Genomic DNA, 72,089 nt, shown 5'->3' with positions numbered 1-72,089 from the left:
GTCACGACCCTCAACTTCATATCCACACGTGTAATAAGAGATAAGGACACATTTTAGAGCAATCCCAACCCAAAAAAGTACAGAAATGGCCCCAAATAACCCGGAACGACCCACCCGGTCTAGTTTAAACTGAAAAATGAACATTTGCCGAAATTGCTATCGATAAAAAGGTCACGACCCTCAACTTCATATCCACACGAGTAATAAGAGATCAGGACACATTTTTTAACATCCAAAACTTATAAAAGTACAGAAATGCCCCCAAACAATCCCAAATGACCAACCCGATTTGGTTTAAATCGAAAATGAACGTATATCAAAATAGGTATCGATCCGAAAGTCACGACCCTCAACATCGCATCCATACGTCTAATAAGAGATAAGGACACATTTAAGAACATCCCAAACCCAAAAAAGTGCAGAAATGCTGCCAAATACCCCTAACAACCCACCCGGTCTCGTTCGAATAGAAAATGAACATATGCCAAAATAGGTATCGATTCGAAGGTCAAGACCCTCAATATCGTATCCACTCATCTGATAAGAGATAAGGACAAATTTTAGAACAACCCAAACCCAAAAAAGTTAAGAAATGCTCCCAAATAACCCCAAACGACCCACCCAATTTTGTTTGAACCGAAAATGAATATATGTCGAAATAGGTATTGATTCGAAGGTCACGACCCTCAACATCGGATCCACACGTCTAATATGAAATAATGACACTTTTTAGAACACACCAAACCCAAAAAAGTATAGAAATGCCCCCAAATAACCCCAAATCACCCACCCGGTCTGGTTTAAACCGAAAATGAACATTAGTCGAAATTGGTATCGATACGAAGGTTACGAACCTCAACTTCATATCCACACGTGTGATAAGAGATAATGACAAATTTGAGAACTTCCTAAACCCAAAAAAATACAGAAATGCCCCCAAATAACCCCAAATGACCCACTCGGTCTTGTTTAAATCGAAAATGAACATGGGCGATTCCAAGGTCACGACCCTCAACATCGCATCCACACGTCTAACAAGAGATAAGGACACATTTAAGAACACCCCAAACATAGAAAAGCATAGAAATGCCACCAAATAACCCCAAACGACCCACCCGATCTCGTTCGAACAGAAAATTAACATATGCCAAAATAGGTATCGATTCGAAGGTCGTGACCCTCAATATTGCATCCACTCTTTTAATAAGAGATAAGGACACATTTGAGAACAACCCAAACCCCAAAAAGTGGAGAAATACTTCCAAATAACCCCAAACAACCCAACCGATTTTGTTTAAACCGAAAATGAACATATGTCGTAATAGGTATTGATTCAAAGGTCACGACCCTCAACATCGCATCCACACATCTAATAAGAGATCAGGACAATTTTTAGAACATCCCAAACCCAAAAAAGTACAGAAATGCCCCCAAATAACCCCAAACTTCCCACCTAGTGTTGTTTAAATAAAAAATGAACATATGTCAAAATAGGTATCGGTTCAAAGGTCACGACCCTCAACATCGCATCCACACGTCTAATAAGAGATAAGGACACATTTAAGAACATCCCAAACCCAAAAAGGTACAGAAATGCTGCAAAATAGCCCCAAACGACCCACTCAATCTCGTTCAAACAAAAAATGAACATATGCCAAAATGGGTATCGATTCAAAGATCACGACCCTCAATATCGCATCCACTCATCTAATAAGAGATAAGGATGCATTTTAGAACAACCCAAACCCAAAAAAGTAGAGAAATGCTCCCAAATAACCACAAACGACCCAATCGGATTTGTTTAAACCGAAAATAAATATATGTCAAAATAGGTATTGATTCGAAGGTCACGACCCTCAACATCGCATTCACGCATCTAATAAGAAATAAGGACACTTTTTAGAACACTCCAAACCCAAAAAAGTACAGAAATGTCCCCAAATAACCCCAAACCACCCACCCGATCTGGTTTAAACCAAAAATGAACATTTGTCGAAATTGGTATCGATAGGAAGGTTACGACCCTCAACTTTATATCCACACATGTAATAAGAGATAAGGACACATTTTAAAACATTCCAACCCCAAAAAAGCACAGAAATACCCCCAAATAACCCCAAACGACCCACCCTGTCTGGTTAAAACCAAAAACAAACATATGTCCAAATAGGTATCAATTCGAAGGTCACGACCCTCAACATCGCATCTACACGTCTTATAAGTGGTAGGGACACTTTTTAGAGCATCCCAAACCCAAAAAAGTACAGGAATGCCCCCAAATAACCCCAAACCACCCACCCGGTCTCGTTCAAACCTAAAATGAATATATGCCGAAATAGGCATTGATTCAAAGGTCACGGCCCTCAACATTGCATCCCCACATCTAATAAGAGATGAGGACACATTTTAGAACATCCCAATCCCAAAAAAGTATAGAAATGCCGCCAAATAACCCCAAACGATCCACCCAGTCTGGTTTAAACCGTAAGTGAACATATGTTGAAATAGGTATCAATTCGAAGGTCACGACCCTCAACATCGCCTCCACACGTCTAATAAGAGATAATGACACTTTTTAGAACATCCCGAACCCAAAACAGTATAGAAAAGCCCCCAAATAACCCCAAATGACCCACTTGGTCTGGTTTAAATCGAAAATGAACATATGTCAAAATAGGCATCAATTCGAAGGTCGCGACCCTCAACATCGCATCCACACGTCTAATAAGAGATAAGGACACTTTTTAGAACATCCCAAACCCAAAAAAGTACAGAAATACCCCAAAATAACCGCAAACTACCCACCCGCTCTTGTTTAAACAAAAAATGAACATATGTCAAAATAGGTATCGATTCAGAAGTCACGACCCTTAGCATCGCATCCACATGTCTAATAAGAGATAAGGACACATTTAAGAACATCCCAAACCCAAAAAAGTACCGAAATGCCGCCAAATAACCCCAAACGACCCATCTGATCTCGTTCAAACAGAAAATGAACATATGCCAAAATAGGTATCGATTCAAAGGTCACGACCCTCAATATCGCATCCACTCGTCTAACAAGAGATAAGGACACATTTTAGAACAACCCAAACCCAAAAAAGTAGAGAAATGCTCCCAAATAACCCCAAAAGACCAAACCGGTTTTGTTTAAATCGAAAATGTACATATGTCAAAATAGGTATTGATTAGAAGGTCACGACCCTCAACATGGGATCCACATGTCCAATAAAAAATAAGGACACTTTTTAGAACACCCCAAACCCAAAAAAGTACAGAAATGCCCCCAAATAACCCTAAACCACCCACCCGGTTTGCTTTAAACTGAAAATGAACATTTGTCAAAATTGGTATCGATACGAAGGTTACTACCCTCAACTTCATATCCACCTGTGTAATAAGAGATAAGGACACATTTTAGAACATCCCAAACCCAAAAAAGTACAGAAATTCTCCCAAATAACCCCAAACGACCCACCCTGTCTGGTTTAAACCGAAAATGTACATATGTCCAAATAGGTATCAATTCGAAGGTCACGACCCTCAACATTGGATCCACATGTCTTATAAGAGATAGGGACACTTTTTAGGACATCCCAAACCTAAAAAAGTACAGGAATGCCCCCAAATAACCCCAAACCACCCACCTGGTCTCGTTCGAACCGAAAATGAACATATGCCAAAATAGGTATCGATTTGAAGGTCATGGCCCTCAACATCGCATCCCCATGTCTAATAGGAGATGAGGACACATTTTAGAACATCACAATCCCAAAAAAGTATAGAAATTCCCCCCAAATAACCCCAAACGACCCACCCGGTCTGGTTTAAACCGTAAATGAACATATGTCGAAATAGGTATCGATTTGAAGATCACGACCCTCAACATCGCCTCCCCACGTCTAATAAGAGATAAGGAAACTTTTTAGAACATCCCAAACCCAAAAAAGTGCAGAAAAGCCCCTAAATAACCCCAAATTACCCACCCAGTCTGGTTTAAACTGAAAATGAACATATGTCAAAATAGGTATCGATTCGACGGTCACGACCCTCAACATTGCATCCACACATCTAATAAGAGATAAGGACACATTTAAGAACATTCCAAACCCAAAAAAGTATAGAAATGTCGCCAAATAACCCCAAACGTCCCACCCGATCTCGTTCGAACAGAAAATGAACATATGCCAAAATAGGTATCGATTCAAAGGTCACGACCCTCAATATCGCATCCACTTATCTAATAAGAGATAAGGACACATTTTAGAACGACCCAAACCCAAAAAAGTAGAGAAATGCTCCTAAATAACCCCAAACGACCCACCCGGTTTTGTTTAAATCGAAAATGAATATATGTTCGAATTGATACCTATTTTGACATATGCTCATTTTTGGTTTAAACCAGACGGGGTGGGTCATTTGGAGTTATTTGGACATATGTTTGAATTGATACCTAATCGATTTGAAGAAGAAGGGATTTTCTGTTGAAGAGAGAGAAGCTCTAGAAATTTTGGGAGGGAGTGCTTTGGTTTGCTCTTGGTGATGGCCGGCATGCTAGTAGGTTCGGCTACTGGTCCTCCTCTCCCTCCCAATCCGGGAGGGAATGGAGGTGGGGGAATTTCATCTTGGAGAAGGGTGGTGCTGCTTTTGATGGCTCAGGGAAGGAGTTGTGGCCTGTTCTTGGTGGTGTGATGGAAGAGGCTATTCCGGGGGAGCATGGTGATAATGGTGAAGTTGGTTTGGTGCATGGTCCGAACCAAGCTGCTGCAAAAGAAGGGGCTGGAAATGATGAGAGTACTTAGCGGAGTGATGGGGCTAGCGATCCGAGGAAGGGGAAGGCTACTGTTCCTTGGTCTGCTCTTTTTTCTACATCTGCTTTGACTTATGGTGATGGTTTTAAGCTATCTTATGTGAAGCCAGAGTTGATTGATGGGGTGCTGGCTGTGAAGTGTCCGGATGCAATGGTTAGCAAGGGTCTTGAACGTTGGAAGAACACCCTTATGGGGCAATTTATCGGTGGAAGGCCAAGCTTTACTTTTGCAAGAGATGTTTTATTGAAACAGTGGAGGATAGCAGGTCATGTTGATGTTAATTTATTAGAGAGTGGAATCTTTGTTTTCCGATTTAATCTTGAAGATGACAAAGTTAAGGTTCTTGAAGGAGGGACGTGGTATGTTTAAAGAAGACCAATGATCTTGCGTCCTTGGAGTCCAGATGTTTGCTTAGAAAAGGTAAACTTATGTTCTGTTCCTGTTTGGGTATCCTTACCCAATCTCCCCTTTCATTTCTGGTCTCCCGAAGCTCTTAGTTCTATTGGGAGTGTCATTAGCAAGCCAATTGTGACGGATAAGATGACAAGTTCTATGGAGAGATTGTCTTATGCCCGCCTTTGTGTGGATGTATCTGCTAATAAGGATCTTCCTAGGACTGTTCCGGTCTATGGAGAAGATGGACTATCTTTTAATCAAAAGGTGGTTTACGATTGGAAACCACCTCTTTATATGCAGTGTAGGATTTTTGGGCATGCTTCTGATGCTTGTAAGTTTGGCACTAGCATTCCCAATCAGAAAATACCAAAGTCCAAGCAGGAGTGGCGTGTGAAGGGGTCTGCCGGGAAGTTTGATGGTTCTTTGGCCGGATCTCAGGCTGGCATGCCGGCGGGTTAGGCTGCTGTTGGGGGGGAAGGCTCTAATTTGGAAGCTTCAGATTCTCGTGTGATTTCAGGAGATGAGGCTGCAGACTCCTTGAGGCAAAATACTAAATTCGGTAAGAGGATATTCAGGAAATCTGATTCAAATTTTGGAGGACAGGCTAGCGGGAAGGAAGCTACTTATTCTAATGCTTTTGCAGCATAGGAAAATCTGACGGAGGAGATTCATTATGATCCAGATGATTTGATGTTAGATCCAGAATCGTGTGCTATTCTTTTAGGTAATGAGCTGTTGGAGGATGGAGATAAGGAGATTAAGGAATCTACTCCTCAACCATTAGCTATCATTCCAAATTTGGCTGAAAGAGGAGATGATGTTATTTCCATTCCTAGTCGTGGGAATATTGAAATGAGCAGATTTGAAGGAAACATTACTGAGGAAGGGGAAATTTTGAAATCTGATGGGCTGGATGTGAGTTCAAATTTAACTATTCCCATTAAGGATTCTAGTGTGCCACGGTTGGAAGGTGGAATCTGTGAAGGGATGGCTGGTTCCTCTTTTATGGGGGATTTGATTTTAGCAAACCCATTGGATACCAATTCTGGTTCAGTTACGGTTATGGGGGATTCTAATTTGGAAGGAGGAAGTGGAGGGGAGAGGTTATTGTTGGAAGGAAAAGATCCTAATTAGGCTAACAAGGTGTCAGCTAATTTTGAGAGGCTGAAGAAGCAGGCTGCAGAAATCTGGGCCAACCAAGGGCCCATGGACAAAGGTATGGGCTTTTCTAGCGCTTTGAATTCTACTCTTTTGGGCCGGCCCAGTGGAAGAAGCGCTAGGTTCCTTCCTCAACGTATTCCTGTGAAGGAAGGGGGAGGGGTTAGATTGGAGGGACCTAGTAAGGATGGGACTGACATGACATCCCAGTTTAAATGAATTGCATTTCTTGGAACATTAGGGGTATGAATGCCCCTATGAAGAGGCGTGGGATTAGAAAAGTTATTATGGGGAATAATGCAAAATTGGCTGTTCTGATTGAGACAAAGGTGAAAATGGAGAATTGTGCTGCTGTTTTTGACCCTTTTATTTCAAATTGGAGATATTTTCACAATGGGGAAGGTGGTTCTACAGCTCGAATTTGGGTGGGTTGGGATGCTACTATTTTTGAGGTGGAGGAGACACAAAATTCTAACCAATGCATCCATATGAAGGTTCGTACTTTGGGGTCTTCCCTTTCTTTTATGTGCACAGCTGTCTATGCTTCTAATTCGGTGGAAGAGAGGAGGGACCTTTGGAGGGATGTTATTGCTTTTGGTTCTAATATTGCTAGTCCTTGGATTGTTATGGGGGACTTTAATATTGTTCGTCAGCAAAGTGAAAAGCTTGGGGGGGATCTTGTTTGTCAGGAGGCTATTGATGAGTTTAACTCCTTTATTTTTGACACAGGTCTTATTGATTTAAAATGGAAGGGAGAGCAGTATACCTGGAATAACAGGCAGGGGGCAGCTCCAGGGTTTGCTGCAAGTTGGATTGGGTTATGGTTAATTTGAACTGGTTGGATATTCTCAGATCTTCGGAAGCTACTTTTCTTCCACCTGGGCTTTCGGATCACTCTCCAGCTGCGGTCTCCATTTTTTATGGGGTCAACTTTGGCCCTAAACCATTTCAATTTTTTGAAGCTTGGATAGGTAGAGAGGGGTTCGATGATGTAGTTGTTAAAGGATGGGACTGCCTGGTAAACTTGAAACTCAATCCCATTCTTAGGTTTGTTGCCCGTCTTAAAAATGTAAAGGCAGAACTTAAGAAATGGAATAAAAGCAGTGTGGGAGATGTCTTTCTCGCTGTGAAGAATGCTTCTTCGGAGTTAGCTCATATCCAGCTCAGCCTTGCTGCCCAGCCGAATGACCCTAGTTTGGTCCCTCTTGAAATTGCAGCTAAGAAGAACTTATGGAAGGCTCTTGTCATTGAAGAAAAGTTTCTTAAGGAAAAGTCTAGAGTTAAAAGTATTCAGCTGGGGGATGGTAATAATGGATTTTTTCATAATTCCATGGTTTGTAGGCAGAACAGGAATCACATCTTGGAGGTGCATAATGCTGAGAATGAGGTCATCAAGGAGCCAAATCTGATAAAAAAAGGAGGCGGTGTCCTTCTATAAGAACTTGTTTGGTGTGGAGGTGGAGGATGTTGGATATTTTCCTGGTTCGATCCCTTTGAGATATGGCCTAGATCTTGTGCAGCAGAATAGTCTTATTGGGCAGGTTTCTAATAAGGAGATTAGAGATGTGGTGTTTGCTATGAAGAATTCTAAGGCTCTTAGACCGGATGGATTTGGAGCAGCTTTTTTCAAGCATGCTTGGGAGGTTGTTGGTGAGGATCTTACTCTAGCTGTTAAATGGTTCTTTTCCACTTCTTTTATGCCGAGTTCTATCAATGCTACGTTCATTAGTCTTATCCCTAAAACTGATGCAACTTCTTCGTTTGCGGGGTATAGACCTATTGCTCTTTGTAATCTATTTTACAAAATCATTACAAAAATTTTGTCTAATAGGCTACAAGGAGTTGTGGGGAAGGTAGTTAGTGACAACCAATCTGCTTTTATTAAGGGCCGGTCTATTGTGGATAATATCCTAGTTTGCCATGATATTGTTAGGGGTATTGAGCAGAAAGGAACTTCGCCTATGGCAGTTTTGAAGATTGATTTACATAAGGCCTATGACTCTCTTAGTAGGAAGTTTCTTTTTGAGATCATGGAGCGGATGGGTTTTCCAAGCATGTTTATTCAGTGGGTGAAGGCGTGTGTTGACACACCATGCTTCTCAATCCTTCTTAATGGGAGTCCTACAGGTTACGTTAGGGGGAGGAGGGGAATTCGGCAGGGGGACCCCCTCTCCCCTTATTTGTTCACTATAGCCATGGAAGGTTTCTCGGCTTTGATGCAGAAGTTAGAGATGGAGGGGCAGATTAGTCTACTGCCTAGATGTAAAAGCTCCCATCTTTCTCACCTCATTTTCGCAGACGATTTGATGATCTTTGTAAAGGCTGTCTCAGACTCTATTTTGGCTTGTTTGGGAGCTTTGTCTGGTTTTCATACCTACTCTGGGTTGAAACTCAACAGAGCTAAGTCCTCTATTATTTTAGTGGGCCTCACTCAAACGGCCAGACTGCAACTTTTGGATTTAACGGAATTTGTTGACACTAAGTTGCCTATTCGGTACCTTGGTGTCCCCCTTATTTCTCAAAAACTTTTAATGGCAGACTGCTCCGCCATTGTGGACCTGGTTCGAAAAAGACTTGAAGGCTAGAAAGCTCGATTCTTTTCTTTTGCAGGCAGGTTACAACTCTTTAGATCTGTCCTACAGGGCTGCTATATTTATTGGTCAGGTATTTTTGCCTTGCCAGGTGGTGTCAAGCAAAAGTTGGAATCCATGTTTGCAAACTTTCTTTGGACGGGCCCTTCCTTGGAAAGAAAGGTACATTATATTTCTTAGGATAGAGTGTGTAAGCCTAAGGATGAGGGTGGCTTGGGTATTCGCAGGATTTCAGATATGAATATTGCGGGTATCCTAAAGCAGATTTGGTGGATTGTCTCCATGAAAGACAGTCTCTGGGTTAGATGGGTGTATGCCCGTTATCTGAAGAATGATTCCATTTGGACGGTGAAAATCCCCCAAAATTGCTCCTGGGTTTGGCGTAAAGTTCTTAAATATAGAGATTTGGTTGAGCCCCATATTCACCACTTTATTGGGTCTGGCCGGTTTACAAGGCTCTGGCTAGATAAGTGGCACCCCTAAGGGGTTTTATTTAAGAGGTTTGGAGATCGCATCAGATATGATGCGGGTTCTAATTGTATGGCCTTGGTTTCAGATATTATACGGCATGGTGAGTGGCTTCCCACTCCCCCTGGTTCCTTTGACCTTATTAGTGCTTGGGGTGAGTTACACCATGTTCCTATTTTGAGAGAGATGGATGACCTTATTGTTTGGAAGGAAAATCCAAATGGCTTATTTACCACTAAATCAGCCTGGGAGACTGTTAGAGGGACTGCTCCTAAGGTAGGTTGGCATAAATTTATTTGGTTTGCACAGAACTTCCCTAAGCATTCTTGCACCACTTGGAGATGTCTTATGGAAGGCCTCCCTACCAAGGACCAACTTATTAAGAGGAACATCCAGGTTGGACAGAATTGCAGTTTTTGCTGGGCTGGGATTGAAAGCCATGAACATCTCTTCTTTATTTGCCCTTTTTCAAGTAGCATTTGGGGTAAAGTTAGCTCTTTGTGTTCTCAAGGAGGAGGGGGACCTACCACTATTCAGAGTGCAATTGCTTAGCTTGCTAGTATTGCTTGTGCTAATGATATGTTAGATATGGTTCCAAAATTGGCTTTTTGTGCCACTGTCCAGTACATTTGGTGGGAAAGAAATCGAAGACTTTTTGAGAATAAGGTTAGGACTCATGACCAGATTGTTGAGGCCATTCGGTTGGATGTGTCTATTAAATGTGCTGCTTTTTCCATTTCGGTGATCCAAAACCCGAGGAACCAGTTCCTAGCTGATAAGTGGGGGCTTAGGGTGGATTGGAAGACTATTACTCAGAAAACTTGTGCCTGGTTTAGGCCTCCAGCTAATATGACCATTCTTCATTATGATGGATCCTTAACGGCTGATAGGGCCTCCTATGGTGGGATAATTCGTGATGCTTTTGTGGGTAATGGAGACGACAATTATGTTCTTGGCATGGAGCTTTATGCAATTTTAAGGGGGTTTTCACTTTGTGTTCAAAACAACTAGCTTCAGGTTTCCATAAGATCAGATTCCAAGCTTGCAGTGGATATTCTGAATGGGGTAGTGAGCTGCCCTTGGAATATGCAAACTTTGAGAGATCATATTTCTTCTATCTTCCAGCACCTACAACGTAAGGAGATCAAACATGTTTGGAGGGAGATCAATCAGCCAGCAAACTTAATTGCTTCTAAGGATACTGGAGATGGGGAAGTTATTATTTATCCACCTGATTTCCCACAGGAACTGGTGGAGTTGATAAAAAATGACTATGACCGAAAAGTCTATTTTCGAAACTTGTAACTTTGAGTCTTGGGCCATTTGCTAGGCTGGATAACCGAGGGCCTGACCTCGGGTTGTTTTGGGAGCTCTCCTCTTCCTCTTAGGCCTGTCTAAGGGGGGAGGGCAGGGGCTGCCCTCTTTTGAATCTTTTTCTGTTTCTTTACACAATCATACTTACCTATGTCCTATTTAGCCTAAGCTGCCCCAATCGGCCAGCCTTGTTAGGTGAACCCATTACTTGGCTCCTAGTGGGATTGCTCCTACCTAGGACTACAGCAAATTGGTATCAGAGCCATGGCTGAACGTGGCACCCGTGCTGTGGACCCCAACAACCACCCCCACTCGATTCCCTTGTTGCAATTATGACTATGCTGCAGAAGATTTCAACAGACCAGTAAGCCCTTGGTGATCGAATGACAGCAATGGAACAAAGGCAAGCTGTGCCTCTTGTAAGCAACCCTCTATATGTAGAGGAGGACAAATTCCAAGTTCATTCTGAAGTACATGGAATTCTGGGAAGGGATGAATATCGTAGAGATCATCCTAGACGTCACAAGGACCACAGAGATCATTCCAGACACGACAGAGATTACAGAGACCGACATAGACCTGACAGAGATGACTACAGAGAAGATAGGGATAGAACTACAGAAGCACCTCGAAGACCTAACTTTGAGGAATACATGAGATCCTACTTCACTAGAGATGAAGCTACTAATAGGAGATATGATACACAAAAGGTCAAACTAGAGCTAAAGGAGTATAATGGGCATGGTGATCCAAAGGTATTCCATGATTGGCTTGCTGCCCTGGATGATTATTTTGACTGGTATGACTTGCCTGAAGATCGAAAGAAGAGATTGGCACGTACCAAACTGATTGTCCCTGCCCGAGAATGGTGACGAAAGACAGATTGAGATATGGAACATGAAGGTAATGCACCTACTAATTGGGAAGATGTGAAGTATGATTTGGAAGAGAAATACTTGCCCAGACATTACAGAGCCCAGATGTAAGATCAACTTAACTCCCTACGACAAGGGACTATGACTGTAGCTGAGTACATGCAGCAGTTCGATGGTCTTTCTTCTCGTATTGACACTAGGGAAAGCAATACTCAGATGCTATCTCGATTTCGGTTGGGATTGAGATCAGACATTATTAAAGCTATTGGAGTTGTTGGCGTTCTGGACATCAAGGATTGTTTCGAGAAGGCATTGAAGGCTGAAGAATTATTGGCTGGAAATAGAAGATTTGATTCCTCCATCGAAGGTACCAACATGACTTTGTCAGCATTCAAGTCTACTACCAATGGTCACAATCGAGCTGGAAACTCTGCTGCTGGTCCTACTCGATTAGGCTACTCTGTTGGTAGTTCTTCCCGCCCTACACCCCCTTCCCGTGCTGATCATAAAGGTAAAGCTCCCATGGACAGCAATGAACCCCACAAGAGTTTCCACTGCAATGAGCTTGTGCACTATGCCAAAGATTGCCCACAAAAGCATAGACCTGTTAATGTGGTTGCCAAGGCAGAGGAAGGGAACGATGAGCAAGGTATATATGCACTACCCCCTGATAGTGATGACGACTTAGAACGTTACCTTGAAGATATAGATGGTGGTGCTCGAGGTGTCCATACGATTTGCTCCAGTTCTCATGGATGATGTGGTTGATTGTGAAGAGGTAATTGGGAGCATTTCACAGGGAGATAATGACAAGCAAGTTGCTGTTCTTGAAGAAGTGGGGCTGAATGAGATGGTTATCAGTATTGAAGACCCTATGGAGGTTGAACACATTGATTTTGTGATGCCCCCTTGGTTCTTCGGAGAGAAGGCTCCACGACTTGAAGACCATATTCCCACTGTGCTAACCTCAACAGAATTCTGCCAGGGAAGTGTTGAAGCTGCTGTCCACATGTTGCTTCCTCCTCCTCATCACAAAGTTCGTGGACGAGTTTCTTCACACAAGCATAGTACTTGGACTCCCATTCATGATGTCAACAAGCTCAGCCCTAAGTTGCAAGAGTGTTGCATGGATTTCACCCATTCATCGGAGATGAATGTTTCTAAGTCGGGGAGAGTTGATGCAGATCCTAGCCTCCTCAAATTGAAGAAGCCACCCTAAACCTAGGGGTTTAGTAGGAGCCTTAGTTTAGTTTATTTTAGTTCTATACTTAGTTTTTATTTTGTGTTTTTAATTGAACCGGTTTAAATTGGTTGCATCCAATTGGTTCAATTGGTCTAATTTAAGTGAAGTGATTTTATTGGCTAAGAGGTTCTTATATCCTATTGGCTAGTAGGGAATCTTCTTTTATTTAAGTTGTTTTAAGTCATTAGGGGTAGATAAGTCTTTTTCTTTTAAGTTTTTAAGTTATTTTTAAATTGGTCCACCTCTCCACGATTTAAGTGAGAGATTTGATTTGTAATAGATTTAGGAATAAGGCTTTTGGCCTCTTATTTAATAAGAAATCATGGGAGAGGTTCCCTCACCTATTATGCTTTAAAAAAAAATCGTCTCTTTATGCTTTTGTCATGAATGCTGCTGCTTGCTCTTTGAGAGTGTTCCTTGTGGGTAATATCAAGGAGCCCTTGTGAGTCATATCAAGGGTGAGGGCTGGTGGACTCCGGCGACTCCTTGCATCTTGTAGGTCGGGAGGTCCTTCTTCTAGTTCTTTGAAGCTGCTGCCATTGAAGAACCTGCATATTCCAGTAAGGATTTTATAGTTTTCTTCTCCTAATCCTCTACAGCCTACCCTAACATCCCCCCTTCTATTTTATTTGAATTTCCTGAACCCTAGTTCACTTACAGCCTTAACCATCCATTAAAATCCATCCAATTTTTAATCACAGCATCCTTGCATCCATCCCTACACTCGATCCAGGTTGCTACCCTATTCCTAACACCTAAACCCTAAAATTTCATCCAGCCATATCCAACCATCAAAACCCCACCCAACCTTGGCCGAATCTTCTCCTTAACCCCTGGGACACTTGATCGAAAGCCTTGGTCCTGAATCCACATCTAAACCCTAAATCTCATCTCCCCCTTCATTCCCAAAACCCGAAATCCTAAACCTAAAATTTCTGAAATTTGAAAACTTATTCAAATCTAACCAAACCTAGTTCATTAAGACCTTTAAAACCTGCATATTAAAACCCTATAAACCCCATTACTATTAGTTAACCCTAATTTCTGTCCTATTTAGCCTAAGCTGCCCTAATCGGCCAGCCTTGTTAGGTGAACCCATTACCTGGTTCCTAGTGGGATTACTCCTACCTAGGACTACATCAATTGGTCCTAGCATCATCTCCATCATTCACTTTTGTGTTTTAAGGGCTTCCAGGTATGTGCAATTCAAATAGGGCAAAAGTTCTTTACATTGGCAAAGGCTTTACGGGGACTCGTGATTTCAAAGTTGTTGTGGAAGGTTGTCATAGGCCAAGCTAGTTATTGGGTGGATGTGTTTGGTCGGTGTTGTGAATTGAGAATAATGGCTTGTGACTAATTGATCATAGCCGCTCTTTCTTTATAATAGATGAGAGAACATTCTAGAATGGGTACAAGGACAGAAATACCCTTGAACCCATTTTACAACACTTCCCCTCAAGTCGGTGAATAAATGTCAAACATTCCCAACTTGCTAACAATATATACAAAATTTGTACTATTAATACTCTTAGTAAGAATATCGACTAACTTGTCTCCAGACTGAATAAATGGAATGCATATTATTCCTTGCTTCAGCTTCTCATTGATGAAATGACGATCGATCTCAATATGCTTGGTATGATCGTGTTGTATTGGGTTATGAGCAATACTTATTGCTGATTTGCTATCACAGTATAGGCGCATAGACAGCTCAACAGCAACACATAAATCATGAAGAAGTCCTTTTAGTCAAAGGAGCTCACAAATACCATGGGCCAAAGCCCGAAATTCTGCTTCAGCGTTGGATGCTTCTTGCTCCGCCAAGTCACTAAATTCTCACCAATAAAGGTACAATATCCTGAGGTAGACCTCCTTTCATCCGGACTTCTTGCCCAATCTACATCAGTGTAAGCCTCAACTCGTAAGTGACCCTGAGGAGAAAAAAAGACACCTTTCTTGGGAGCAGACTTCAAATATCTCAGGATCCTATATGCTGCCTCTAGATGAGCGGAGTGAGGATCATGCATTTACTGGCTCACCATACTAATTGCAAATGCTATATTAGGCCTTGTGTGGGATGAGTATATCAAACTACCAACTAGTCTCTGATAGGTGCCTTGATCCACGGGATCTCCATCTTTACCTTTAGGCGAGTATTTGGCTGCAAAGGGGTATCTGCAGGCTTACACCCCCACATTCCTGTTTTATAAAAAACCCATAAAAATCTAATTGTTGCCACATGCTACACAAAGTTGAATAATATTGGGAAAGAGATAACTCCCCTTGTTTTGTAGCATGGATTTTCTGGCGAAGTTCATATTTCATAACACTGCGATAACTCCCCTTGTTTTGTAGCATGACCGACCTTGGAATATGTGTCTTTGGTTGTCTTCCAAATTTTGACAGCAGTGTCAAGAAATAGATAGCCCTCGGCTATGGTAGGTTCAATGGAGTTGATGAGATAGGACATGACCAGAAAATTAGATGTCATCCATTTGTCTTGTGTAGGACCAGCAGCGGTGGGCATAATAAAAACAATTCCGGTAAGGTAGCCGGAAAGACCACGAGCACCAACGGCAAGGTAGCAAGAACGCGCCCACATAAAATAATTGCTTCCATTTAATTTAATGGAGCTAGCAGGGAATGGAAGAAGATCTCGTTGATTGACTCCTTCCTATCTAGTAAAAGCAGAGGAGATCTCTGAATCACCCATGGTTGCTGGTCAGAGAGAAAATCACAAAGACATCAACATGACGTGGATCTGGAAGAAAATCAGACCATGGAATGGTCAGAAAACATCAACCTCTTAAGGGAGAAAGAAAATCTGACCATGGAATGATGGAATGGTCAGAAAATCCCTTGGTGGGAGAAAGACTCACCACCAAGGGTGAACAGAGAGAGAGACGAGGGCGGAAGAGCCTTTAGGTGAAGGCGGAAGTGGTGGGTGGTGTAGGAGGTGGTGGCAGTTACTGGTAAAGGAGGTGGTGGTGGTGGCTGAAACCGAGAGGAAGGGAGAAGGAGACGGCAGAGGTGGTGGTTGCAGTGCAAAAAACGAGAAAGAGGAAGAAAAAAAGAGACAGTAGTAAGTGATTCGGGCTTCACAAAGAGAACCATTAGGGTTCTGATCCCGATGTGGATCCCTGCTCTGATACCATGTTGTAAATTTAGAATAAGGGCTTGTGACTAATTGATCACAACCCCTCTTTATTTTTAATAGAAGAGAGAACATTCTAGAATAGGTACAAGGACAGAAATACCCTTGAACCCATATTACAACAGTCGGTGACTGTCCTTGGAGGTTTTCTCATTAGATGAAAAGGGCTATGCTGCCAGCTTTCTGTTGAATTATTACTTTTCATGGAATGGCCACATTCATTCAATGACTGGGCCAACTCTTTTCCAAAAATTGGCTTTTGAGGAAATCCATGTATGAGGAAGTTGCATTGCATAGGTAGTGGGTCTAGTTGATGGAGGCTCACATCTACACTGGTATTTTCATTGTTTGATAGTTTTAGTATCATGGTCAATAAGGTTTATTGTGTGATTTTTTTTTTAATTAGCCTTGTGTGGCTCTGCATAAAGCTGTTGAGCATTAATGATGAAAGAAAGGCATCATCCTTGCCAATTATTTATCTCCCTCCAACCCCCCCTCCCCCCCCCCAAAAAAAAAAAAAAGAAAGAGGAAAGCATCCTTACCAGTGGTATCAATAAAAGCGGATGGCTAATTTCTGTAGGAGTAAATTTCATGCACTATCTGTTGCCAGGAAAGAGAAATATCTGGATGATTGGCACCTCTGACAACATGCTGCAAAGTAAAGTTAACAGGTGCAACAAAATGTCTTTCCACAATTGAACAATATTTTCTATGGTCAAATAGGACTTGATTACCTCCAATACGTTGGCGACTTGGCTAAGACATATGCCATCATGGGATGCAACTTAATTGCTCTCCAATATGTTGACTAAGTCATGCTTTCATTCTTCTCCATGATCGGGGTTCTTCCTCCTTCAACAACCATGTCTTATATCCTTATAGGTCTAAGATAAATTCATCCTACAGATTCGTGTTTGTACACCTTTTGCCAAGCAACCAAGTGATACCTACAAGCTTCATCCCTATACTCCTGTAGGCTCTGTCTGGTTGAAAGGGGAATGAAGGAAAGGGAAATGGAATAAAACCAAAACAAAAATGGTATCTGTACAATCATTTCCAACAATGATTCTCTAACAAATCTCAGCATTCCAAACCTAGTTATTTGATTTTACTGTACTGCTACATTCAAATTCCTGATCGGCCCTTCTTACCAACTACCAAGAGAGGGAGCCCACCTTTTAGCTTACTGCCTAACTAGAGCTAGCAATCAATCTTTGTCTTCATCCAAGGAGGCAAGCAGCTATCACCGTTGACTGGGCGATTCCTATTCAATGGAAAGAAAAGCTAGAAGAAAACTCCATCAGATGAATTTCACAGGGATTCCTCCATAATTAGATATTTTGTGCGATCGGAAGGGCATTGGTTTCTTTAGGGCATTGTAAAATCTCTTCTTCTCCTTCTGGATTTGTAAAAGAAATAAAAATTCCATTTGAAAAGTTTAATTACCATATTTGGTGAGAGCTTAAGTTAGTTTCAATGATTGTAAGAGTTTCCAATTTCTTGCTTAATCTAATTTCACTTCCTTACCCTTCCCTTTACTTGCAACCAAATGGATCCAGTGAAAATTCTGCTGTATTTTCTCCATTTTTTCCACTATAAACATTAGTCACAAATACACATGGAAGTATTTGTTGGAAGACTGACTTGGGTTGGTTTGATGTTATCCACTCAAATGATATTTTATTATTATTTATCCAGGGGTGGAGAAATAAAAAACTTAATTATTTTGACCACGGTTGCTTACCAAAGGACTCTTAATACTTTTTCAGTTACTATACCCAAGGATTTAAGTCTCGGTATCGGGTATCGTATCGGTCAGGCGATTTTAAGAGACGTATCGTATCATATCGTATCTTATCGGAGATACGTATCGATCGGTGCAGAAACGCATGAAAATGATCAAAATACACATGAAAATACACTTTTGGACACAAAAAACAATATAAACAAGCAATTTGTGTCATATATCATGCATATATACTAAGAATTGTGAATAATCAATAACCAGACAAGTGCAGCACTTTGAAATTGTTATAAAAGATTAAATGATGAAATTCTTTACATATAGAGTCACTCTATTGCCATGAAGAATGTCGGGGTGGATCAAAGTCATGTCTGTAAGGGTCTTTAACAATAGGAGCGACTAGGATGATGTTGTGTACTGTCCGAACATAAGCACAATACTGAGCCCAGTCAAAATACTGATGGTAGTGACTCTCCCACTCATAGTAGAATCGTGTGTACTGCTCTGGAGTGGCTAATGTCACGACAGCACTAGGTTGTGCTTGTGCTTGATTCTCTCCGTATCCATAACTTCCATACCCTACAGAAGCCCCATGTCCATAGCCTGAAGAAGAACCTGATACATAATGCCCATGGCCTGATGAAGCACCAGCATAATCAGAACTAATGCTAAGTGACTCCATGCCACTCATAAGCACATCACTATCATATGGATTGTGGGAGCGCTTGGCAGACTTGCCCTTATGCGGCTTCCACGAGTAAGTCTTATGGCCGCAGCTGACCATGATCCATATCTTGGGTAGTATGTGTGTATCCCCTCACATGTGAACTGAACCCCAACACGATGTTGTGAAGCCTCATGGCCACCACCACTACCTCCAGCACCACCACTACCTCCAGCACCATGGCCACCACCACCACCACCACCACTACCATCATCATCATCGTCATCATCATCATCATCATCAACAGCAGCAGCAACAGAACCACCACCACCATCACCATCACCATCACCATCGTCGTCTTCATCCTCATCATCAACATGTTGTTGAGTTCCTCCATACGGATGACCTGACCTCGTCCTCCTGACTAAACCTTCTTCAGAGCTACTTTCATTTTCTTCAACATTAGGACAAGGATCTTGTGATGGTGGCTGTGTTGCATCCTCATCCATCTGTTGAATGATGCTCTCTATCACTGGATCAGGTTTGGTTGTCTGGCGATCCTCACTTAATTGATCCATCACCAATACCTTATCGGTATCTTCTATCCATGCTCTAACTGGATCTTCATCGTCAAGTAGGTGGTTGATGTCGATTGGGTTGACATCTACATCATCTCCTTCTCTTTCCAGCTCTAAATATTTAAGCTTCAGCTTCATGTTGTAATGGACATACACTAGCTTCTCCAACTTTGAATAACTGAGACGATTCCGGGGTTTGGTGTGTATCAACCCGAATGTACTCCAGTTACGTTCGCAGCCACTAGAGGATGCCGTCAGGGATAATACTCGAATTGCAATTCGGGTTAAGTGTGGAGCACTAGTACCCCCATAATTGAGCCACCAATCAGCTGCATAATAATAAATGAAATATTAAAAGACAAAATCTTAAAACAAATTTTAAATGATATAATAAATTAGGTAAACCTAACTTACCTGGGCGTTGTGTGCTCCTAGCATGGATAGCCATTCTATCAGCAAAACCACGAGTGGCCTCCCAAAAATACTTAGCCTAGAGAGGTATTAAAAAAATATATATATTAGTTCCACTTCCACCAATCACTCTATTCTTGGTTTCAATCATTTATACAACTAATTTAGTTCTAACCTCATCCATGGCAAGTGTGGCCTTCGCTACATCTGGCTCCATTCTGTTCACAACATTCCTTAGGGCACGCAATAGATCCGGTCTATACCCTATATCATTGGAGTATTGGATATCCGGATTCAAATAATATGCTGCACATGGTTTGTAATGGATGGTTAGAAACCTAGAAATTCTAATAATAAATAAATAAATAGTAACTTACTAACTACTAAGTGTTTAAAATGAAACCAAAGTCATATACTTATAAGATTACCTGCCCAATGAACATCTTGAACCAACATATTTTCCCATCGGTCGGATATAATCTTTAAATACTTCTTGTTTGATGTTGGATTATTCTCATGTATTTTTCTCTTCACACATCCCATGGCATCTACCATCTTACCCATGGTCTGCTCTTTATCCCCATCAACCTCTCGAAGCAGACAAAAGAGTGGCATCATAACATTATAAAGTCGGCCCATTGCAGCCCAAAAATTTGAGGAGGTAACAAGATCTTGAACAAATCTCCCAATTTCAGACCTTGCATAATTGCTAGTCAACCACTCAGTAGAGGTGAACATCTGTAGCAGCCCATGCTTTCGGGAAATGAGGCTATCAATTGCAATGTAATTTGTTGCAAATCTTGTTGTTGCAGGGCTCACTAAATCCTCTTGTGTATAACTCCTCATCAATGCCAAAACCCAACTATGGTTGTAAATAAAGTTGGTGATTTTCCTTGCATTACCAACCAACTTTTGGACCTTGGGCAATTCTCCTATGTCCTTAAACATCAAATCTATGCAATGAGCTGCACATGGTGTCCAAAATAAATGTTGCCTCTTTAATATAAGCAACTGACCAGCTTTCTTGAAATTTGCTGCATTGTCGGTTACTACTTGGACAACATTTTCTTCTCCTATGTCCTCCACAACTTCATCCATTAACTTGTACAAGTAGTTGGCATCTTTGATTTCACTAGATGCATTGACCGACTTGTGGAAGATCGTCCTTCCATCACAGTAGATAAGAAAATTGATGATGGATAATCTTGTTGGTCCACTCCATCCATCACACATGATGGTCATTCCATATAGTGGCCACTTCTCCTTGAACCTCTCTACATACTCATGCACCTCTTGGACAATATCATCCAAGTAAGGCCCAGCAATCTCATGAGGTGTGGGTGGCTTAATATTTTTCCCACACCGCTGAATCTCCTTTACCATGGCCTTGAAGTGGGGATCTTTGGCCTTATGTGGTGGAATCATAGAAGCTGTGGAACCATCCGGAGATTGCTCGCCTATCCTTTTACTAAGTGTTTTGGGTTGAAAGCTTTCTTCAATCCTCTGTTGGCTAGCATCCCTTGCTCTATAGACATTAGGATCCATGTCTCTGATATCTGGGCTCTTCTTTCTCTTACCCTTACGACTCTTTGTAAACCGGTCAAACATCCCCTTCACACTGGTTGCTCTACTAAGGCCAACAGGCTGCTTACCCTTACTTAGAGATGGACGACAAGAGGAGCCAACACCAATATCTACAGGGCCCTGGCTGGGTCGAGTTGATTGACTTCTAATCAATTGCTCAGCTCTCCATTGTTGCTCTTTTGCTTCATGTCTTGATTGTTTCATCGCCAATGCCAACTTTGGGTCCTCCTCTGCTTCCATATCCGATCCTTCATAATCTTCAAAATCTTCCATCAAATTTTTCACCAATGCATCAACATCATCATGTGCTTGCTTGGATTTTTTTTTGGAATCTCTAAGGTGTTTTAGCATTGCCCTGCTTAACTCTACAGGGCACTGTGTACACTTGAAAACATTTCCATATCCTCCTGCCATGTGCTCTTTTTGCCGAGTTACCCCACCTCCAAGATGTTGGGTGTCACAGAAGTTGCACTGTGTATACAATCTATTATTGTTTATTTTGGTACAATAAGACCACCCAATGTCTTGTTGTCGCGGCATCGTCCTAAATACCAAACAAAAGTAGATAACTATATAAGATATATATTAAACAATATTCAAATTCACACATCAATAATTTATTATTTATACAACTATACAAGTATAGACACACATTATGATGCATGTCATGCATTGCATCATCTTCTTTTATTTACTACCTAGCAAAGTTGCCATAAACAATATTTAAACATTTTTATATTTTCTACAACTAGTTACACATTATTTAATTTTTTAAATAATTAAAAAAAATGACATAATGTACTACATATATGAATCTAAGTCTTTGATTCTATTTCAGCCAATTATACATTTTATCAAACTATAATGAAAGAGTATAGATGGAAAAATCAGATTTTTTACATTTTTTTAAGTATTTTATAAATTCAGAAAATACCCAAAAAAAAAAAAAAAAATACAGATTTTAGGGTAAATGTATAATCTTCTTGGGATGTCATACATCTATACATAATGTACTCCATATCTTATAAACATTACCATTTGTTTTAAAGTTAAGAAGAAAAAAAAAAAAAAAGTTTCATTTTAAAGAAGGAATTTTCGGTTTTGGGTAAAAATGGTCAAAGAAACATGGATTTGAAACCAATTCTTTGTAAATGCATACAAAGAATGTAATTTCTATGTTTGTTTAACATATTCTCTTTGATTCATACCAAAAAACATACCAATAATCAAAGATTAAAGCAAAAGATTCAAGTTTTTTTCAAAAAACTTACCTAACCCTTCAAGAACAGCTTTTGAATTCGAATGTAGGCTGTTAGATCCACCAAATGATGTGATTTCAGCTCCTCTAAGTTCGTTTTTGGCAAAGAATTGAAAGCCCTCAAGAAATCTTACCCAAAAAGCAAGATTAAATGTGTTTTTGGAAGGGTTTCTCAAAGCCCCAAGACCTTTTTTCCGCCTGGACTGCTAGAAATCGAGTTTTGGGTGAAAATGATGAAATGGCCATGTGTTTTTTAAGTTAACGATACATACCGAGACGTATCGAGTCGTCTCGATATGTATCGGTATGTAGTCGTCTCGATATGTATCGGTATGTATCGGTCGATACATATCGATACATATCGAGACGACTCGATACGTCTCGATACATATCGTTTTTTAAATATAATAAAATAATTTTTTTAAAAAACTCTCGGCTGTATCGATACGTATCGTATCGTCTCGGTCGATACTTCTCGATACAGTCGAGACATTTACATTTTTAAAAAAAAAAGATACGTCTCGGCCTATATCGTATCGACCACGACCGATACCGAGACGTATCGGCCGAGACGATACGATACGGACCGAGACTTAAATCCTTGACTATACCCAGTGGCTGGATAAGGTAGTATTAAAATATTGGAAGGAGTGAATTAGCAACTTCAAATTTAGTGGGAGTGTCTACAGAATAAAATGCTTGACATATAATTGGATGTTGCTTATCCCCTTGTTGGGATCCTTTTTGTTTTCTTCTCTTTTTGAGCTGAGATTTATGGTGTTTTGTGCGGGCCCCATTCCACACACCACCCACCCCCCCCCCAAAAAAAAAAAAAAAAAAAAAAAAAAAAAGAAAAAAAGAAAAAAGAAAAAGGACATGTTTCTCATTGTCCATTTGATAGTTTTTGACATAATGTACTCCTGGAGTTGGATGGGTTTGCCTCAGTTGCCAGGAACATTCTACTATTGAGTAAAGACTATATCTACTGAGTCATGGGTTTCACTGATTCTGAAAGACTAGAAGTTACTTGATTATGATAAAGAAAATTGTTTATCGGGTTCTGAGTAAATGAACAGTTAAGACTCTATTCCAGGCAATTGCATTTCACTATGTTATTTAGTGGTAAACTTTGAACTAGTAAATATGTTTTGTGTCCTAATTGCATTGCATGCTAAAATATGTATCTTGATTGTTGTTTATTGTATGCTAGGCAAGATACTTTGTTGATGAGGTGAAGGACAAGAGTGGAAAGGACATTGATGTAAGCTCTTGGAAGCATGAATGTGTTGATGGCCTTCCTGAACAGCAGAATGGGTAAGTATTCCTCCATCTGATAAATGGATGCTGTTTATGTTCTGGAAATAAATTTTAATTGATCACCGATAACTAATGTCATACCTTTAGAACAGGTGAGAAATTGATTGTTTTCTGATGAGGAAAATGAGGAATTGATTCTGTGGAAGTTGGGAAATTTAGAGAACTCACAGGTGCTCCTACATTTCTTATTGTTGTCAATTGATTCTAGAAAACAGAGATTATTTTTTGTAAAGAAAGCTGCAGGTTGCTATCTGCTAAGCTCCAGGTCTCAAAGTTTGATAGAAAAGGAGTGTAGGGGAAATTTTCAGAACGGCTTTTAGAGAATATTCTCAATGGAAAGAGATAAAGAATTTTATTAGGATATTTACTTACAGAATAGCCCAAAGGGGGCAAAAAGAAAACCGAAATTGCATGGAATGCAAAATTATTTTACAAAAAGCATATTAAATCATAATTACCGTGAACACGGGATTCTCCATGGTTGAAACTAAAATTTTCTAATATATAACCCATTTCCTCCCAACAATGGTTTCACTGCAGGAAATGAAATTTAGCAGTTAGCAAAAGTATGTACTTTGATGTAGTCCCCCTCTCCTCCCCCCCCCCCTCCCCCAACACACACACACACAACAACAACAACAACTTTTCGGATTGACTTCATCTGGACATATTTGTTTTGGTCATCCTACATTACATGGCCACATGGAACTACTAGAGATTAGGTCATCCAAGAAGGAAATGTTTATTTATCTTGGCCTCTGAAGAATAAAGCCGTCTCTGATTTTTCTTTAGATCTTAGCTTTTACAGAAAGAACCGTCTCCTTAAGTATTTTTCCATGTATGCAATTATTTTACTTGATGCTTCTTTCTTGAATCAAGTGGGCTGTTACCAGATTGCTACAGCCAGGACTTGACAAGTGTAATGACTTTGTCCTTTGTCCTGTACTTGCATAATATTTTATTCATATGTAGTTTCCTTATGTGCCGCTAGCTTTGTTGTTACATTCGTAGTTGATTGTTTTTATTGACTGCATAAAGAATATGATCCCCAGGATTAGAGATGAAGAGGGAGTAAGTTGTCACCTTTTTGGTTCTGAGCAATGGCCAAATTCATAGAATCAGTGACCTGACAACAAATCCCAACCTAGAAATGGTATCAGGTATAGGAAGCCTCTTAAGAAGAGGAATTGAAAACGTTGCCCTCAAATACAGTGCACTCTACGTTCTTGAATTGTTGCTCTAATCAAATGAACATAAAGATCTGTTCTATAGATATTTTGGGAGTGGCACCCCTGAGAACTGTTGAAAATTTAACTGTGAACTGATACATTTTGGGGAGAAGGGATAGAAAATTCATCGTTATTGAGTATCTTCTTCAGTTTTTAAGTTCTTTCTATTGAGTGTATTTCTATCTATTACCATGATATCGGAAAATTTTATCTCCTTAACAGGTCGGACTGTGGCATGTTCATGATCAAATATGCAGACTTCTATAGTAGAGGTTTAGGGCTCTGTTTCAATCAGGTAATTTGCTTTTTATTTTTATTGTGTCAGTTTTTTCCATAACAAGGTTAAATATTCACATCAATACTCTTGCATGATATCTAGACTCTTTTTCAAACTGCTCATAAGCACTTTCATAAAACAGTAGGAAGTACTGAAATATACATAGATGTGTTGTAAGAATTAAAATTGGTATATCAGCTTTCTTGCTCAAGGCTGTTTAGAAATTCAATCATCCAGAATTGAAGATGAACTTCACGTTGTTAACCCACATTCTCTAATCACACCTGTAATTTAAAAACACATTGCTATATTCTCATTAGTGATAATCATAGCCATGCATGATTATGTCTGTTATTTGTTTCCATTTACTTGGTTTACTATTTAAATGGTTCATGTATCTTAGAGAGCACTTGTCACACTTGGGTATTCATATTTCTGTTGTTTTTCTGGAAAACATTGTTTGCCATTAGAACTGTGTATCACACCATCAATGGGCACCATGTACCCGTGAATGAGATCTCACTGGCACAGTCCTATGGATATACCTTGTGTTTTGTGTTACACTGGTTGTACAAGAAGAGCTAATTGTTCGAGTACTGAAATTCTTTTTGGCCCTGCATTTGGTCTGGGAAATCTCCTAGATCAGGCCCACAGATTTTAAAGATCATTTGTGGGTGCAAGTGTGCAACACATGCATTTGTTGTCATGCAGAAGGGAATTAAAGTTGTAGTGGCCAGACCTTCGGTCTAGAAAATTTTCTGTTTGGCCCCATGAAATATGAGTTACTACCCGAAGGAGGTTTGAAGGCTGTGAAAGTTAACTTTCTGGTTAACTTTCTGGATGTCTTCCTTGAAAAGTGATGGTATCTTGATTGATCGATACAACTGCCACCCATCAAGGATGCTATCATCCTCAATCATATGGTTAAATTTTTTTCCCTCATTAAACCATGCCCAAATATGTTTCCTTTTAAAGTATGGACAAAAAATGACAAACTACAAATACAAAATAATTCCATAGACCATAACTACAAAATGATTTGCCAGGCAATAGTTTTCCATTGAAAAGAATGGTTTATGATTTTATTTCAGTCATTTGATGGTCCAAGATGGCTTCAAAAGAGCTCTAAACAAGATACAAGTGGTTATTAATTTGGGTCTGAATGACAGAAGAGTAAGCATGCAGTCACTGGCGATCAAACATGAATTCCATCTTCCATTTGTTAAGCTGAATATATCTGTGCCTTTCTTTTTTGTAGAAACACATGCCTTATTTCCGGCGGAGGACTGCAAAGGAGATTCTGAGGTTGAAAGCTGAGTGAAGGGTAAGGAACTTATCTGTTTGATTAGGCTGCAGGCATTATACAATTAATAGAGAAATTGATCAATGGGAAAGGTTGTTGAAAGATATGAAACCGGTGTGGCCAGGTTGAGAACAGGCCTACTGTGAACCTGGAGACCCTGAAGTAGTTGCCATGCAGCTCAAGCATTTTCACTCTTCTGGGTGGACAAACTGGCTGACACTGAAGATAATTTATTTCTTCTGTGGGAGGAAACGGAATTGCTTGCTTGTATATACTAAGCATTAGTTTTTTAGGGCTGTGCTAGTTTTTGCGTTGTGTTTCCTGAGGGGGGGGGGGGGGGTAGGGGTTCACTCTTCCCACACCCTTGTCACCCTTTCTCTTTTAACACCCTCTCCTCTCCCCCCACTCTTTCCTATGGCCATTTCTTTCTCCGAATTTAGTTGTCAGTGCACAAGTGTAATAGTAAATGCTGCTTTCTGAGGACGTTCAAGGAAAGGTTGAAGTAATGTTACAAATCGTCAATTTTGTATGCACATGATTTTATTTTATATCTTCAACAGCCTAGCGAAGAGACATGCTAATCCGGTAATCACTTATTCCACTATTACTGATAGTTCAGATAAGTTCACTGCATATGTTTGAGTTTGGAGTTGTCAAAAGTTATTTAGATGTTTTTTGGTATGAAGCAAAGAAGCTTAATTAACAAAAAAAAACCCTAGGGAAGGAGATATTACGAGTGTCAAAGTACAACCAAGTAGAAACGAAAAAGCGGAAGCAGTCTTCCCACGAAAGAGATATCTGGGAGGATGTCTCAAAACCTGTTAAGGCATTAGGGATGAAGATCTCTTCCTTGTGAATATAGAGAAAAGAGATTACAGAAAAAGTCCTAGACAATTGTCAGCAGTCTCGTATGATATGCACAATTCTCCATGTGATGGAGGGAGGAATGACGTAATTCTCCAAGGGATGAAAGAATGGCGACATTTGTGGATACTAATGATCATGAGATTATCTCTATACATTTGCTGTCCAGTCCTCGATCAAGAGCAAGTAGAAGTGCTTTCCTTATGGCCGGAGCCTTGACTATCTAAGCATAAGCATGCCTTATTCCTTATGTAAAGAAGAAGAGAATCCGGTGCTTGAGCCATCCACGTTTATTTTGACAAGATTTGAGATTTGATTCATGAGGGTGTTTCGCTGGTTTTCCAAGAACTCAGAAAAGTGTCCAAAGTTATTTAGATTTGATCATTTGATTTGATGTGAGAGAATTATATCGTCTATTTTTTTTGGACATCTCGTTTATACCATATAAAGAGCATTTTGCCTTGACGACCCAACTCAATTCTGGGTCTTGCGCAGCCAAGCATGGCAATTCCTCGTTGTAGATACTCAATAATCTCCTTGGTATCTTCTTCCACAATGAGTTGCATAATATCCTCAAAAATAGCTTCTAACAATGAAGGCTGAATGTTAATGCTTCTCCCACCATTGGATTCGAGAAAGCAATAGGGTCTGATATGGCGAAACGAGGACGGCCAAGATGGTCTCAACATATAAAACCAATTCCTCCTTGCATTGAATCAGAAAGGAAGCTGGCATCATAGTTAATTTTGTAGACATGAGGAGGAGGTGGCGGCTCCCAAAGAGGCGGAGGATTATGAACAAAATGATCACCAAGTGGATTAAGGGAACGTGGAAGAGGTAGAGCAACTTGACGATATTCATGAAAACAACTTTTCGCCATCTAAATAACCTCCAATGAAGTCGTTCCAAGCTAACCAAATTTGTCAACAGGTGAACGAACACATAGACATGAGCTTGCGACTTTTCTGTTTCCCTTTTGAAGCAAAAACAGACCACCCATTGATCCAACCATATAAAGTAATGTCATTATCCTTCGGCACCTTATCTCCACACCGTGCGCAACAGGGATCAACTTGAACCTCTCGCGTTGAAGATTTGTTGCCGTTGCAAGTCCATATGCACATGCCCGCCATAAAAATGATTTAATCTTCGGTAAGGTGTAACAACCCCATATCCGTTTCCACATCAAATTTGCAACTTGTTTTCAAGATCTCATAGTAGACGATGATGCTTGCATTTCAACCTTCTCAGTTTTCAAATTACTCAACAAATGATATGCACTCTTAACTGAGAAAATACCATTTCGAGCGGCACCCTATTCTTGTTGATCATCCTGTGGGAATAGTTGAAGATTCATTTTCTTGATTCCATTTACTTTTGGGTCAATAAGCTCCGAAACCCAATGGATGGTGCAATGTTGAGATTGTGGGGAATGAATTCGATGGTCTGGCAAAGTAGGAACCCAAGAATAGTTCCAAATATGAATACTATCTCCATATTCAACATGCCAAATCAAATCGGATTTCAGCACCTCTCGACCCGCCATGATACTGCACCACGCCCAACTCAATTGATTCCCCATTGTGGCATCTAGGAAATCCACATGATGAAAATAGATAGCCTTGAGGAGATTTGTCCATAATGATTTTGGTTCACTCCATAACCACCAAGCTACCTTTGAAAGTAACGCTTGATTTTTCAAAGTAGGGTCTCTGAACCCCCAAACCTCCTTTTTCTTTTGAGCGACACAAGCGATTCCATGATATTCAGAGAATCTTAGGCTTACCATTCGCATCACCCCAATAAAAATTTGTAACAGCACAACACATCTTTTGATGTTGTGATGCTGGAAGTTTAAAATGGGAGCTAACATAATTTGCCATTGTGAAGGCAACTGACTTCAACATCACCTCTCTGCCAGCATATGATAGAAGTTTTGTCTTCTATCCTTCCAACCTCTTTCAAACTTTATCTGAAATAACATTGAACAAATCAGCTTTAGATGCTCCAAAAAGCATGGGAAGACCAAGATACTTATTCGGTCCCAAACCATATGGCACCTCTAAAATCCTCGAGAATCATTTTTTAACTTTAGAAAGAGTATTTGGGCTGAAAGTCATATAAGATTTTCCCAAATTAATGGCTTGCCCTGATGCCCGACAATATACACCAAGACAATGCTTAAGAGCATAAATTTCAGATAACCGAACTTCAGAAAAGAGAAGCAAATCATCTGCAAAAAGCAAATGATTAACCGTAGGAACCCGGTTACGAACATGAATCTTCTGGACAGTACCATCCAACTCAGCTTTTAATAAAACACTGCTTAATGCTTGCGAACAAATAATATAGAGGGTAGGGGACAGTGGATCACCCTATTGAATGCCCCTAGATGGTTGGATAGTCCCACTTGCAGCTCCATTGATTAACAATTTATAGCTCACCAAGTGAATACTGGCCATCACCATGCGAACCCAATGATCACTAAACCCCAGACGTAATATCAACTTCTCAATAAAACACCACTCGACCCGATCATAAGCTTTCTTCATATCGAGTTTAACTGCGACGAACCTCTTCCGCCATTTCCTCCTTTTGCTAATGTAATGGAATCATGTGCAATAAAAGTGTTATTTGAGATAGATCGATTAGGAATGAAAGCAAATTGGGTTGGGGAGATAAAAATATCTAACACAGATTTTAGCCTTGTGGCCATACCCCCTCTTCCTTATTTCCAACTCTTTTGTTAATTCAGTTGAAGAAAATTAAAACACATCAAATGGGCGCCATTTAATCAGTAAAATGTTGAGTTTGATCTCTATCCAAGTTGTAATTTATCAAAGAACATACTCAAGCAAGATGATATTGTATCTTACAGAGAGCCATTTAATCAGAACAATGTCCAATCTGGATCTTTGGGAGGTACAAAGAAAGGTCCAGTTAAAGTAATTACTAAAATAATGGCTACTAGGTTAAAAAATGTTCTCCCTCATCTAATCTCCCCTTTCTAGTCTGTTTTCCTCCCTGACAGCCTTATTTCTGATACTGTGTTTGTGGCTCATGAGATTTTCAATTTTATTAACAAGAAAAAGAAAAAGGAAAACAACAATTTTTAGCTTTGAAGTTGGACATGAAGAAGGCCTGTGACCAGGTTGAGTGAGATTTTTTGGAACAGCTATATCACCGCATGGGTTTTAGGGACAAATGGGTCAGGATGGTAATGTATAGCCTTCGCTTAGTAACCTATAAAATTTTGGTGAATAGGGCTATTCGGGGTAGTGTTACCACATCTCATGGGATTCACCAAGAGGACCAAATCTCTCTGGTTCTTTTTATAATTTGCTCTTAAGCCCTGAGTAGTGTTCTTTACTAGGTCGAGAATGAAGGTGTAAAACCCGTGCTAAAAAATAAGGGCTAATTTGAAATTTTGTTGAAGGTCCAAAACCCGAGGTCAATGGCACCAGTACCTTGTGGAGCGTTGAACGAATGGTCGAGAAAAATAACATAATGTAATGCCCGCATCTTTGTTTTAAAATTTTTCCCATTAACTTTGGTTGCCAACTAGTGCATCACTAGTCTAACCTGGCGATCGGTAAACAATAAAACAACTTATATTTGTAATATAGGGGCATTAGGGTAATTATACCAACTCGTGAAAAATTAAGTTTTGACAACGTGAAATAATTCTTAGGATCAATAAATTATTGAGAAGAACCTTAAAACAAAACCTATACAACTGATGAAAGTCAATTCCGGGTTTCTTAGACAAAATTTTGAAACCAAATAGTAGAAACAAAAGGATAAAGTAATTTATGTTTCAAAAGATAGCAAATTAAGGTCTTAGCCCGACTGGTTGTTACTTTGGAATTTAAGAGGGAGATTGTAGGTTCAAATCCCCACCCATGTATGCTTTTACATATATGCATAAAAGTTTAAATAAGTTTAATAAAAGACATGTGGTGAGGTGGAAAGGCAATTTTTAAAACAAATATGTATGTGGGGCCCACCTAAAGTGGTAGCCACGTGGCACACTCAAGCAGTGACATATGTTGCATGTTAAACATGCATACAATAGTTGGAGGACACATGGCATTCCATGTGGAAGGATCCTATTGGTGAGAATTAAGAAATCAAATTAATAAATAGGTGGCAAGTTGGGATAGGCTTGATATAATTGAAATAAAACATAAGACTAGTGGGTAATCAAGTCTTTTCACTTTATAAGGGTACCTTAATCAAAGAAGAAGACTAATCACTATTGGTGGAAAATGAAGGTAAGGAAGGGTAGGACTGTTTCATAGGTTTAGGACTTAGAGACTTTTTATTTAAAGTATGGGGACATTTATGTCCTTACACATTTAGATAGGTACCCAAGATACTAAATAAAGAAAATAATATATTGGTTATACAAGGATAAAGAAGGGGTAAAATGGTATTCTCATAAATCAAAAATAAAATAAAACAAAATCAAGTATAAAAGGGAACCCATATTCGTTGGTTTTAGTTTTAGCAAAACTGAAAAGAAGAGAAGAAGAAGAGAAAGAGAAGGAGAAGAAAGAAAAGAAGAGAGGAAGAAGAGGAAGAAGAGGAAGAAGAGAAAGAGAAAGAGAAGAAGAAGAATGAGCCTTGCTCACCTCTTGCTCTCAAGACCCAAGGTAAGCACCATAGAATCCAACCTTCTCATCTCATAAACTTCCTTGTAAAAATTCTGTTTTGGGAAAACAGTTACAGAATTGAACCCAAACTCCTACCTTGCATGCTACCATGTATGAAATGCTTAAATTGGTAGCTAGGATGCATGATCCTCTTGCATAACCTCTCCCTCCTACCTCCTACCTCCTACCTCCTACCTTCTCCTCAAACTTGAAAAGTACCTGAACTTAAGCTCCAGCCATGATTTGGTTAACCATCATGCTAAACTATGAATGTAAGCCACGATTTGCATGATAGAACCATGGATCCTTGCATGCATGCCATGGATTCTATGCTACTGCTCTTCATCCACATTCTTGCAAATCCATAATTGTTTAGACCTTAGTTCCAGTCATAAATATAGCTTAGTTTATACCAAAACATATGCATAAAACATGAATAGCAGGATAGAGCCATGGATCCATACATGCATGTTAAATTCTAACATAAATATCAAATTCTGCCACTCTGCAGATTGACCTTCTCTTAATTAAAATGATATAACTCCACCATATGAACTTCGTTTGTCTTGGTTCCAATTTTGTTAGAAACTAGACTCATAGGGCTGCATTTTGTTAGAAGACACCATTACCTGGTTATGTCTCTAAGTTAGTTAAAACTTCATTACAAGCTGTTGTCAAAATCGGATCCTGCTGTTTTGACAGATTGACCTTTGTATAATAAAAATAGCATATCTTCATAATCCAATCTTCATTTTCATTGATTCTAGTTTTTCTTGAAACTAGATTCATAGAGCTTCATTTTCTTAGAGGAACTATGATCCAATTATGTCTCTAAACAAACTGAAATTTCATTTCAAACTAAACAAATGCTGCATATGAATTCTCTGGGCGAGAGCATTGGGCGATGCACACATCACCCAGAGAATTAAAGTGGATTGTTTTGCAAATCCGAGTTTGGGGACCTCTACATATGGACTATAAACAGTGTAAGGAGGTGGAAAATGACCAAAATACCTCTCCTCATATCTGTCCATAATTATGTATACCTTGGGTACCCAAGTGGGCCCTGCAGGGCTTGGAAACCCTGTCTGTGTTGGTCCTGCAGCACTGCTGACCTAGGGACTGTGTTGTAAGGATATTGTGACCTAGAACCATGTACTACAGTGATAAAATACGATATTGACCCTAAGCCACATTCTCCGAATGAGGGACTGGGACATGGGCCTAAAGCCCAGTGCAAGGCCCAGAGAATTCAAAGTGATCTCGGACTGAGCACCGAGTTAGACCTAGGAGCCTAGACTAACACTGGGTTATCTAAAATAGTTTTGAATAATTAAAATAATATATTTTTGATTATTACTTTAGGATTTGTTTCCATGCTCGAGGTGCACAGCCAGATACCGATCGGAACAGAACAAACAACTGAACCGGTACGATCAAACCAAGGTGAGTAGAATTACACCATGAGTGTAGGTGTAACATGACTGATGGTTCATGACAACAACAACAATATTTACTGTCTTTAATTACTTTAAATTATTTTATATTATCCTTTGAATTCTGAATCTTATCTGATGAACATTGAAAATGGATGATAATGCTTGTATGTGGAATTGCTAGATTAGATGCCGTAGCCGACTTGAAAATGAGGCCTGTGGTAGCCTGTATTATGGGATACAGTTGACACCGCCTGACTCATACGATGCCATATAGACATGGAGCAAGAGTTTCATCACCTGTGCTACGCACCCTTGCCAACAGGGGTTAAGGTGTTGGATGCCTGTGGGAGCCACAATTAATGTTAGGAGCTATATGTCGGGCTTTACGCCACAATTAATGTCAGGAGCTATATGCCGGGCTTTAAGTCACAATTAATGTCAAGAGCTATATGCCGGGCTTTACGCCACAATTAATGTCAGGAGCTATATGTCGGGCTTTATGCCACAATTAAAAAGGGAAAAGAATTGAGCTAAATACTAATGGTTACCCCACAGGTTAATCACAGAGGGCTGGTTGGGCTGACCTAGGACTGAATGCGGGAGCCGACTGGCTTTCTCCAACAACTCAATGGGTGTATCGCAGGAAGGGGTAATCAAGCCCGCACCAGGGATACATGTATTGGGGATTGTAGTAGCATTAACCTGCCTTAGTTGTGATGTTAGGTGGCTAATAAATAAAATGAATTGCACCTCATGTAGGACTCATTTGGTTGTGCTTGCATGTGCATGCATGGTTTATATTTCATTCACGGGCTCGGTGGAGCTCACACTCTTGTATATTCTCTTTTAGTTGATTTTGCAGGTACGAGTTTGCCAATGGGCGGGGAAGCTGTCGATGGAATTGCAGATCTCCCTCATCTCGTTGCTTAGCGACGATTTTGTTATTATTTAAATTTCTTTCTTTCAAGAAGTGTAATTACCAAGATAATGTACTTATGGAACATAATTGGATATGTATATGGTATAACATAAGTATTTGGGATTTTATTATTGATGATATAAATCATCTGTGGGTAGTTCGATCTTCTGTTGCACTCTGATATTCTTTTATTATCTTTTTACCCTCATTGTGTGGTTTGTGACGTGTAAATACTGCTTCTTAATCCTTGGGGATTGACGGATGTCGTAGGATATCTGGACACTTGCCTAAATCCTCCCAGGGGGTGGTTTGGGGCGTGACAAAAGGGCTAGTTTGAGGTGTTTGGATGCAAAATAGAACAAAAGCTATTTCACACCTCCTGTTCATAGATGATTATCGAATGTTTTCACAGATGAAGTTATCAGAGGTTTGTTATTTGCGCAATATTTGGAGTGGTATTGTAAGGCTAATGACCAATCTGTGAATTTGCAAAAATCATCACTTCTTTTCAGCCCTAATACTCCATTGCGTTTTCGACGATGGTTTTCTTGTGTGCTAAAGGTATCTTATAGTAAGGGTCCTAGAAAATACCTTGGGTTTTCGACAAATTTAGATGGTTCAAAATCTTAACTGTTCAAGGAGATTTTAGACAAGACTAATAAAAAAATGGGAGGTTGGCATCGCCTATTATCACATTCTGGTAAGGAGGTGATGTTAAAATCAATGGTATTTTCTCTTTCAAATTATGCATCCTCCGGTTTCAAATTACCAAAGTCTTATCACAATCACTGGAGGAAATCCACAACTAGGTTCTATTGGGGAGATGACTTGGATAGGGATGACTTGGATAGGGATAAAATGCACTGGATTTCTTGGCAAAGATTGTGCCAATCGAAGGAGCAAGGGGGTTTGGGGTTTCGGGACCCCGCCCTTCATAACAAGGCCTTATTATGTAAGGTCACATGGCGGCTTTGGTCTGAACCTGACTCGATGTGGGCCACCTTCATGAAGCGTATCTATTTTCCAAATCATTCCTTCCTCGACGCCAAGTTCGGTTCTAACCCTTCTTGGGCTTGGAGAAGTATTTTGGAGGGTTGAGAAGGTAATTTGTGGCATGTTGAAAAGGGTACAAGTATAAATGTTTGGAAGGATAATTGGATTCCAATAGTGCCAAACTTCCAAGTGCAATTCCCTCCAACTCGTGATTGTCCTTACATTTGGGTTTCGGATTTTATTGACCAAGATCTAAGAATATGGAATTTGGAATAGCTTGATTTGTATCTCCATCCTACCGATAAGGAATGCATTCTCCGTATTCCTCTAGGACTATTTGAACGAGACAATTATCTCGGTTGGGGTGCAGCAAAGAATGGGGGTTTTTTCGATTAAAAGTGCTTATCACCTTCTTTGTAATGAGTAAATGAACTCTACTAGGTTTCAACCTTCGACGGCTAGATCACACTCTTGGGATTTGGTGCCTTCACATGTATGGAAGCGGATTTGGAATTTTCACTCTACACCATAGGTGAAAATCTTCTTTGGAGGATCTGTGCGGACGGCATATCTACATCAATAGCTCTTCGTTAGAGACAAATCATGGTCGATCCTTGTTGCCAATGATGTGGAGCTGGGTTGGAGACAGCGGACTACATCTTCCTTCACTGCCATTTCGCGAAAGTAGTATGGTTCCGTTGCAGTCTTTCTTAGATTGTTCCAAGTAACATGGATCTTTCGGTGTCCCAATGGATTGATGATTGGAGTTCTCTTTCTATTCATGGGAAGAAATTTTTCAAGGAAACGACAGCTCTCTGTGCTTTTATTTATTGGTTCTTGTGGATTTCTCGTAACGAGTTGCTCTTTGCTTGTCAGAAGTGGAATGAGGTTATAGATTCAGCTCGGTCGGCTTTGTTGGAATTCATGAATGCTCCTCCCATTCAGGGGCAAGTACTGGTGGCCACTCAAGCTCCACCAACCTTGACATGGGAACCTCATTCTCAACCTTTTGTAAAGGTGAATTGTGATGTTTCTTTTCTTGCAAAAGAGAACCGAGAGGGGGCTGGGTTTTTTAATTAGAAATTATTTGGGGAGATGTATCTCTGTAGTTTCTGAACCCTATTTTTTTGATAATGTTTTGGTGGGAGAGGCCATAGCAATTCGGCAAAGTCTTTTGGAGGCTATTTCGGAAGGCATCGACAACTTGATTGTGGAGAGTGATAATCAGGAGTTGATATCGTGTCTCCGGTCCGAATCCGTCAATTCTAGATTCATTCTCTGTTCTATTGTATCTGACATTAAATACCTAGCTAGTTACTTTGAATCATATATTTTTCAGTTTATTCCAAGAGCTGCTAATGCTGTAGCAAACACTCTTGCAAGGAGGGCTTTGTCCGTCGCGAGGACAACATCATGGCCTATTTCTAATCCCTGTTTATCTAAGCTTTTTTAGCCAGATCTCAGGAGTATATCTCACTTTTCTGAATAAATTGGTTCTTCAACAAAAACTTACGTTTTCTCATATGAATTTATTGTCTCTCCTCTCTATATTGGAGATCCCATTTTCGATACCAACTCAAGATATGTTTATGGAACATACTTTAAGGGTGTATGTACTTGACTACCCTTGGATACATTTTTCCTCCATTTGATTTCTCCAGGATGATAGGCTATGATAGGCTTCTAGTAACTACACAGGAGTTGCGTGTAATCAATCAGCAATTCGTACAATGTTGGTGCTACGATACAAGGTAATTTAGAGAAGTTGTGCAAAAGGTAATTACCATCAAACCAATTTGGCTCGTCTATGGCACAACTACCCCTCCTGCCTATGCTGCGCAGACACAAGGCCGCATGCAAAGACTGACTTACCCCTGCCCGAGCGCCCGAGTGCCTTGCCCAAGTGGGGGTAAGACAATCTTTGTGCACAACCCTATGTCTGCACAGCACAGGCAGGACGGGCAGCTGCGCCGTAGACGATCTGGATCCCCATCAAACAGGATAAAACTCCCTTGATTTTGTCCCACTGATCTTTGGTTTTGTAATGCAAAATGGTTCTAAAATCTTCAACTTTGTATTCTGCATCTTTTGTTCTTTTGTATTATATGTATGGGATAAGGTTCCCTGATTCACCACGATGCCATTGGACAGAAATCTGCATGCCATACCAATCGCTGTCCTGAAAAAAATTATCATTCACGTGGTTCTCTTATATCCAAAGCACGCAGGAGGAAATTAAAAAAAAAAAAAAAAAAATTCAATAACAGTTGCCTAACGCAGTTGGTGAGCTGTGGTGCAATTCATGCCCATACTCACTAGGAGGTCTCGAGTTCGAGTCTTCTGACTGTGACCTTTCCCCTCTCTGTGGCATGTGGGTAAATTTTCTATACGGATAGTTAAATTTCCTCTGTAGTGTCTCCGAGTCATGTGATTCCTTAAAACTCAATAAAAAAACGAACATAGCAAAGTTTCATCTGAATTCTGAAATTACAGATTTGATTACACAATCATATATCCCTGAACCCAACCATGATTCTCCAGCCAAATTGAGCATATTTAGCACCATTAAAAGCCAAAGCTACACATTGGCTTTCCAGTCACCAAATTCCTTCTTCAGATTGTTCCTAGCTTGAAAAACTGTGTCAAGGGAACAGAAATTGCCGTTGCAAATGCTTGGTTACAAGTTGCAGTGAGATCTCCACAGGGATGGAACCAATTAAGACATTAATGAAATATTTTTACAAGGCAACAAGATACATGACATAAGGGGTTAAAAGCACAGAATGGTGACACCAATGACGGGTAGAAATTAAGGGCAGTTTGAAGTGGCTGAGAAAGTGGAGGGGTCACAGAAAAACAACTTAACGAGGAGGGACCTTCTTCCTACTAAGTATTTCCTGTTCTTTTAGACGATGTTGGAATCTTGCAAGGCGGGCTTGAAGGCTAACCAATCCTGCTGCCTTCCGTGACAACACAAAGCTCAACTGGGTCACATAATTGTCTATCAGGCTACCTGGTTGATCCACTTCTGCCAATAGTTTCATCTCCTGATATGCAACAAAACTGGACATATTAAAATATGCAAATGAAAGTAGAGAATAATCCCCAAGCTTCAGTTCTATAAATCAGGAACTAATAGAAAAACAACTCAACAACTCTTCATTATAGAGCAATCAGCAAAGATAGTTTAACCAAGTAAAAGTAGAAATATCAGCTGTGGTAATTTAAAATGTTTTCACACCCATAAATAGATGATACATTTAAGGTAGAATTCTGGACTTACTTCACGGACGATCTCCATAGTATCTTCAATTTCTTTTCGATGAGCAGTAATTAAAGCCTCTTCTTCCTGTACCAGTGAAAACATGAGAGTTTCTAAGTCCTTGCTAATGCTAACTTCCCACACCAGATTTGACTTAGGAGAGAAAGAAAGGGGTATGAACTTAGAGCCAGCTTGATATCAGTACCCTACCTCAAGTATTGCATTGATGTCTCCATCTTGCCGGGATGGTTCTGGTTCATACTGTCTTGAACCAATATTGTTTAGATTAGAATCATATGTATGTTGCGGTTTGTAACTTGTGGACAAGTCCGGTCCCCCACTATCCTTTTTAGTCCAGTTTCCTTGTTTCTCTGATTTTTCTTCCCTATTAACTTTCCTGCGAGGTGGAGATACCTTTTGTACTTTCTCCTCCACCATATCGTTTGAGTTTTGGGCAGAAGAATATGGTTTCTGGCTATTAGAACCACCAAAAGCAGATCTGATGTTGGTCCTCTCCTTTTCTAAGGAGCCTGAAACCACCCTAGGTTCCTCCCTTCCACTAGAGGGATAATTCGATGGCAAACAAGATGATTGTCTCTCAAAATCAGCACCAGAATTGTGAGAGTAGTTTTCTTTCTCTGGAATCCTTTTACCCATATCCACCATTTTCATTTCTTGAGTCTGGCTATAAACATCCTCAGGCTCAACAGCAACAGCCAAAGATGATGCTGATGAAGATTCCTTACTTGTTGGCAGTAATGAACCTGCACCCTGATCCTTCTTTGCATTCCCACTCTTAGAAAGACTTTTAACTCTGTTTACACAACAATTACCATCATTAAAAAAAATGAATGATAACTCCGCTTCTACGCGGTATTTGATTAGTTCACATTCAACACAGTGGTACCTGTCTGCATATCGCAATGTATTGAGAGTATGCTCACAGGAACCTGCATTTGGAGAAATGCAGGAGATCATAACAGTCCTAGAATTTCCAACGAAAGAATCGCGGAGCACCTCAGTGAGTTTACTCCCACGAAATGGGATATGAATCTGATCATTGTCAAGTGCACGGATACACTCCTTGAGGGCCAAAAGGCTTTTGTTAATTTCTGCTCCCTCAATCCTGTAAAGGGAAAAGCAAACAGGTGAAATTAAAATCACCAAACAAAAATAAGAGAAGCCTTCACACAACATTCAATGTGTATAATGCAGCCATGCAGGTACGGTCCACTATCTGAGGAATCCCACAAGGAGATCACATACAAGAGGAAACTGATGATCAAATATTCATTTACAACACACTTTCATGATTTTTTTCATGTGCTGATAGTCATTATTTCTAAATCTTCGCATGACCATCTAATTGTGCAACCTGCACAAGCAACAACATCAACAACAACATAGCCTTATCCCAACTAAATGGGGTCTTGGCTACATAGATCCTTGCTCTTCAATCAGTTCGATTTGAAGTCATACATTATACAAGGCCTAAGCTATGCATGCCTTTCCTCACCACTTCTCCTATAGTTAATCTAGGTCTGCCCTGCCTCTTTTAGATACTTCAATCTGAATCAAATCACTCTTCTGTAGTCCGTACTGGGGCATAGTGCTGCTGGCCCACAGCGAAGAACTGCATGCCTTTTCTTCACTATTACAGCTACAGCCCACCAGCCTCCGACCCCCAACCGCTTCTTCTAATTAAAGACTACAAAACAAGCTCCTGAATCAGAGGAGGGCCAAATCCGCTTTCATCGGTCGGAACCTTTGGTACAACAAACATGGTATGGGGAGAGAGATGCGCGAAAGATGAATATCCCAAGGCCTCTATTGTATATGGCCATGCCACCTTAAACAACTTTCTCGTAGCTTATAATGTATCGAGTGACTCCCAAATCCGCTCTAATATGGTTATTCCTTACTTTATCTTTCCTAGTTTTGCCACACATCCATCTCAACATACCCATCTCCGCTACACTTAGTTTCTCTACTTGACGCTTCTAACTACCCAACATTCTGCACCATACATCATGGCCGGTCATATAACAGTCCTATAAGCTTTGAAGGAATAAGCCGATCACACGATACTCCGGACGCACCTCTCCACTTCATTCATCCTATTTTAATTCTATGAGCAACATCATCCTATATATCACATTTTTTATTTATGATTGAACCCAAATACCTAAAATAATCACTTTATGGAATCTCCCTCTCATTGATATTCACCACCTCTTTAACCGTCCTAGTGTGACTAAAATTACACACCATATACTTTGTCTTAGTTCTACTTATCTTAAAACCATTTGATTCCAAAGTCGATCTCCATAACTCCAACTTGGCATTAATCCCTACTTTTGTCTCATCCACCAACACAATATCATCAATAAAAAACATACACCAAGGAACCTCATGTTGAATGTGTCAGGTTAAATCATCCATTATAAGCGTAAACAAATAAGGGCTTAAGGCTGATCCTTGATGTAGCCCTATTGAAATTGGGAATTCACTACCTTGACCCCCCACAGTTCTTACACTAGTCACCACACCATCATACATATCTTTAATTATGTGAAACCCTTCCCTTCTCTAGTATATTCCAAATTAACTCTCTAGGGACTCTGTCATATGCTTTTTTTAGGTCAATAAAAACCATATGGAGATCCTTCTTGTCCTCTCTAAAGCTTCCTATGTGCAACTTGCACAAGCTAGTGATGCCAGCATGTCATTGATGGATTGTCCTAGTGATCTATGTCCCAGTTATTCCCAAATTTGCAGTTTATAGCAGCGATGCATAAAAATAATGTGCTCCAGTTAAAGAGAGTTGCTCAAATAGCTTTTTACGGAACAGACACAAGCAACTACGCAAAACAATCTGAAAACTAGTGACTTGAGAAAAATGGTGGTAAGCATCTCAGCATGTTATAATCTTTCATGCAAGAAACTAAAAGCAGGAACCCTGCTGTTTGTAATAGACACTGGTTTTAGCAGAGAAAAAAATTACCTTGTTTGTCTGTCATTGTCAGTAGTGTCAGCACCTCGTTCACTACCAGCAAGATCAATAAAAGATATCTTCCCAATAACCTTCCCACCCTTGGACTCATCAACATCGTTCAGCCTTTTGGATCCATTTATCTCACGGTGCTTCTTAATGGCAAGTTGTAAAATAGCATGAGATCTTGAAGATTCCTCATTCGCACCAGTAGATCCTGTACTTCTTGCTGCATTTCCTTTCTCAATGTATTCCTTAACAATTTGAACATCCGAGACCTCAAATTCCTGCAGTCCAACAATGCAAACTTGTTGCCGGCCATCTTCTCTCATACAAAGTTTCCTGTTTAACACAATTTAAAGCTCTCAGATATTCATTGATATGAGACCCGTTTCTCAGGGAATGAGCAACTTATTTTATGATTCCCATAGTTACCAAATGAACAGAGGGGCTGTAATCAGATATCAGCACTCTAAGACCCATGCCATAAAAGGAATCAATCAAGCATTCAAGCAATAGCAAAGAAATTTGACCTTCTATCACTGAGCAGATCGAAGAGTTTCCCTCCATATATCTCAAAATAGCTAAGCCACAATTTAAATCTTTGATTATAGTATGTTGGCTGATGCAACAATCTAACAATATCTTCTGCTGCTCTCAAAGGCAGAGGTTGCATGGTGAATGTCTTGCCACTACCTAAAAATTAAGTAGAGGTACTTCAATTAGTGTTATATAGGAATTCAAAACTCAGTCAGCTTCCAGGAAAAAAAAATTGAACCTAAGTACAATAATTAACTGGAAGAATTTATTTGTTCATTCGTAAATTGTAAATAAGAGAACTAATGATGATAACAATGAAACTGTTTTGTAACATATGACCACAGCAATTTATAACTGAGAAGAATGATAAACCTTGATATGATAAGATGACTATTAACCTGGGAAGAAAGCCAAAAAAAGGAGCTTGGGTAGATTAAAATCTAACAATTTTTTGCCTTAAAACAAAACAAATAATAATGGCTGAAAACAACATTTTACATGTTCAGTAACTTTCAACCAGAATGCAAGCCAATGCATTTTCCAACAATAGTCTGACCCTTTACACATGCAAGGTAAGACTACAGGGTCCAATATTGAAAAGAATGCCTCAATCTCTACAGACCTGTCTGCCCGTATGCAAAGCATGTTGCTTTCGTTCTCTGGAATATGGTAGGAATAATCGGCTCTACAGTTACACGATACACCTGTCCATAAAGTGCAAAGGTTGGTGATCAAATCTTTTGTTATTAAATAAAAGTAATATCAGAGGCTATAGTTTACACTAAGCGAGTAATGACTGGTTTAAGAATGACTACAACAGACAATGAATGCCTTCCACATAACAGAACTGTTTAAATAGACAACATCAAAGATGATAAAATGATAAACCAAAAACAATGGCCAGTTTTCCTAGAGATACATCAAATTTTAAACTCAAACTCAGGTAACAAGATGGTTACCTCATCATTGGTAACCTGTTCATCTAGAACAGCATCGAAACAAAATTCATGCTTCTCCACGTATGCAGTCAAGTCCACCTTCCATCACAGGACAAAAAATTAGTTTCTTCTACATCAAGTGAGAAGAAGCCCCACTTTCCATCAAGCATAATAAAATGGATTGCATCACATGTAATAGGAACTGAGCAATGTCCAAACCTTCAATTTTGGTTCGTGAACGGTTAAGTACGCACTATCATATACTGTTACAATATCATCCTCCTTCCTTGAAAGCTCCTTCTTGTTTAAAGGTCTTTTCCGCACCTGAGACAAATATCAAAATATGAACACGAAAATAATATATACAAAGAAAAACCTCTCTTGCATATATTTGTGAATCATGTAACAATTGCAAAGAAGCAAAAAAGGTACAAGCACAACTTAAGCCACCAATAGCTGACCACGATAAGAGAAAATACTCCATCTCCTTTTATTTGGTAAAGAAAATAATTTAAGCGTGAGCACAAATTTTGCTTGGTGTATGAGTACAACTGATCTGGAATACTTAATATACACAACTTGGAAATTTGGCAAGTTCCAGCCATGTGGCCTTCTTCCCATGTGGGCAGAAAAAGGGTCATATAGTCAACAAGAGCAGTAGAGCAATAAGGGTCCATCATCAGACAGACAGTTCAGAAAGCATGCCAATGCTTCTTAGAACTTGATTAAATAGAATTCAAGATACCTAATATTCAAAAGAGATTAAAGACATTGTCCATTGAATATAACATAGAGTATACAGTAAAATCCCTGAAAATATTGAAAATATATATCAAAACACAAACAAGAAGGCAGTCTAGAGTAATGAGACTATAGCTTATTATGTTTATGCATCTGGTCACAGGAGAGTAGGCGATTCATAAGCCCCAGTTTTGAATTGAGGTAAAAAAGAACTAAATAATTAAGCTCCAAATAATAAAATCATCAGACAATTATCAGATACTAAAAATTGAACCAACATACCACAACTTTAATCTTAGCCACATTGCTCTCTTTTGTGCTAGCCTCTTTTTCGTTTGTTGGTAGTCTAGTTGAGGCATCTGTTTGCACTCTCTGTTGCCTACTACTATTTGCATCGAAGTCATCATCAAACCCCTTTGCGACAGTGGGCATGAAAGGCGAAGGCTCAAAGGAATCTGACATAACATGCTGCCAACAGGATAACCACAACATTATCAACAGAAAAAATATATATATTGAACTATGCCATTACATATGTGAAATGATCATGAAATGATGTGTGACAGGAGGATGAAACAACCAAGAAAATGGTAGAAGGAGAAACAGAGCACACCTCATAACTTCTCTCCACTCAAATTCTAGTTTCTACCAACCAGGCCACAAAATGGCATTTTCTTTTAAACACATCCAGTTATTAAAAGCCACTATACCATTTTCCCCTGCAAAGTTGTCATGGCACTGGTAAGGTCGCAGACCTCGGCGCAACAGTAAGGTTGTTCCATTGCAACCTAGTGGTCACAGGTTCGAGTCGGGAAACAGCCTCTCTGTGAAGCGGTGGTTAGGCTGCGCACATTATGACCCTCCCCACACCCCACATTGGCAGGAGTCTTGTGCACTGGGTACGCCCTTTTTAAGTTGTCATGGCACCAAAGTGAACCACAGTGGTGGCCAGCCATCCTGACGCTTGGGCCATATATACACATATAAATATACAATTATAATGTAGGGTTATAAAGGTCGAAATATAGAACATAGGGGGTAAAAAGTGAGATTATGGAATATATAAAGGTAGACATGAGAAATAACTGAAATTTATAACATGTCGAGAGTATGATCATCAAGTTTTGAGACTTGGTGCCTTGGCACATAAGGTTGGATCTCAAGGGGCAAGTTAGAACCTATCATGAGCATTAGATCAGAGATAAAATAACTGAAAAAGAACTAACAAAAACTCTAGCAACAATAACTCTACAACTGCCATCATCCATGAAAGTAAGATAACATGGATCGAAAATCAGCACATTTTTTTATTCATTTATTATTTAATTTAGTAGTTTTGCATTTCATTATCCTACTGATGTTCACAGTTCCTCTAATCCCCTTCAACTATACTCAACTAAGCGCATTGTCTAACTCATTGGAGTTGGCGACAGGAGTCCTATTTCACCATTCCAACTCCAACAACTGGTTTGTCTCCATAAAAGGTCGTTGAAGCCATATTCTAATGTATCTAGAATAAATAAAAGTTAAACATACGGACATTCCTTCCCACAACATAAAGATATCATATAAAAATGATTACCATAATATTCTTTACATGTGATGCGTCGAAAAAATCAGTATACTGTTGTAGCCTTCTACAAAGCATGATAGAGGTCAGTCCTTTAACTCTGATCAACTGAGGCAGTTCCATCATTATCTGCAACTTCCAAGAAGCACAAGCCGGTCCCAAAGATAGGAACCAATTCACATATACGAGGAGTACAGCAAGCTAAATCCTCAAACACTCATTAGATTTTTTATTTCCATTGCCCAGTGATATAGAAAAAAAAGAATAGCATCCTAACCAATTTATTTAGGGTTGTCCCTAGCCTCACAACTGTCTGTCTATAATTCTCTATTTTGTAGCCACCATTGGATCAAGCATTCTAGCGGACAAAATCTCCATTTCCTCTCCTCCTAAAGCTACATTAACTACAGAGGAATTTCCATTGCTCTTCATCCCTAACCTTGTGGAGATTATCCCTACAAAATGGCTACAAAATAAGTACCGCCATCTCAACAAGATCCTTTTCATCGCATCACTTATCAATCTGACAGAAACCCAGCAAACATGCATCAAGGCTTGAAAATTCCCAAGAAACCAGAAACATAGTGGCAAAATAAAAACATTGACACATTGACCTACCAACACCCAATCTCCTTAATCCATGTGAGCTGGTTTGTCTCCCATCTGCTGTATTAGAACCATCTTTCAATTTCTTACATTGCTGGCTCCCAAACACCAAAAACTACCAGCCAAACATACTTTCAAGAATAAGACCCTATAACATTTTGCACCTATTCTGATCATCCAGATACGGTAACATTGCTTTATTACTTCCTCTGACCCCTACCCATATGACAATTGACTTCTACCCGCAAAAGAGTTAACTGACCCATCTCTAACATATCTGTGCTCCTCCCTGTCTCCTCTCTAGGCTGGAGGCCGATTTCCATTTCTAGTCTTACCCGCAGGAACAGGACAATCAAAAGAGAAACATACACACAGGCAGCTGGTGGCCGGACAACTGACTTTTAGAATTCAGATCACCCTTTAAGAAACAGGATTCTCCACCACCTAGTATACTAAATTATTTTTTAAGGGACCTTAGTATAATAAATTATTGTCTCAAACACTTGCAATTGAAGGTTCTTTTTTCTTTTCCAGTTCTTTAGTACCATGAATTCAGGCACCCTAATGGACCATTAGAAGAAAAATTATGTCCATGATCAACAGAAAGAAAAACTTCATCTACACCATAGTTTTCAAGGCTTAACACGCCTAGGCGTCCAGGTGCCCCTTTCTGGACGACCGCCTTGGGTACCTAGGCAAACAAGTCACCTTGACGTCCACGCCCCCTTTCAACGCCTTGGGTCGGCTAGATGCCATGTCAACTATGATCTACAGATTCTACACTCGTTTGTTCTCATTGGACTGATCCTATTCAGGGAGTGAAAGTAACTGAATCCCATTTAGAGGAATAGAAACAACTGCCTGTGTGCCCATTTTCTCAAACGCTTGGAGAACTTTTATGGTGACTTAAAATTATCATCAAAGAAAGTCATAATATAGAGAAGAAACCCCAAGTAAATATTTCTAAACTTCGCCATGGATTCATGCATGCAACCCTTAACTATGGTCTTGAATTAAACAAACAAAGAAAATTGCACGTCGTTAGATTTACTTTTGGAAGTTGGTTAATTGGCTTAAGCTTAAAATCATAGTTGTCACAGTGTCTAGGGTTGGAGGGGGCCTGGACACAAGGTGACCAAGGCACTTGGACGCCAAGGTGAAGCCTTGACAACTATGCTTAAAATAATCCCTAGAAGAATCTATTGGAATTAAGTTGTCAAGCTTGTATATTATACAACTCTTATATCAACAAGTTCGGTAGCAGTGGAAGTGAACACTGTACCTCAGAAAGAAGCTCGGTATCATCCATAGCATGAAGATCCAAAAGGCCAGCTCCAAAATCACCTCCAAGTTCAGGGGAATAGAAACCTTCTGTCACAGCAGCCACTCCTGAGCTTTGAGCAGTAGGGGTATATGGTTCAGAACCAGACTCCCCATTCAAGTTGAGGTTCCGGAATAATTTAAAAAGCTTCTGCTTTTCTTCAGCAGATTGTGCTCCATAACCCTACAATGACAGCAATAGTTGGCCATTTATTATCTGAGTAAACTAATATAGGATATGCAAATATTTTATATAGTATGCCAAAAAGGATTATAATACCATCAACACCAGGTATCAGACAACAACAACCGAAAGGGAGAGCAAAAATTAACCAAAATTGCATTTCAATTTCCAATTCCCAGCAGTTGGAAATTTAGGAGGCAACCTTGTGATCAGGTTCAGACAGACAAAAATTAAATGCAGATGGACAAAAATTAAATAAGCAAAAAACCAAACGAAACAATTTGGAAGAGCATATGCTTACCACAAAGTAATAGTGAATCATAAACGCAAGCCTAAATGCAAATAAAGTGACATTGTAATGGAAATGCAAATTGCTGTTCTTTTACCATCAGTAGATACTAAAAGAAGTGGGAAAAAGCAACCCTTGCTCCAGACAAATGGGAATGCTTATCCAGATCATGGTCGGTTCAAAGAAAAATAGACCTTCCATTTCTTTACATAAAATGGAAATGGAGTAGCATTGTCGTACCTGCATGAGGAGGTTGGGGAGAAGACGATGGTCAATGCCAGTCGACGCCAAAGGGGAGGCCAGATGCTGCAATCCTGCAGACTGGAGCCACCGTGCCATGACTGCATCGCCGGCATCGCTTGCAGGCCCTGCATTATGCAGAGACGTCCCCCCAGGATGATCATACAGAGCAGCCGCAGCAGCAGCGGCATTGCTCTGTTGCATCTGGCCACCCATGTGGCGCTGCGAGCGGCGTTGAGGAGCCAATTTTCACACTTTATAGACAACCACTGCAAGGAAGATAAATCCAACACTTCATATTCCAAAGAAAAAAAGAGGCAATAGATTTAATAAGTGGCCATAGAAAACCCTAAATCTACTGATCTCAACGAATTATACTCACAATGCGGGGAAAATTCGAAGATCAAGAAAAACATTAACGTGGTTCCTCACCAATCGAGATTCAAGGCCACTGGATCTGCAATCGAAGAGAATTCAAATCTAAGAGACCGAAATGCAAACGATTCCGATTCAAAATCTAACCTTAGATCATGGTAACTAAATATTCGACATTTTTAACTGTTATAAACCATACAAAATCGAAAAAAAAAGCGGAAATGAAAGAACAAATGACGAAACCTTATCGGATTATTTCCAAAGCAAAATTTTCATTCGTGGACGATCTGCTGTCACGGTTCGTTCTTTCAAAATGCTCAATACTTTCACATAGATCCACAAGAAATCAAAGCAGCGAATCCCAAAGTAAGCCAAATAAGAGAGGATTTGGAACCTTCTCTTCGTCCTCGCTTCCTTTCTTTCTCTCTCTCTCTCTCTCTCTCTCTGCAATTCCTTGCGATGATGGCAGAGCCTGAAACCAGCACGCGGGAGTACGCTTTCATATAATATTATTTTTATGAAGATATCTTTTATAAATGTGAATAAAACGGCTGTATACAGTAAATTGACCAATATATCCCTACATCTTTCTGAATTTACAGACGCCACTTTACCTTTTTTTACCTCCTACCAAAAAAACTGTTATATAAATTATTATTTTTTTTGGGTGGGGCGGTGGTGGAGGGGGGTAAAATAGTCTTTCAAAGTATATTTTTTAAGCTTTCATAAATTAAGTTGACATTATGAACAAGGTGGTTATTTTTTAAATAAGTTTAAAATGGTATTTTAGGTTGTAATTACCATATTACCCTTTCAAGTGTCAGGCATTTTTTTACATGCGAATCTGTCCCTCTTTCCTGCCTGGTTGGTATGACCGACCGTATGATGATGGTATTCTGTTTTTTAACAGTTTTATTACTACCGAGACCTTCCTGTAAATCTGTCTTGATTTCAACTCCCCCGTGAGTTACTCAAGGTAGTAATATACGTCACAGCCATAGGTGACATATTGCCTGGGACGATATGTGGTTCGTTCCCAGCGAAATTAACAGCGTTGCTGATTCCTTGGCATAGAAGGACCTGTCATGTGCGAAGAGGACGGAATAGGAGAATTCTACTCCTTGGTTGTCTGAAGTTTATAAAAACACCTTGAGCAATCTCGCATTCTCGCATTAATAAATGATCCTTTCACTATCAAAAAAGGTATGGGTTTGTTCTTATTCTACCATTAAGATGGAATTAAAATTTAAAAAGAGGATTGGGGAGCATCATTGGGGTTGGATAAAATGGTATCATACATAGAAGGGTAGCGAGGTTATTTCAGATGAGAGAGACACAGACCATGTCTCGACGGTTCAGAGAACTTTTTCCATACACTTTATTAGGGAAAATGACAATTTTTTTTTTTTAATAGACAAGGGAAAATGATGGTTATGCAGCCGACATCATTCACCCTCTCACACCCTCTCTTCTTGACCTCCTGTATTGAAATCGGAGTTGGTGCTCTCATTGGCTTGGCATGAGGATTTCTGCTTGGCAATCCCCGACTAATTTGTAAATACAAGTCTGACCCAAACAAGGCCCCAGTCTGCGAATCTGCATGTGAAATGTACCTAGTTTTAGTGTATTTCTCATGTTAATGGGACCTAATTTGCCTTCATTAATAATCTAATTAATTTTTGGGCTCATTTTCTCTGTGCCGTAGCGCAGGGTGCTCATTGCGCCCACCCCCATGTGTCTGGGCATAGCCTGTGCCCCCAGCACAGAGAACATTCTCCTTAATTGTTAGTTCTTACCAATAAAATTGTAATTTTCAATTGATTTTTTTCCTAACAAAATAAGGTCATGCCCTCACGCACAACCCTCGTTAAGGTAACTATTGCAATTTCATGTAGACCCAAGGGTGTAGCAGTAATTTTGGCGGATGAATGATAATAATGACTAAGCTAAATTAGGGCAGGCATGAAGCACATGTGAAATTTTATAGGTAACTTATGCATATTATATGATCATTATAAAAACATCTCGTTTTTTCCCTTCCCCAACTTTAGTTCAAACATCTACCAAAAAAAAAAAAAAAAACTTTAGTTCAAACAAGATTTTTCTTTACAAGATTTCACCCTCCCTCCCCCATTTTACTCATTGCTTACTTGGAGTTGGAACCAAGGATATAAATCATGGTGTCGTAACGATCGATATCGATATCAATACGGACCATTTAGAACAATTTTACCTTTATTTTTTTGGTTTATTTTTCCAGTACAGATCGTTGCACTGCTACCATATTGGTCATGTATCGATATCAGGAACTAACGATAGTGATATATATCAACCGATACAGCCAATACTATATCGATACCTTGAACCATGGTACTTGAACTTGGAACCTAGAACCAATTCAATCCATTTTTTTTTTTTTTAAAGCTTGAATTTTGGGTTTTCATTTTGGATTTTTGGGTGTGTGGTTATGTTCATGGTGGGGCCAAAGTTTGGATGGAGTTTACTATGAGCCCACCAAACCCTTTCAGATTAGGCTTCCCATGATACCTTGTACTACACTTCTGTTAATAAAGCCTTGCTTTAATCAAAAGCATTAAGTTGACACCCAACAAATCTGAGTGTGAATTTGAATAATACATCACTTCTAATTTTAACTTAAGTCCTTGTAGCTTTATCTAATTGGACATCAATCCAAAATCCTCTAAATCCTCTGTCAACCAGAATAATACACAAAATGATAAGACCAAAGGATTAGTTACAGTGCACCATTTACTGTCCAGTGATGCAGAAAAGTCTACCTAAAAGGGCTTGCAATACTTTCTACATCCACAATGCATGATTTAGCTCAAATCTACCCCCGACAATTATTTATGGACATCCTTGTTATTAGTGAAGCCTGAACTCCTCAGTTCTAATCTAGAAAGTACTGTTGTTATTTCGGTGGGCTGTTTTGCCTTCGAAATGCATCAAAATGATCAAAAAGTGCATACTACAACGCCATAGGCGCTGATCCCTGAAGAGTTCGTCAAGACCTTCAATTTGATGTATTTCGTCCTATATTGGTTTAGAACCGGATCAGACTGAGCTGGGTGGGCTTCTAGGGGTAATTTTATACTTTCATGGGTTAGTGTTTCTCTATATTGTATCTTTAAATAGTGGTTCTCTCTTTGAGAGATGAGAGGGTTGTGAGAGAGATTTTGTATTTTCATTCACATAAATAGTGGATCTGAGACTATCTCTCTGCTGTAGATGTAGCCTACGAGGGTGAGCCACGTAAAATCTTTGTCATGTGTGTGTGTGATTTCTCTTTCCCTTTGTTGTCTTCTGTAAAATCGTCATTCTGTTGCGTTGTTTTTCTAACAATCCCTAATTACATAAATTGGATAATGTAATGTTTCTTTAATTATGAGAAAGTACAAAATAAAGAAAAGGGAGAAGGTTATCTGAGCAATCGAGAGCAATTTTCATAAGGAGTGCACCAATGAAGAGAGACAAAAGAGTGTGAAGCCAAATAGATCATTTCATAGAAGAGAGAGTGTCTGTTACTCTACCCTTTGCGGTCAGCTCAGAGAACCTTTTTCCTCTCTGCTTGTTTTCATTTAAAAATATGAAAAACAAAATTCATAATAAAATTTTCCATTATTTATTTTAATATAAAACACAAAAGAAGGCATTAAAGCACATGGGAACATTTTATATGGAGAAATTTTTTCATATAAATATCATTAAACATCATTTTACATGGCTTGAAGAAAAATAGGAGAAGGCATTGAGTAGCTAGAGGTTTGATTGGACATTCTAATCAAACTTTTCATATCATTTCCTGGACCCACACCAGTGTTTACCAAATAACAGCATTATTATTGAATACACAACATGATGGTGGTCTTCATTACCAATTACCAAGCTAAATTGGTCGTTTAGAGAGAGAGAGAGATGCAAGTCATTCAGCACTTTGAAAAAAAAAAATAGAATTCATACCACAAAAAAAAAAAAAAATTTTAAAAAATAGAAGATTCTTTTTTGGGGTCAAGGGCCAATGATGGGATTATTATCTTCTTCAATTCCTAAAGTGTGGTAGTGCTGGAGTGCTAGGTGGAGAAGTCAACACCTGGCAGCTGCTGCATCCAACCGTCCGAGCTCATTGATATGGACCGTTGGATGCGGTAGCTGCTAGGTATCAACATCTCCACCTAGCACTGCCGCATTGCCACACTTTAAGGAATTGGAGAGGATAATTTTCCTTAGTAATGTTATGCTGGTCAATTCTTGCTAGTTTTGTTCATGTGGTTTTACATCCGAGGTAGATCTTGTCATCTATCCATGTATTTTATTATTTTTATGACAAGAGATCGTTACTTGGTCGTATGGTCTCCACACCAACCTCTAGGCCAATGGGGAAGCATGTTTGGGTATCTACCTAGGCCCAAGGGTGTCATTTCACGGTGCCCTGTGAGAGGGCATAGGGGGGTGCCACCAAGCAAGGATTTTTCCCCCTTATTCTATGATCTTTATCACTTACATTTCAATGAGAAAAAAAAATATTATGTTGTGGGAGTGCTGATCATTCTTTGTTAATATAATGCTTTGATATTTATCAAAATAATAATAATAAATAAATGAGCAAATTACTTAGACCTCCCTTGACCTTTCTGACAATTTAGACCTCCCATATCCTCCTGACAACTACTCAGACCCATAGTTAGTAAGTTCGGGAACGGCAATAACATGGGAACGGATACGTATGGTAGTCAAACGGACTGTACGATAATAAGACTTTTTTAAAAATCCGGCGCAATAATACGATACGGCAATAATGTTAGATGGAAAAGAATGAAATACCCAAAAACTCATAAACGAGAATTTTCATAACCAAATCGAATCGGTTATGAATTTTCTGCCTTTGACTAAATTCCCTTTTCGATCTCCATTCTTGGGTAGGCACAATTTGTTTTTATTTTTCTTGTCTGGATCTATTGGAATCAGTAATGGTTCTTTTGATAGAGACATCTGTAAGAACTTTTAGTGAGCCTTTTTTTTTGAGAAAAGGGGGGGGGGGGGCGGGGGCGGGTTTGAGTTTTCTCTTCCTGGGTAATCGTTGTCTCGCTTGTTTCATTTTCTTTCTCTTGTAATTTTTGTTCCGACTGCCCTCAAGCTTGTCAACCGTGAGATTTTCTTTTTGATGGGCTTTGAGAACTACAGAAACTTGTTGGTAGATTATGTGTATTTATTAAAAATAGTTGATTTTCTAAGTTTTGCATTCTTCTCAGTGATCTTTGTCCGAGTAGTAGATAAGAAGATGAAGAAGAAAAAGGAAAAGAAAGGGAAAGGGTGTAAGGGCAATAGTGTAATTTAAGAAAAATAGGTATAATTTTCAGGTTTTTTAATTTTTTCAAATTTATCCATTAGTTGGCATTAAAATACTAACGGACATGGGCTAAGTGAAACCAAGATTAAAAAGTAGGGGAAGACTGAGTAGTTGTCAGAAGGGCAGGAGAGGTTCTTTGAATTGTCAGAAAGGTCAGGGGAGGTCTAATTAATTTGCTCTAAATAAATAAATGCAAAAACTAGTAAAATCTGGTGTGAACCCAGAATTTAAGTGTTTTGTACACTTCAATTGTAGGTGGGACCGACCACCGACCAGCCAAACGCGTGAGATCTTTGTTGTATTTAGAGTTTCTACTTTTGAAATTAATTTATAGGTTAACAAACAACTATTCTTTTTAGTTGCTCGTTGACAAAAACTAATGGGTGTAACTTGTTGAACTTCTATTAAAAAAAAAAAAAACTTCATTGTAACTTTCTTTTGATTGCCCTTTGTCTTATTCCAAAAAATTCTTTAAGTCGAGATAAAAAAAAAAGTTTTTAAATTACCATTTTGTCATTCTCAGGAGTTGTATGATTTTGCACACTTTTTAAATACATATGTGAAATGACAGAATTTTACCCTTAATGGAAGAAGTATGTAATACTAGAAAAACATAAAAGTAAGTTTACAATTTCTTTTTCACCAACTTTGGTTACAACAGGATTTTTCTCAAATTATATTAGGCATTAAACAAAAACTTGGCCAAACCTAAAAGATGATCTCAAGTGAGTACTAATCGCATATCATGAAGAGGGAAAAACCAGCCATATGTACTCCATAAGCTATAAGCTAACCTACAAATTTTCCACAAAAATTGGACAACCACAGTAAAATCGCCCAGCTTTGAACATCATCAAATGACTTGGCTGAAGCAACCACCAGACGGCAATGCTGTGTTTGGTTTGCAGTCTCAAAATGCATTATGGTCCATAATGCATTCAGAGAATGCTAACCAAACATAACCTTAAAAGGTAGTTCGATATAAAGTTCACAAAGAGAGAGCATTTTGGTTTAAAAAAAAAAAACTTGATGATGCAGCATAGTTGTATTTACTGGAATGCCCTTGGCATTCAAACTACACACCTTCCTCATTCATATCGAACCGCTTATGAGTTACAAGTTAATTTTTAATTAACCCAAAAGCTTAAGCTAGTAGGTGGAGAAGCCCAACTGGAATATGAAGTCATCTACACCACACTTCTAGAGTTAGTCAATATATTTGAGTGGCTTTACGTGGATTATCATTAATGTTGGTTTTAGTGCCTCTGATACCATGTTGAGTTATCCAACCCAAGCTTAAGCTATTCAGTGGAGAAGCCCAACTAACATTTGAATTCATGCAAGGTCCCAGAGTTACTCAATGTAGGATTATTCCCAAAAGAGAGAGAGAGAGAGAGAGAGAGAGAGAGAGAGAGCTGAGTGTTAAGGCTCAAGGACCTAGAGGCCTTGAAGACATAAGAGAAGCTCAATAGGATTAAAATCCTCTGCAATTCCTTCATTATATCTTTTAATGCATCCCATATAAGTAAACCCTCGTATGCCTTTATTATATTTCTGCACTTACCAAAATTCCAAATTGTTTATGATAGTTTTTGTTCTGTAATATATTTATGACCAAACAACAGATCCAGAAATAAAACAACATAATCTCCTAGATTTCCTATTTTCTTCACCAAAAAGCGCCTAACACGACAAATATATACAAGATAAAATCCAAAAAAAGACATGAACTAACCAGAGTTATAGATAACAAAGGCTAAAGAAGAAAGAACCAAGAAAGTTTCAAATGAATCCCAAGACTCTAAATCTATTTATGGATTGTCACCAAGACTGAGGGATGCTAGAAGAGGTTTGGAATACAAAACTGAGATCATACTTGAAATCTTAAATTTTCAACCAAACTCCCATGAAAGCTCGACATTGGGATTCCCAATATTGCTTTGCCTGCTTAATCCGCTCTCTTCTTTCTGTCTGAAGCCGTTCTTCCCAATATTCATGGCAACTGTTAAAAGATGCAAAACAAAGAAAAAAGATTTATAAACAGAGGCATTTTGAGGTGACACCACATATTAGTAACCATGCTACAGTGTGGAATTCAGTGTTTGACAAAAATATACCTTCGACTTAATAAAATGTTAAGCTCATTCATAGATACAAAACCTTTAAAAACTTCTGCCTGAAATCAATTCACAAGTTATTTAACAAAACATGAACATCATATACTGTATGCATCTATGACCAGTCCTTCCTGAGTTTGCATTTGCATCACAAGGATGAGGAAGATAGTACTAACCTCTAGACAAAGAGGGCATTTTGCTTTAGGATTTGATTCCTTTAGTCCATCCACAATGGTCACTAATGCTGCAGAGCATGCACACATGTAACAGAAGATATGGCCACATGTAAGAGACATCGGATCAAACATTGTGTCCTGTTATTGTTAGGAACAATAGAAGAATCAAGAGATTTAAAAAGGAAAGAAAAACTGATTACAACCTTCAGTTATGTCCTCACAATTTTCCAAGTTAAAACAAGGTAACCATTATTATACTACAAAAATTATTGATAAAACTTAATGGCATGCCAGGTCCAAATACACAGGGTATCATGGACCTCAAATTTTATAGTTTTTATCTAGAAGATCCCTTATGGTACTAAATTTGATCAAAAAATGTGTGAGTGTTTGTCCCTTAGGACCTAGGAGTTCTCATGGTCATTACAGTATCCAAAAGAATCTGACACATCAAGACCACATACCCAGAAGGATGGAGATCCTCTAATTGACAATAGAACATTTAGGAGATATCATACAATACCAACACTCATCCTGATTATGACAAGACACTGTCTAAGGAAAAATTTTCTAATGGATGTTTATGATCATTTGTTAGGATTGAAGTTTGGGTGCAATTGTTCAAACACCCTGTCTACGTATCTCATGTAGGTATGGTATGTTGGTCTCTTCACTCACAAAACCAGATAAACTCACCAAGCATATAGAACAAGTGAGATCAATATCGAGCTTCACTGAATCAAAGATTGCACAAGAGAGTGATGGCTTGCCATCATTGAACACAAGTGAGCAGCTTTCAAGAAGTCCTGTGACTGCCTTTGCTTTAGCCCTAGTTTCCCTCAAGTTGATGTGGAAGTCCATCAGCCCCCACAGCCAAGGAGATTGAAGGATCTCAATATGCATACTTTGAGCTTGCGATTTGAAAGCCTGGCCTTGTCTACAGTAATGGACCTTGTTTACAGTAATGGCCATAATAAAAAGTTACAAAAAAAGAGCAGTAGTATGGTTTATGATGTAAGATTGATACTTTTATCAGTGCCACCGAAAGAAAGAGATTCAATACGTTGTCATACTTCTTTAGAATTTTTCTGATAGCAATGGCATCAATTATTGCATAGGTAACTAAGTCCTTGCCTTCTTGAATTAAAGAAACATGATTCCTTCCTTTCCACATGAAGTAATTTCGGAAGCTTGATGCTAAGTGTAGCTCAAGCAATTTTTGTGCACGCTTGTTAAAGCAGCTCACAACTGTGGACATCTCTTTTAGGAGAGAGGGGAAAAAAGTTCCATCACACACTACACATCAATTAGCATCATAAACATCAAAATTTGAAATAAATGAGAATAGAGACAGTGAGCTCACAATAGAACACAATGTAGAAGATTAATGAAATATGTAATAGCCTCAAAAATAATTCAACAGAGCCATAACTCTGGAATGCCTTGAAACAAATGAGTCTACACAGGAATAGTGATATACCAGATAGCTAGCACTCCACAAATTCAGCTCTGACACTAAAGGTCTTTCTTCTTCTTTTTAATTTACATGATGCTTTGACCACAGGGTTCAAGTACTCGGAAGATTCAAAACTGGCAGTGGAATCAGTCGTTGCTGATTCTAATCTGATTCTGATAAATTGACATGAATCGGCAAAATAAAAATTCCTAGAAAATCCATTCAGGATTGGCCCTAATTGACCACATGGCATTTATGAATGCCTTGTATTGTAAAATTCTCCCCCATAAAACTAAGCCTTTTGCCAACTAAAAGGAGTTAGCTATGTGAATCCTGTTTCACCATTCCACCTTGTTTAAAGCCATATTATTGTTAAACCTGAGACATCCATATCTTTTGTCACTGCTTCTTCCCAAGTAATCTCCGGCCTACTCCTTTTTTATTTCTTAAGCTTCTCCACTCTGCAAACCATGACTTCCCATCATTGAAAGAATAAGAGGGAAAAAGAATAGACAAAAGAAAGAAAGAAAAAAAAATATGGGAGAAAGTTTTCTGTCCGGGAGTGTGGCCTACGCCAGCACTCCCATGAGTCTATCTCTCTCTTCCCCATATGAAAAGACATCTCTGCCCCCTTGTTTTGAGGAGGAGAGAGATAGACACACAGGAGTGCTGGCGTAGGCCACACTCCCAGACAGAAAACTACTTCCCAAAAAATATATTTATAATGGGACAGAGAGAGATGAGAGTGTAAACTGGAACTCTTCACCAATACTCCTTATCAGTTGCTTGTTCTTGAACACACACTTTTCTTTGTGAGCATGTGCAAGTCTGAAAGCAAAGCTGAAAGTGGACATTCAGATAAATTTGAATTGTTTATTTTGATTTTCTTTAATTTCTAAGGAGTTAAAGACACACACCCACCCAAAAAAAGGATCAAACCAACTCTTTTTTCAATTTTTAGCTCCCTTACCAATCTCTCTTCTTCAAGAAGCACCAAGAGTAACAAAGTTTTCAAATTAACTTATGTTTCTGTTTCCCAATATGAATAGGCAAATTCAGCAAAATCATTTATGATCTTTCACATCTAGTATATGCTAATTTAATCAGATTACGAACAATGAAAAGATTTACAAGACCAAATGGAAAATTAAACCAAACACGAAATTTGAACATATATCTGCTTGGTATTTTACTTTCATTTGAAGTTGGATTAAGGTAATTGGTTCCAGCTTAGAAAATAGAAAATGGAGTGACTGAAAATTTTTATGAAGTCAAAAGAAATTTATTCTACTTATTTTACCTAGGCACTAGTGGGGGCATGTGGAGGCATTAAGTGTTGGACTTGTGTGTGTCCATCAAACCCGGTTCGGTCCGGTTCAACCCGGTTCTTCTTTGTATTGAACTTTTATACATTTTAGATTAATATTATCACATGCGATATAAACTGTTTAAGCATTATGTGTCTGTAAATTTTACTTAAAATGGTAGTCACGACTAGGGTTTGGGCTGGTCACCCTTATCATATGGTCATCGCATTGGGTATGCCTAGACATGTGATGTCAGGGTACGAATGCGAATACTCAATACTCACATGTTTGATATGTGTATTGGTAAAGAATCTACTTTGTCGATTCCCTCATGTATTACTGCCAGATGTAGGAAGGGATAGACATGTGTCATCGACACCCTTTGCCTGAGGGAACCCTGTCGCTGCAAAGTGTGATCGTATTCTTTGGTTCTTCAATGACTGAGACTCAAACAAGTCAAAGCCGGTGTTCTGGGAATGCGTGAACACTTTGTGAGTGAAGGAGTTACTCAACATGGTCACCACTGCCCAATTGGGGAACACCAAGATTGAGACTGTCTGTGTATGGTCGGATCAGAATTTGGATCCAGTGTCATTTTGGAAATGGTTTTGCAAAAATCTATTTTACATAAAATAATAGATTATATATGATTATTTGAACAAAGTGTTTTATCGAGTTTTGCGGGACCCGATCAGATGCACAGACGCTCTTATATGGACATGTACTACGGATTGGGGTTTGATAGTTCATGTGTACATGCCCTAGATCCCATAATGATGGTGTTGATTAGTGGGGGGTTGTATATGATAATTTGTTATCATATAGGGAGTTATTTGGAATTTGCTAATTTAAATGGTTCTTTATTTAATTAATGGATATGGTGCTAATTATAATTATCCATAAATATTAATTAAAATAACTAATTAATCTTTTCCCCATTAGATTTTGCTTCTTCACCTTTTTGAAGCACTTTAAGTTTAAACAGAACTGCCAAACTGAGAGAGAGAGAGTCAGACTCTCATAGGGATTAATCTAATCTTATCAGGGTTTTAATTAAACCCTAGCTCTATATAAGGGGACCAAAACGCAAGGGGGGCAGTGCTCCATGCTTTGGCCTGGCCCCCTCTCTCCTGCGTTTTGGTCTCTCTCTCTCCCTCTTGTGATCTCTCTCCTTCTTCTTCTAGTTTCTCTCTACTGCAATTGAGAGTTAGGGTTTGAGAAACCCTAGATCTGTGCTGAAGGATTTGAGAGCATCTGATATTGGCTTGAAGAACCTTGGGAGCACCATTGGAGGTTCAGATCTGTTTACTTGAAACGCTCATTGGAGGAAGAACCATTGTCTATTGGAGGAGCAACACTTGAGGCTCACCAGGTTAGCAATTCTTTATTAATTCCTCCTATTATTAATTATTATATATTCATGGGATGTGAAAGAAACTCAAATCAATTTATTTCCACTTTGCATTCGAGTATGAGATGGATCCCTCTTGCCATATGATGGATTAGAGATGATTTTCTCCGTCCCATTTGCGTTCCATAATTGCATGGGACACATGACGGAAGGGAAAACCCTAACATGGATGCACCAGGGTTCCCATGGGCAACCATGGGAAACCCTGAAATTAAAATGGGGCACCCATGGGACACCATGGGCTAACCCAGGACGTGTATATCTTAATTGGTTTATAATTGGTTTCCCTAGGGAACCATGGCTTTAATCCTGGACCGTAGTTTGACCTACATTAAGCACCCCATTGATGTTTTTCTGTAGTTGAACCTCTCTCCTTCACTTCTTCAGGATCTTCTTGAGCCTCTTCAATCCAACCCCTGGTAATGGCTTCTTCTGTCCTTCCATGTACTCCTAATATGTTTTGCAGAACTTCATCTCTGCTCCAACGAAAGGAAAAAACTCGTTTAAATGGAAACAGAAAAAGATTTCTGGCAAATGGGTTTTAATCTATGATGATCCAACAATGAAGTTTAATTTCCTAATTGCTACTCCCAATATCCTCAAGCTGAGAGCAAGAGGGAAGTTTTTTTTTGAAATTTCTGTGGCTCTCCCTCCGTACCCGTTGCTTATGTGGCTCCCTCAAGTGGTCAAATGCATCGAATTCATAGGTGTTACAGATAAATTTTCCATCTCTATGGCCTCTTTATTGGTAATTTCTCGTGATCATCACGTACTGAGAGAAAATTTATAAAGAACTTTTATTTCAAGTTAATGGATCATGGAAGTTGCCTTCCACTAAATTTAAACTTGGAGGAAGAGATTCAAAAAGAAAAAGTTTTGATTCATGTAACAAACAGGGAACAGGGAAGGAAAGAAATTAAGTTGCAGAAGGAAAAGGGGAAGGGAAAATACCACTTCGAGGGTGGTGACCTCCTGGAACAGAGATAAGAGAAGAGATTTTGATTAATTCTTGGATACCTCTACATGACCTTCATTCCTCCATTTATAACAACCATTTATCCTCTAATTACCCAACTGCCCCTAGCAGACTAACCCAATACAAATTACCCATCTACCTCTAAATGATTAACCCAACACAGTAACCCATCTATCTATGACTATTTATGATCATAACATTGCCAACCCCTTCAGAGAACCTTGTCCTCAAGGTTCAGCTGCATACAATTGACGCACCGCAAGCATACTTCCCTAACACCAAACAAACCATAGCCAAGAAGAGCCACCTAAACAAAGCTGGATCGACACCGAAAAATCGCGCCATCTTCAACCAATCTATGAGCATGCATGAGTTCAAACCCAACTCAGTCCTCTGCCATCGACTTAACTGATTCAAGGCTGGTTTAAAACACCAGCAATAACAAACATGTGGCAAGGGCAATATGGCCACATGCTCCCTCTTCTCTCTTTTATTTTTATATTCCCTATTACTTTCCTCTCTCTTTCTTTTCTCTCTATTACATTTCTCTCCCGTTCTTTTACTCCTTTTCTTCGTTTGTTGTGCTTTTTCAGTTGTACAGCTGTGCCAATTGAAGGAATTCCAAGGTTTCGTGGCTCCAAGTTGCAGCAGTTTGGCTTCGCGGATTCAAGTTGCAGTGCACTTGTTGAGCTACAGACAAATTTTCGCAGCAAAGGAACCGGTATTCCTGCTCCGGCAGAAGCTCTAATGAGGTGGTGGCTCCAGTGGCGGCCGAGGACACCAGTCCCCAGCTTTCCCTATGGCTCTCATGTGGTGGACACCCAGAACGGTTGGAGGCAAACTGGTACTCGCTCCAGATGCAGAAACTCCGAACGACAAGGCAACAGGAGTCGACGAAGACCCCAAAAATGGGTGAAACGAATCACTTGTCCTTGAACCTGGTTGAACAGCAGCTTTCTCAAGTCCATATGTTCCACATCCATCCATCATGGCATTCCAAGTTGTCACATGCTGCTCATGCATCGGGTCAAAGACTTTGCATTCAATGGGAATACCACCACATTTTCTCTCCCTTGCTTGTCTCCTGCAATCGTTGATGGCTAGAACGATGGAGTCGAGAATGGCAGCTCCCCTCTCCCCATCAATGTTGCAATTCGGCCCAACCTTCGCTTCTCTTGGAAACCTCCCACGAACTCCTGCGTCTCCCGCACTGATACGTCGTATTTGTTTCTCTGGTGCTGGAATCGTATTGTGAGACATCCGTCATTTTTTTCTGGTTTGGTGGGGACGAATCGAATCATTGACCTTGGCTTGAAATGCAATTGAACTCCATCCACGGTATCAGCGAAGGCGAGTCTGGCTGGGGTATTGGAGCAATCGCCCGTGAAAATGAACTTGACGATTGTTGATGTCGATTTGGGGGATCGAAGTCCAAACCAAATCCCTTGGTTTCATCAGAATCCCCATCTTCTTTTCGTTGCATTGAACTATTAAGAAGTTCAGATTGGAGTCCAAGATCGAAGGGGATCGACCTCGTTGGCTTCCAAGATCTTGATCGCCGAGGCTCCATGACCTCCATGGCTGAGCCGAGAAGGGAGGGAAAACAGAGGTGATAGAACAGCAACTCATCCCTGTTGTTCCGCCATCTATCATCAGTGTGATAGCTATGCTTTATCGTTGACAAACGCATGTCACCTTCGCCATTGCCATGACTTCCATTTTTCCTCAATCGAACACCATACTGGCCCTAATCGGCGGATTGGGGTCTTGACCATCGGAGTCCCATGACCTCCAAATCAGGAAAGGGAAGTGGGGGATACAAACAGGGGAGGGAGTCTTACACTTAGATTGGGTGAAGATGTTGAGGAGTGAGTGGAGATGTGGTTGAGAAGACGGTGGTGTTTCTAGCTTGGAATAAATCAGAGTCTCCACACGATCGAACTGCAGCGGAACGCTATTGGAATTCTTCAACAACATGGCATCATATCCTGCAGAAATGGTGAAATCAGAGAGTACTCCGGCTATCACTGGCACCGGAACCACTAGATCTGGCTGCTCATCGACCTTCTGTTGGAGCCTCAAAGGCGCTGATGCAACAATCTCTGAAGCCACTATCTCTGATGCAATTGGAGTCGCTGCACTGGAATCGGCTTCTTGCTCCACAGATTTAGGATCTGCCATGGCATTGGAATTTTCTTCATCGAATGATTCCAGTATGAGACGCTGAAGTTTCTTTGATTGCTCATGGATCGCTGCAGAACTTAGACGCAGATTTGCTATGTTGTTTAGCATCTTGAAGCAGTTCTTCTTGCAATCAATCAACAAGGCACGAATGTCCTTCAATTCTTGAGCAAGGGTGAACGATGGGATGAGGTGGAGTTTGTCGGCCATGGTTGGTTGCCGATTTCTCTCAACAAAAGCACCAATGTAACGAACAAGGAACAGGGAAGGAAAGAAATTAAGTTGCAGAAGGAGAAGGGGAAGGGAAAATACCACTTCGAGGGTGGTGACCTCCTAGAACAGAGATAAGAGAAGAGATTTTAATTAATTCTTGGATACCTCTACATGACCTTCATTCCTCCATTTATAACAACCATTTATCCTCTAATTACCCAACTGCCCCTAGCAGACTAACCCAATACAAATTACCCATCTACCTCTAAATGATTAACCCAACACAGTAACCCATCTATCTACGACTATTTATGATCATAACAATTCATCAATGGAATCTCTTCACCCACCAACTAGTGTGATCCCATGATGATGAATGTCGAATATGTCCTAGTTACTATTTTAGGAATCTCATCCAAGACTGAAGGAAAACTTGGTTTGAAAAATAAAAGAAAACAATGGAAATTAGGGAAAATCTTCACAGCACTAAGGGCGCACGATGCACACAGACACATAGGGGTGAGCAAAATGACTGGCCCACCCCCTTGAATGATCGAAATGGCTGCCCCGTCCCGCCCCATGTGTTTGGGTGCAGCTTCCGCCCCGTGCGCTCCTAGGTAGAGAACATCGCCTACAAGGATTATACATCTTTCATGAGTTAAACTCATTTATGAGTATGGATTCATTGCAAATGCTTGTAGCCAAGAGGTAGACTCATATGTAAAGGGTCTGTGTCTAGAATAAAATGTAATAAGGATCAAGTATGCATTAATAGAGAATATGTAGTAGACTTTTTTCCTCATAATTTCAAGGACTTGAGAGAAAAGGACCGATTTTCTCACCATGGTGAATACAAAGAACCTCCGATGGATTGGGAAATGGTATTTAAGACCTTCGAAAATAGGGGGGATGAGAGTTAATAATGATATTCAATATTCTAGGGATCCAATCATAATATCAAATCACCTCGGATGAAGAGGTTCTCTCTATTCACCTTGTGTGGCGGAAAACTTTTTCATTAAATTTTTTTTTTGCAAAATTGTTAACTATATTGATTGTTTTTAATATACTTAATTTCTCCATTTGATTATGCAAACGTTTGATAAAAAAAATAATATAGGTCTAGAAAATTAAGGACTACCAAAAGGGTGTGCATGAATGCTTGGATGATCAAGGGATGCATTGACATATATGTATAGGTAAAATGATAAAATTTCAGGATCAAAATTTACAAATGGTCAATCACAACCATCTCCTACATATCACAATTTGAATGGCAGAATCACCCTTCCACATGACACAATTAAGTGTGACCGTCTACATTTTTTGTAAAGACACCAGCCAAGAGAACTTTTTGTCTATTGTAATTTGGGGACAGTATTCCTTCATGGTGGGCATTATTTGGAATGAGATATGTATTGTAAACAAGCGGAATGTTATTTTCAACTTTCAAGCTTCGAGAATGGATCATTTGCATGTACCAACAGATGAACGTACACCTCAGAGCCAATCACATTTTAATTTTGTTTCCATAAAAACCCCTCCTCCCCTTGTAAATGGAAAAAATAGAACAAGTGGTTGGTTCTCACATGTACGTTCACCTGTTGATACGTTCAGTGGAACCGAACTCCAAGCTTCAACTAGCTAGTTGGGGGATAGAACATCATAGATTTTCCTTCTCCCACGGTGGAGGAAAACTTTTTCCTTAAACTTTTTAAATTGTTTTTTTGGACATAATTAGACTTTTTAAAATTGATTACAAGCCATATCCATCTTTCAAGTTGTAAAGAGCTTCATATTCACGCAACTTGATTTATGGCCACCACCAAACACCACCTTTTCCACGGAATTCCACCCCAACCAACTAAATAATAATATATCGTTTTCTCACAAGAACTACTTTGAAGGTTGAAGGGAAATAACACCACCTTTAGCTTGAGTTCTTTCCAACACGTCTCTTTTCTTACTATTCAGGAAAAAGGATTCTTAGGTGGAAAATAACCAAAATGGTGATTATACACAATCAATTTTTCTTAATTTTTATTTTTATTTTTTCATAAGCTCTTAGAAAACTACTTACTCCAATGCTTTCCCTCCCACAACTCTTGGGAGTGCTTTTAAAAGCAGCCCAATGGTATTATGAAACCATTCTCACCACTTTCCACTCAAGCAAACGAAAAGAGAGATTTTGGATTAGTGTGAAGAGGAGGGGAAAGAGATGGAAATTAGAAGGAAAAAAATAAACTTTAAGGTAGGGTAGGGCCAAAGAGAGCTTCATGGAAAGAAAGTCTGGAATCTGGATGTGGAAGCTTGACCGAAGGAGAGGAGCAAGGAAATACACTTCTAATAGGTCCTTTCTTCTTCACTTATCCAAAAAAAAATATATATATAGGTCTTTTCTTCTTCTGCATTCTTAGCCACACTTTATTAATGGCTTGCAGTAACCTTCACGGGCTGTTCTGCTATATTTAGATTTTAGAATGATGAATTTGTCTCTATGGAGAGGGCCAAGTTTTCAAAAGGGCAGTGATGTCTTTTTTTTTTTTTTTTATGGGAAAAGGGGCAGTGATGTCTTGATGGCATCATTACTGATCTCTTTTTTTTGTTTTGTGGTAAGAATCATTACTGATCTCATTGATTAGGATATGTCATCTGTATGAACAAACTATATGAACAGACAGAACTTTCTAACAAATAAGGGAAAATTACACTGTGATCTCTTGAAGTTTGTCTAAAATACAGAGCAACCCTTGTATTTTGAAAATATACACCTAATACCTTTGAGTTTAGGGTACTTGTTACACTTTGCCCCCATCCGTTAGACCATTCCCATTAGTTGTTGATGTATTGACCATTAATGCTTTAAAATGACAAATATACCCTAATGTGGTATGAGCGGATCATTTTACCTCTAAGGAAGCCCAAACTTCACAACCCCTTTCCCTTCCCCTGCTAGTCGAAGTTACCTCCGACAGAGAGGCCGTAGGAATGCACAACGACTAAGGGGGGTCGCGTTCGTCCCAGACATCGCCGGAGTTTATGTTGGAGAGTCCATCGGATACAATAAAAATTTCGTTCATCCCAGACGTCGTCGGAGTTTTAGTTTCGTTTTCTCATCTCTCACCCTTTGAGTTTGGCTAGGGTTTTAGTGCAAGAGGAAAAGCCTTTGAATCATTCTGGCCTGGCATTGGAGATCAATGATTCAATTTCAGAGACACCTAGCTTTTTGGAAAGATAATTTGTTCAACAAGGAGAAATTGGGAGAGAGCGTTTTTATGCATCGAGGTGCAATTTTTTTCTTCATCTGAGTTTAGGGTTTACGAAAAAAGAAGAAAAGGAAGAGAAGCTAAGAGAGGGGTGATTGCAGAAAAGAGGATTTGCGATTCAGTGAACGGATTTGTGGCAGTGGTTGTAAGCATATGGCTAGTGGCTGGGCTAGGGTGTACAACAGGAAGGTTTTTTCGACGAGATTGGAATCGTTGAATAGGAGTCGCAGCTGAGAGAGAGAATCTCAGTTGGATGGTACGGAGAAGAGAAATCAGAAGCAGCTGCTTGTCTTCATCAAGAAGAGAACAGAGAGAAGTGGGTAAAGGAGAGCGTGGAGAAGAGGTGAGGTTTTTGCCTGCCTTTTTTGCTGCCCTCCATGGATGGATCAGAAAATGCTTGTAAGAACGATTATTTTATTTTATTCTTCCTTTATCCTTTAACCCCAACAGTAGCTGCCAACCTCATCCATGAAACCCTCCCCTTTGTGACTGCATCACCAACCTTCTCTCCCTTCTTTATTTCTCTTCTTCTTCTATCTGTGAAATCTGTACCCCCACCATCACCGAAACCCCATAATCATTTCTCTCGTCTGTTTTGTTCTTCCATTCTCTCTTTCCTTCCACTAACCAAAACCCATTTCTTTCTTTAAAATCCCCAATAGCATGGCCGTACTATCTCCCCTTTTGATTTTTTCTATTTCCTTGGGAATCCCAGCCGACACCATTACCTATTGATCCCTTTCTTTCTCTTCTCCGTTCCTCTTGTGCCAGATGAAGTAGATAAAACGGAAACCATTTGATAAGCCCTTCGATGACTGAACCCAAGTCTTTGTAGAGTCAAGCATGTTCTTCACCTCTTCCATGTAAGCACAAGATCAACTTCTTCCTTCTTCAATCCCCACCCAGCTGCGTGCTCGTCAAGCATGTTCTTCACCTCTGAAACTGCATCTTCACTAAATGCTACTTCCCGAAATTCTGCATTCCTCATCCTCTGAACCCATCTGCTCTTGGGTTCAAGCGGCTCCACTCTTTGTACCTAGAAGAAGCCTAGAGTTGTTGGGTTGGCCGGAATGGCGGCAATGAAAACAACGAAAGGAGGAGAAGCCAAAAAAGAAGAAAATCAAGAAGAAGAAAGGATTACAGAGGAAAGAGGACTTGAAGATGGCAAATTGGCATTTTATATTGTATTATTTAACAATTTTTAGTTAATTACATCAGAAGAGGGTAAAGTTGGTAATTTATATTATATTATTTAACACCGTCCACTCAAGGGGTGCGATTGTATAATTTAGAAATATAGGGGTTGCTCTGTATTTAGGACAAATTTCAGGGGATCATAGTATAATTTTTCCAAAAAATAAATAAGAAGCATAGCAGCACAGGCTGCGCCCAGGCACATGGGGGTGGGCGCAATGATCATCTTGATCTCTTGAGTGGTAGACCATGTGTCTGGATGCAGTTTGCGCTGCGGCACAAAGAACATTCTCCCAATAAATAAATAACCAATATTAGAAAAAAAAAAAAAAAATAGTCTTGTGGGATTAAAATTCCCACCATGAGCCCCCATAGATGAATTCCAATTCAAAACCGAATCAAATTTGGATAGTAGTATATTATAGTATGTTATTTTATTATAGTAGTATATTAATATATTATAATACTAATATGTTATAGTATATATTACTAATATTAGTATTAGATTTTACAATACTATTATATTATATTACAATATTATGGTGTATGGAGTGAATAAAGGAATCGGAACCAAACCATGTAAGAACCTAATAGAACCAAATAAGACCCGAACCTATGCAACTGAACAGGTTCGATGAGTATCGAATTTCAGAATCAAATTGGTTCTTAGTTCGATTCTGGATCACAACAACACTCTGCAACCGAATCAAAACCGAACCTATTGGCACCCTTTACTGAGAACCCCACCAAGTTTGGCATGGCAATCTTATCGATCCCAAAGTTATAAAAAAATGCTCAGCTCTGCTCAGCCCAAGTCTATTATTTGTCTGAAGTCAAGTTTGAGTTTTAATTGAGATCGTTTTGGCCAGCTTGAACTTGGCCCAATGAGAGATGATCTGGCACATCTACATATAGGCTGCCCTTGCATTGACAATTTGTAGATGCCCACCAAGAGTAATGAAATGTCGTAGGAATGTTATCAAGAAAGTGGTCTTTAGTATTGGGGCTTATAAATCTCCTAGCATGGATGGATGAGCATCCATGACATGTTTTACCACCATTGTGGGTAAGGGTGTCAAAACCACCGAACCCGAAACCGAGTCGAATTAACCGAATTGAGCCGAATCGAATTAATTAAGTTTGGTTTCGATTCTAGTGTATGGTATTCTAATTCGGTTTGGTTCAATCAAATTTTGGTCCATGTTCGTCACAGTTTATCTGACTGGAAAAGCTATGCTATCTCTAGTAGCAAGCAAGCGGGACGCCGCTCAGTTCTGAACCAAACCAATCCGAATCAACCAATATTATTGACATTTAGCCCGTGTTGAAGTACCTAGAAACAACCTCTCTAGAAACAGGGGTAAGGCTACGTACATTTGACCCTCCCCAGCATGGTTCTAGTGCACGGTATCGGAACGGGTATCGGTAACTCAAAAAATGATACGGTATTGGATTGGTATAGATCGTATTTTATTGGTATCGGCTAAAATGCTGAGTCAACACACCTTTTTGGTATCGGACTAGGTATAGGACCGTTATCGGCCTAATTTTTTTTTCTAATTTATAGAAAAATTTCCAAAAGAATCCCATAAATAAAAAATTTTATTTGTGTTAAATATTAAAAAAAAATGCAACAAATATTACAATAAGTTTGTACAAAAAATATAAAAAATGTGTTAAATTCCAAAAATCTATTCAATACGAAAATTAAATTGTTTTAAGATAAATTTTTTTTTTTTTAACATTTTCTAAGAGGGTCACAGTGTGAGTCACACATCAATACAATTTTACTATTTAAATTTATTCGTACTCATGAGTACTTTATATTATTACATAATATGATCAAAAAAAAAAAAAAAAAAAAATGACACATGTCAACTTTTCAAGACTTAAGACTCACGTGAAAATTGAATATGAAACTTGGGAATTGGGATTTCATTTTGGGTTGGGATTTATTGCGAACTGTGTTTGAAAATTGAGATAAAGTATCATTGGAACGGGTGATACCACATTATAATCCGATACCAGACCCGATCCATGCAACCGCATCAGTATCGGCTAGATATTGATATCAGCAAGGTCCAAAACCAATAAGGATCGCCCGATACGGACGTTTCGATATCGATACTTAGAACCATGCTCCCGAGACCCTGCCAAATGCAGGAGCCTTGTGCATTGGGTACGGCCTTTTTAGCCTGTGCTGAGGTCAGACTTTACAATTCCACGGACGTCATATATTTTTTTTAGGGAAAATTACACTACCACCTCCTGAGGTTTGTACTAAATACAAAGTGACCCCATGTGTTTCTAAATTATACAGCCGCACCCCATGAGTAGACGGTGTTAAATAATATAATATAAAATGCCAACTTTGCCCTCTTCTAATATCCTATTAAATAGTACTTAGTGGGAAATGCCAACTTTGCCCTCCAATTATAAACCAAAAACCTATTCAATTCAAACCCTATTCTCTAGCTTCTTCTCCTCCTTTGCTGCCGTCTTTACTTTCATTGCCGCCGCCGCCAATCCGACCAACCTAGCAACTCCAGGCTTCTTCCATGAATTAACGATAATATTTGCTTGAAAAACCGCCGGAGAGAACTGAGGAACCGGTGAGCTCCTCCCTCGCTCACTCACTCCTAGCTCAGGCGGAAGGTGTTGAACAGTTTACACTTCGTCGCTACGGTTCTTTCCAAGTCTACGAAGCCTGGTTCGGTGAAAATCCTTGAAAAAATCCCCAGTACAAAGTAACACTCCTCCCCAGTACAGGTCTACGAAGCCTCTTTCTTACCCCCTCGGATTTGGCTCCTGTCCTGCCGTGGCCGGAGCTGGAGCGTCCAGCATCCATCTAAGATTCTGCCACCTGGACAAGAGACCATCCAACGAGGAATTTGTGGGTTTCCTTATTTTAACCCATTTGCTTCCTTCGTCCTCCCTCACCCGATTCTATGACGAACCCGACCCATTTCCTTTTTGAAATTTGAAACCTAAAAAGGAAACCCAGATTTGTTTAACCCCTTTCGTCTTACCACCTTTCTTTCTTCCCCCCTTTCTTTTCTCTCTCCATTTCTTAACCTCGCAACGAACCCTAGCAGCGGCGACGCCTCATCTCGTTGCGACAAAATCTATTCCAGAGCGACAAAGGGGAGCTCCACTGGTTGAGCGACGAACAACGGTGAGCAATGAGCGGCAGCGAAAGGTTCTTCACAGAGGTATTCACATGCAGTTCTCTTAACCTTCTTCTGCTGCAAACTTTGTATTATTCATAGGAACCAACAGCTCCATTTTGCCATTTTTAACGGCGAATGTCGAACGGCGAACCAGGTAATGTGACTCTCCCCTCTTCTTCTTCTCTCTCTCTCTCTCTCTCTCGTTTTCGTTTTGTAACCCTAATGAGGGGAATTTCTTTGTTGGTATAGGGGATTTACTCATCTTATTCAAGGGATTTGAGGACAGCGAGGCTAATCTGGTAACCAGGCTAACCTGGAACTTCATTGTTGGTACAGGGGATTTACCTAGAATTTCGGTTCTTTACATGCCATGGTCTATCTCTCTCTCATTTTCGTTCTGAAAGGATTTCGGTTCTTGGTTGATACGCTATAATTTGTACTTCAAATCCTGACCCTACACGTGGACCCCTCAGGTTCTCAAACAAAAGGAAGTTGGGGGTGTGCTTGGAGAATCCCACGCGCATGACGGTTAAGAAGCGTGGCCCACTACGGCAGTTACGTAACCACCAAGAGAAGGTCCCACATGCCTTAAGAATTCGGGAGATCCCAAGATTTGCAGGGGGATCACAACCAGAATGGGAGTTTCCAAAAACCGTGCAACCAGGAAAGGAAACTATCGAAATAGGAAGGATGGCCCGAGATTCCATCCATCACTATAAATTAAGGGCCAGACCCTCATGTAAAAAGAACTCAATTGACAGTATTCAAGGATTAATAGAGAAAAATTATTATTCAGCAGTCTCGTCTCCGTTATTCCGAATTCCATCTAGTTTCTACACTAGCATATCCGTTGTGCTGTCGATAGATTTCTCCCCGGCAGAAATCTTTGCACAACATTTGGCACCGTCTGTGGGAACCAGAGAATGAAGACCTACAAAGATCCCACTAT

The 72,089-nt window shown here is 39.6% G+C and overlaps 2 protein-coding genes across 6 annotated transcripts; both read right to left on the bottom strand.

Moving 5' to 3' along the window:
* Window positions 1–37,641: 37,641 nt before the first annotated feature.
* Window positions 37,642–48,427, bottom strand: LOC122667925 (kinesin-like protein KIN-13A). Of its 3 annotated transcripts, none has more exons than XM_043864408.1 (13): window positions 48,313–48,427; window positions 47,931–48,199; window positions 47,180–47,401; window positions 44,004–44,189; window positions 43,200–43,304; window positions 43,002–43,079; window positions 42,665–42,746; window positions 42,036–42,198; window positions 41,515–41,844; window positions 39,418–39,636; window positions 38,721–39,324; window positions 38,532–38,597; window positions 37,642–38,295 (listed from the first exon to the last, which is right to left on the bottom strand). In XM_043864408.1, the coding sequence occupies exons 2-13, from the start codon at window positions 48,144–48,146 to the stop codon at window positions 38,110–38,112; spliced, it is 2,457 nt and encodes an 818-aa protein (XP_043720343.1). In that variant the 5' UTR covers window positions 48,147–48,199; window positions 48,313–48,427; the 3' UTR covers window positions 37,642–38,109. The 3 variants fall into 3 exon arrangements, with proteins under 3 accessions (XP_043720343.1, XP_043720345.1, XP_043720344.1); XM_043864410.1 differs by having other exon boundaries at window positions 47,931–48,208; window positions 48,318–48,406; XM_043864409.1 differs by having other exon boundaries at window positions 48,318–48,406.
* Window positions 48,428–55,439: 7,012 nt separating this feature from the next.
* On the bottom strand, window positions 55,440–58,756 carry LOC122667061 (probable E3 ubiquitin-protein ligase BAH1-like 1). 3 transcript variants are annotated; one of them, XM_043863243.1, is made up of 7 exons: window positions 58,723–58,756; window positions 57,030–57,262; window positions 56,663–56,917; window positions 55,963–56,104; window positions 55,791–55,845; window positions 55,547–55,675; window positions 55,440–55,512 (listed from the first exon to the last, which is right to left on the bottom strand). In XM_043863243.1, exons 2-6 carry the CDS (start codon window positions 57,222–57,224, stop codon window positions 55,558–55,560), a joined length of 765 nt encoding a protein of 254 aa, XP_043719178.1. In that variant the 5' UTR covers window positions 57,225–57,262; window positions 58,723–58,756; the 3' UTR covers window positions 55,440–55,512; window positions 55,547–55,557. The 3 variants fall into 3 exon arrangements, with proteins under 3 accessions (XP_043719178.1, XP_043719175.1, XP_043719177.1); XM_043863240.1 differs by having other exon boundaries at window positions 55,791–55,849; window positions 55,967–56,104; XM_043863242.1 differs by having other exon boundaries at window positions 55,481–55,675; window positions 55,791–55,849; window positions 55,967–56,104.
* Between the last annotated feature and the right edge of the window lie 13,333 nt (window positions 58,757–72,089).

The sequence above is a fragment of the Telopea speciosissima genome, chromosome 7 (assembly GCF_018873765.1).
Source record: "Telopea speciosissima isolate NSW1024214 ecotype Mountain lineage chromosome 7, Tspe_v1, whole genome shotgun sequence".
NCBI classification, from domain to species: Eukaryota; Viridiplantae; Streptophyta; class Magnoliopsida; order Proteales; family Proteaceae; genus Telopea; species Telopea speciosissima.
Note: the sequence above shows the minus strand (reverse complement) of the source record. Positions and strands in the feature narration are given on the sequence as shown.

Coding starts and splice junctions, on each gene's coding strand:
- LOC122667925 (XM_043864408.1), bottom strand. CDS start 48,146: ATGGGTGGCCAGATGCAACAGAGCAATGCCGCTGCTGCTGCGGCTGCT. Junction 42,199..42,664: donor CTTTGCATACGGGCAGACAG/GTCTGTAGAGAT, acceptor CTTAATTTTTAG/GTAGTGGCAAGACATTCACC. Junction 38,598..38,720: donor ACATCAATGCAATACTTGAG/GTAGGGTACTGA, acceptor TCACTGGTACAG/GAAGAAGAGGCTTTAATTAC.
- LOC122667061 (XM_043863243.1), bottom strand. CDS start 57,224: ATGTCCACAGTTGTGAGCTGCTTTAACAAGCGTGCACAAAAATTGCTT. Junction 56,105..56,662: donor TCACTTGTTCTATATGCTTG/GTGAGTTTATCT, acceptor TAACAATAACAG/GACACAATGTTTGATCCGAT. Junction 55,846..55,962: donor CCCTCTTTGTCTAGAGGTTA/GTACTATCTTCC, acceptor GATTTCAGGCAG/AAGTTTTTAAAGGTTTTGTA.